Genomic DNA, 72,089 nt, shown 5'->3' with positions numbered 1-72,089 from the left:
TCCTTGTTTTTTTTTCATATTTGCATGGACTATTGTTGACTTTGTCGAAATTCAACTGACACTTGAACATGGAGCAAATATATTGTTGTTTATTATCATTTATATTAGTGCATATAACAAATTATTGCCTTCTAAGCTGATATCTAATTTTAATAGCCTTGATGGTTACATTAAAGTACATTCATTCTTTAATAATGAGCACATATTCACCACACAGTAAACACTCCTATTTATACTTGACTGCTCTGTTAAGGCTTAATTATCCTTCTGTGTTAAGATGTTGCAGTACCCACAGCAAGTGCTGCGTCGGATATTTTCATTCAGGCACAACACCAGTGTTTATTGATTGTGAGGATATATGGAACAGGTTCAAGAAAGCCAAAATAACTCCCCATTTCACTGATGGTAGAAAAAGTTGTATTTTGCAATTTAGCAAAGCCAGTTCCAGTGCAAAACTTCTTGCTCTGATTGTTCTCAATCAAACAGTGAAGGAGAAAATATATAATTAATGCAGTATACTTCCTGATAATGCAAGAGGTAGCTACAACTTGTTGTTGAACTGCACACTTTCAAGATTTAAATATAGTTTTATACTGTATATTTTTTGATCTAGCATCCAAAGACCACTATGGCTCATTCACATCAGCTTCAGCACATATTCCAACACTTTCAGTATGTTACAGTATGTTTGCATTTTTAAAACAACCAACAGAACATAAATACCAGATGATACCAAACTCTTGACCCAATAAGACCAATTAGCCCTATGTAACATTGCAAGCACTTCAGCATTTTTTGAGGGTCCAAGACATCTGCCAACCCCTCACTACCGATCTGTGGACATATGGAGTGCACGCGCTGCCTGCACTGACAACCAAGCTGTGAGATGCCATTAACTAAACCATGCTGATTGATAACCTAGTGAGGAAAACTTCCTACAAATTACGGTCAAGAGTGTAGCCAACATCCCAAAATCCATTAGGAGTCCTGAGAGAAAGATTAAATCTGGTGAGGAGAGGGTGTAATCAGGTTTGAGCTGTAAAATTGATCATGTGCTCATCAGCAGCTACAGTCCAGTTTTCGCTGTATGTTTAAATCAGTCCAGTGCGGCTATTGTTTGCATGGCAGAAAATCCACCAGGAGCCTCCATGGATCAGCAGATGTTAATTGATGTTCAGTGACACAGTGAGAGACAGTGATGTCCTCAGAGAAAATAACAGTTTCAGAGTCAAACCTCAATCAGTCCACAGTCACTTCAGAGATCACAGAGTTCAGGACACTCTGACCAAAAGCCACCAGAGAGTATGTCTATCTTTATCTTAGGAAGCCTGGGAAAGCTGGTTTGCCCTCTTTTTTTGGCCAGAGGGATGTTGTTTCATTTCATATCCAGGAACTATCTTTCTCTAGCCCACTTCCTATTTGGTACAGAAGATGACATCTTTTGTTTAAAACACACAGTACGTACCACTTAAAGCACATTTTTATTTAGCTCACTCAGAACAATGGACAGTGGGGAAATAGTGTTGAATCTTAAACAGGACAACCAACCGTACAGCCTCTAATTTCATCAGTAAGGGTAAATGTGACCCTTAAATCAGGTTCAGCATGAAAGTGAAAATTATGTAATTAACTTGCTGTTTTCAATTATCCACCATGTTAGATTAATGTCCCAGATAAGAATATGTCCAATGCACATGAATAATTAATGGTATACCTAGGACTTTTATCTAATCTAGACAGGTACCAATGATCACTACTGCATCTTTCATCAAAGGGCATGCAGTATTTTACCTCCAAACCTGACCATTCAGGAAAAGGAGTCAGTTCAAGAGAGCATGTTCTTAATTACACTCCTCCTGATATGCTATCTTTACACTATCTGTATCACCTTGTACCTGAGTGATGGATGGAAAACACCTACACTCCATTGCTGAGAGCTGGCTAAGATACCCCTCTCATGTCTGTACAGTAAATATGAAGCTACCACCAGTAACCGGTTAGCTTAGCTTAGCACAACAGGGAAACGCCTGGCCAAGAAATAGTCGGCCACATTACCTCCTGTAAAAACACAACTTGTCATTTTTACACTCAGATTTTGATATCATTGGACAGAGCCATGCTCACTGTTTTCCACTGTTTAAAATCTTTGGGCTAAGCTAAGCTAACTGTTACTAGCTGTAGCTTCATACTGTACAGATATGAGATATCTTATTTCTGTAACCTATGTATTACAACCACAACATAATTGTGTGAGATGGTCCCACCCAAGAACTTAACATTTGTATAAATCTAATTGCTTTTTATATTTTATACAGTTTTATAAAGGAAACTCATAAATATGCAACGAAACATAACAGCATGTTTTTAAACTTATTTCCTTGCTCACATTTTAGATCTTCTTGCATATTTGTGTTATTGGCCATAAATATAGCCGGTGTTCAAATTCACAGTGTTTTCAAATCTTTAGACTTTGTCTAAAAAAACTTTCTGTTCTTACAAAAAATTGCATACTGCATATGAAATTGGGGGTTTCTATGTGTAAACGACACTGCACACTTACAATTAATTACACTTACACAATTTTTGCCCAGTATGGCAAACTACAAGGGACAGTGTGCTCTGGTAATTTAGACTAAAACCATGAGCTGCCTTTTTGTGAGCAAGCATTTAAAAGTGAGGATACTATGAAATGCCTTCAGAGTTGCGACACCCTCTTTAAAGCAAAACAGTAGCATCTATCATTAGTTTAATTCATAATTGAGATATACTCATTTGATGGCAACCCTAAAGCCATTTATTTTTACTTCAGTTATTAAAATGGATTTTAATAGATTTGAAAGAGCTTTTTTATGGCTGCCAGAATAAAAATGTATATTAGAAGAGTTAGATAGTGAAACAGAGAGTAAGTTGAGGTGGGTGATATTAGAGTATAGAAGCAATATACCATAATCCTCCAAACTCCCATGTGAATGTCCCTTATTAATTTTAATTGACCTTCTACTAAAGCTGGCTCTATGCAAGGTTATCACTCATACTGGTAATATTTAATGATACTGCATTATGAAACTTAATAGTGTTTAAAAGGTTGTGTACAATTTAACCTGATTTTCATCTGCATTTTAAGTGTAACAAAATTTACTAGCCTTACATGAGCTGGGATAGAAGTACACTGTATCACTGCGTATTCCCACAAAACTTTCCCATCAAAGTTTTGACAGAGAGAGAATCAGTTTATTGACCCACAAATCTCAAATGTTCATATTATTTCTACTAAAACAAAGGGTCTCCTGTGTGTATTATTGACCCAGTAACTCAAACCACATCTACCATATGGGCAAAATTATTTAATTATTCATTATAACTACATTAATTATTGATGCTTGAGCCCAAGCTCTCTGTTCCAAGACATCAAGTTTTGACGGATGTCATCAAAATGCCATATACAGTAAATGTACATCCTGTGATTCCCATCGCATTTGCCTCCAAAGCAAACTGGGACAGAAAGATCTAAAAATATCAACCTCAATTTTTCACTTACTAAAGCTTTCATGTTGGTGTCCCAAAGAGAAAATCAAAATGGAGCCATCAAAGTTACCACAAAAAATATAGACTCGTCCTGTTGCAATACGCAGCATCAATTACGGTGATTTTGTTTTCATAAAAAATTCTGTGAAAAAGCTAGTCGAAAGAGATTCAGTGTAAAATGTTGGCTGCATCATATAACTGTGGTCTAAATAGAATATTTTGGGGCTCAACATAATTTTATCTGCACTCGTGTTAATCCCAACAGTCCTACAACAGCTTGTGTCAGCCAATACTTTCGTTGGTAAAATGTTAATGGGTGATTCTGCATTTAGAGCCAGTGCAGGATGGCGTGTGTCATTCGCCATTCAATTCACTGATTGTGGGCAAAAAAAAAAAAAAAAAAAAAAAAGACATTTAGAAGGATATTTGAGATTGCCCAATCTAAAATGAGGCAGCCCAAAATGGGACACAGCTCAAGGCTATATTATTATAGCTACGCCTGAAAATGACGTGATGTGATCTGATTAAATCAAAACATAATGTAATTATCATGCGTAGCTCCCAAAGCTAGCTAAGACTCCACAGACTTTGTTTGAAAATGGAAAACTCAGTCCAACGCTGTATCTCTCTAGGGAACTTTCTATGGCCTTACCCTAAATGGTACAGACATTGACACGCAGGACAAATTTACATGCAATGACCAAAAGTTTAATTTGACTAAATCTTGGAACTTATTAAGTAAACACAACAGTGATGGTTGTCAAATCACAAAAAACGGTTTTCTTATTTTGTGTATGTGTTTAAAAAATATGGTGGCCATTGTTTTCTCTCTTTGCACACATCCTGGGCTCTCCTCCTGTACTGACCCAGGAAGCCATGGCCTAATTGAAGTATTTGAATGTAAGGCAGCCTCTCGTCTACCACTGTCTGCCTCTGCGTACGTCTGTCTGTAGTATGTAGCAGCACAGACAGACGCTCTCACACATTCATTCAGCAAAGCAGTGATGAACATGATGCGTTCCTTGAAATTATAGCAGTCATTCTTTGCCATATTTTACAGGCCACAGGTTTATTGAGGATGGCTGTCTGCTGTTATGATAGTGTATGTGTGCCCTAGCTACACCCCGTCTGTTTTTCTCCTAAGGATATAAATCTAACATACCTCTTGAGAATTCTGTATTGGAAATGGAGCAGCGGCTACACAGATATATTATCCCTTTGATTGTGTTCTTTCTGACCTATTTTCATGTGCTCACTCATTTCCTGGCCCTCATAATAAATGCTGTGTGCTTATGGAAATATAAGCTTAACTAGCTGAACTTGACTTCCCATTCCCAACTGATTATATTTCTTTTTGGAAACACAAAGCTTGTAAACCAAAGATCTGTAACCTGTCTTTTGTAGTTCGTTTCACTAGTGACATACCCATATCTTCAAACTTCCTTCCAAGTTGGTCACAGGAGATTTGGATTACATCCTTGAGATTTAGTGTAGCTGGTTACCTTTAAAGTTTCACATTTGAATGCTGTGCAGGAGAAAAGTCCCACATGTGACAGAAGGGAGACTGACAATAAACTGCCTTCAGCCTCAGAGAGAGATTGTTGCACAGTGACTTGCATCATGATTACTTTTAGTTGATTTCCGTTGGCTTTTCTCTCTTTCATCGAACATTTTCATTTATGTCTTGTTTAAGTAACCAGAATGTAATCTGTGTGACTTATTGATTGATAGATCAATAACAATTATTCAATCAATGAGGTTTTAATAGTCCATTTTGTGCAGTTACATGTCCTGGAGGGCCTGTATAGTGTGTTTTTTTTTTACATTTTAGAGCTTTGGCAATGTGCTGGTTTCACTACGCAGCCTGTGAAGACAGTGAATTTGTCACTAAGACCTACTCACAATCAGTCAGCTGCTAACAGCTTTTTGGAAAAATCCAACGATAATGTTTCTCATCAGGCGCCTGTCTTTGGATGAATATTACATTTCATGTTCACTGACAAGCCAGGTCACCTTTCCACCACTCACTTTAAGTTCATTCATTCATGAAACATGATGTCAGCCATATCAGCAGGCTCAACCCTGCCCCTTCTCTTTGCTTTAGAGTTCTCTCAGTTCAAGTTGTGGTCAGCAGCTTTGTGAGTCCGTCTTCAGAGGAATCTCTCAGCTACAGTAGGAACTTTTCGCTCCATTTTTTAAGACTCCTAGTGTAAGAATGGATACTTGAAATGCACCCGCAGTAAAGGGGGCATACACACACTGCTGAAAATGATCAAACTTTGAACATCTTGTGACACTGATGTTGGAGAAAATGTAAATCCTCACATCTGTACTCTTGCACCTTGTCTAATTGCTTTCTGCAGCTATTTCTAATTAAATATTCATGTAGATAATGAATTTGCTGTTCAGATTTAATGTCCCTCTGATGTATTAAACCGGAGTCATACTGGGACAATCAATAATATTCATACTGAATGTGTTTAAAACCATAAAGTGGGAAATCCTCCTGGTAAGGTGTGTGTGAATTTGTGTGTGTATGCATTGGTGTTTCAGGCAGTTCCAGGACATGCTGAGCGATGGGCTGTTAGCCCCCTGCCGCTAACAGATGAAACACAAGGACATAACAAACAGTCTTACCCTGTGACTGTGTTTGTGTGTGAGTACTTGTATACACATGGGTGATCATGTGTGAAATTTTACAGCATATTGTACATGGAAATTGGTAAAAGTTGCAGATGTGCAGTTTAGTTAAAGGGGCGCTACACTGATTTTATCATGAGGTGTACTACCTATATATATAATACATACATATATATGATATGTATAATGTCCTCTGTGGCTCTGAGGGCAGCTTTCTATAGTTTAAGAAAATAACCCTGATGACATAATCGGGGTCTAGCAAAAGACGTTGTTGAGTTGCATCATGGGAAATGTAGGAATTCAGTATTTTTGGAGCTTGATTCATACTACAGGCTTAAAGTCAGGCTATCTTGGATTCTCTTGCTTTCTTTTTTTCTGTCTCCTTTCTTTCTTTTTTTTGTCTCTTGAGAGTCCGCTGACTTAACAATAATGCAAATGCTAAATTGCTAAAGTGCCCTTTTAACATCATGAAGTGTTTAACAACCACACTCAAAGTATATTTTGCATGTTCAAGTAGAATCCTAATGATAAGATTGCTCTTCTGCTATTTTGGTTTTGCTGTCATGACACTGGAAACACTTTGTTAATTGGGTGCTAATGGGTGTGACCAGTGAACTGGACTTCTTTAAAAATCACTGAGACCATTAAGTCTCCTCTGTTTGCAAGGTACTACCAAACTTCTCTATATACTCTATGAGTCTCTGACAGTATGTGTCTGAATATAGATACATCAAATTATAAAGAGACACCTCTGCAGTGCCAGAAAAAGCTTGAACTTTTCAGAAATCCGACGTAGGTCTCATTTATTCCTTACTGACACCAGCTTTTTTATTTGCACATTTCACACTATTTCTACACTATTATAGTAGCACAAATGTCAGCATGCAAGGAGGATGGAGGCTCAGCACAATTAAAGGCACTAAAGTAGATTCAGTAGTAAAATCAAGTGTGTGTGTGCATGACCATATGCATGATTTTAATTCTTTTTCTTTGTGTGAGTTCATGTGTCTGAGTCACTTCTTGTGTCAGTGAGTATGATTGAGCCACCCAGCTACAGACAAACCCATCAAATGAGTTAGAATTAAATGCTAACTCTTTCAATAAAGCCTGTCACACACAAAAAAAGCCTCCAAGGGTTCCATTAAGAAGTTAGCAGTTTAGTTGTGAACGCAGCAGTGCAGTGTATGTACAGTTTAGGCTATTTGTCAGTGAATAAATGCTACAACTCCTCAAGACCCAAGCAAAGTCATACCCATGTCTTACTTGCCACCTGCTGATTAAAGTGAAGCGGACTAGCCCCGAAGTTAGTGGTTAGCCTAATCTGACCAGGCTCACTTAAGGTGGACTAACCTTTAAGGTGGACCAGCTATTTTCATTGTATATTGTTGTATATTTTCATTGTCAATCTCAGCAGCTCCTAAACAGAGAACGGAGAAATTTCTAGCTGCTGAGTTTTTCCTGAGTTTTGCTCACCTACCTTCCCTCTTAGGTAGAGGTTCATGTTGATGCAGACTTTGTGCAGAGTATATTTTAGTTTTAGCATGTGAGGCATTCTTGATGTCAAAGATGTCACTTGTGTTTACCGAAAGCAGGCATGCATAAGATCTGCTATGAACTCCCCTTTGCCACCTCGCTCGCTACCAGCGGATATGATTCTGACATGAGATGACAACATCGGTTCGGATCGTTTTTTTTTTTTTTCCTTTTCTTTGTTCCAGGAGGCAGGACAAGAGGCAGGATCTCCAGACATTATGAAAAGCAATCTAGCCATGAAAAAAAAAAAAAACCTTTAGGTCTACAATTCAACAAGTCAATTCCACACAGCTTGTACAGTGCTCCTCTCTCCCTTGGGTCCTCGGAGTGTTGTTATTCCGAATGAAAATGAATGTCCCAGCACTCCATCTGAGGACACACACACATTCACCCACACCAACCTTACATTCACTACATCCACCCCTGAATTACCCCAGCAGCCCGACAGCACCTCACCCTCAATGTGATTCCTGATTTTTTTCCCTTACAAGTTGTTCGTCTGAGGAAAGCAGCTGGTGATGCTTATTCCGTAGCACTCAACAGATTTACTTGATTCTCCCTCATTCAATAAAAGTTACAATCATGCTCCTTTTTTGTACACCCTCCAGGCACCTCGACATGAAGGCAAGGGGGAGAGGGAGGGACACGGGGATATGGAAAGGCAGAGAGGAGGACGAGGACAACGAGTGTTTATAAAGCAACCCAGCAGAGCATTGAGGATTCTTGCTGAGAGAGGCCCTTTGATGGGCGATAGGCAGGTGTAGTGTTTGGCAGGCCACAAGAGGCTGATGGTGTACAGGACTAATGCAGTAGACACAAATCCTGCGATCAATCATGTTTAGCAGCCAACAACTGCACTGGCAGAACACCCAGGCCGACACAGTAGCTGGAATGCTGAGGCAAAACAGGATAGTCAAAAGTGCTATGCCTGTGTCTTTCCTCTTCTGTATGTTGTGTGTTTGTGTGTGTGTGTGCTACTTGTCTGGGTGCCCAGGTGTGTGTTTGAATGTAAAAATTATGTTGGAGTTGAGCCTTATGTTTATCTGGGTGTCTATTTTAATATAAGGATGTTCTTAAGTCTGTATTTGCATGTAGGCTGCATGTATAAATTTGAGCATATATTTCTGCACGGTATGTGTGTGTGCATCTGTGTGTTTGTGTGCAAGCCCCAAAGTACTATCAGCATACGACTGGAGCTGTGTACAGCTGATTGGCTTCAAGAGCCACTTCCTCCCTCTCTCAGCCACTTTAAGGAAGCAATTTCAGAGGAGAGATGTCACTCTTACAATGGCTGACATGTTTTCATGTGACTCTCAGCATTAGTTGAACGTCTTGTCTCGGCGACTTTCCCTCCCCCCTGGCAGAGCGGGTGGGGAATATGGGAAAGATGATGGAAGGGCGAAAAGTGCGATCAGATTGGTGAGGATGTAGCTTTCTGAAGTGCTCATGTTCTGGTGCCAGGATTCAACTACGCTTTGATATCGTGGTGCAGTTTCTGCTGTCAAAGCCCCGCCAGCGGGGGAAAAATCATACACAGAATTTTCCAAACGAACACCAACAAGGTTGTACTTTTAAGCTTCTGAATCTTCAGTGATTATGGTGATGCCTGAAACAAAATATGTCACTTAAATTACATTTACACGGTCTGTACTGTAGGTCTTGTAAATCCCTAGCTTTCCATCAGAAGCCAGGGTGTTTTGACAGCGACACATGATATGCTCGTGTTTAATAAATGATCAGATAAAAAACTATCTGTCAGTTATGTGGGATCACAGTTTTTATGAGGGTGAGTCATGAGAGTCAAGAGCTGTGGCATTAGAAGTTCATACATTTCCTTCTCACAAACGAAGTTAGTTGCCTGCAACTGTCATATATCTCCTACTATGTTCCTCGCCACATAACTTTAGTCACAAACAGCTGAAGCAGAGGTTAATGGATGGATGGGTGCACCTTTCACACCTATCACCCTTTCTGAGCATGATGTCAGGAGGGCTTTCAATCGTGTAGACAGTATCAGTGGGCAGGTCCTCAAACTGTGTGCTTACCAACTAGTGCCGGTGTTCACAATGATATTTAGCCTACACTGTCTAATCATACACATATATTTATTACTATTCCTATTCTGAAAACTCTTTTTAATGCATAAATTGAAGGAACTGGTGGGATTACCTTTCACTGTGATTGTACCTTATATGATTACATGTGACAAATAAACTTGATTGATTGATTGATTGACATTCAGCGGTCACAAGATAAGTTTTGGCTCTCAGCATTTCTAAGTTAGATGTAGCTGACTCGCAGACTTGAAAATGGCAAAAGAATGGCAAAAAAAGGGTTTCCGTAAAGATAGGAGGTACGGAGTCAGAATGTACAGTAAAGTCACTCAGACAATTGCTTTTAATCTTTCTTTCCTGGGTGAAGTGGTGTAGTGTTGCAAAGCTGTTCCAGCTCACCTCTCCCATGAGTTTTCACGAGTGTTGACAGTGCATTCCCGCAAAAAATTCTCGTGGCGCAGTGGATAGTGATTGTTTCAAATGGCTTACGTCTCCATTTTGCAGGAGTCTCTAAGGGTGTGTGCACTTGAGACAGTTGGAGGTTATACGTGGTGACATGTACTTACATGACAGACTTCTCTCTTAAATTTGGGCACATGTGTTTGTGTAACTGGCAAGGCAAACATGGCTGCAGCTGCCACACTTTTCTCTCTAGCCAGGAAAATGCTGGTTAAGCTGGAAGCTTCACCTGCTGATTACAACATGAAGCAAACTCCAACAACAAAAGCCCAAAATGAGGATAGACAGACTGAGCAAATTCATCACAACAGCACTTTAGCTCTGCTGATTTACCATTCACAATTAGACTCACAGGAGTCTCCATCAAATGAAATCAGTTATAAATTTACCTGCATGCAGCTCCTCCTATATACCGCCGTTTCTCCCCCTCTGGGAAATTTACTCTCCTACTTCTCATCTCTTGTTTCTCTCTGCTGCACCAATCTCATTCCTTCAGCTTGTACGCTTTTACCTCTCAAATAAGCTCTCTACGCTATATCTCACTCTCTCTCTCCACTCCCCGTCTATCTTCCTCGATCTGTTCTCACGCCTATGTCTGGCTCATACCGCCTGCTTTCAGTCGCATTGCCACCACCAATCTCCCAGTCTAATAGCCAGTGTCTGGTGCTGCTGCAGGCTGGGAGGAGGGCAGGCAGCAGCTGGGGGTAGAGCACAGGAGGTACACACTGCCTCCAGCCTCCTAGGGCTAAGGTGATTTTCAGCAGCCAGTCTGCCTGCTGAAAATCAGCCAGACTGGCACACTCCATCCATGTAATCCAGTTAGCCAGCCTGAAGACTCCAAATTAACTGATTATGTGGATTAATTAAGAACACTTAGAGTGAGCTAATATGGTTGTGGGTGTGGGGGTGTGGAGGAGTTGGTGGTCGTCTGGTGTGATTTTGGTGTAATTCTGGGTCACTGCCAGTTATTATGAACAAGAGTTTTTCTGTTATCTGTGTGTAACTCACAGGCATTTTTGTGTTGAATGTCATTATTGCTTTGCTTTAGTCTGCTTTTAATGGTACAATTATAGATATCGGTGTGTGAAAACAGCTACATTTGTGCTGAGAGAACAGAAGTGGAGACAGCCTGAAAATCTGATAAGGAGGGAGAGACGAAGAAAAAAAAAGATCTTTTTACAGAGGGAAACAAGTGAGACAAGGAACTTCTAGACTTAGACAGATGAAACTGTGAGGATGAAACTGAATGAATGGAGGGCTGATAACAAAGAGAGTATTGTAGGGTGTGTAACATTGAAGTTTTCTGAGCACTCCTTGTCAGTGGACTTGTGTGTTGATTTATTTCAGTCTTGCCTGATTGACAGACAGAATTGGTCACGCGACATGATGGCGTGCTGAAGGTCTTGGGGTTCACAACACAGACCTCAAGATTTTGCTTGTATAAATTACCCGATAAATAATATAACACAAAGCTGAGAAGAAGCATTGTTAACAATAAATGCACAAATGAATGAGAGGAAGTGGCATCGTCAGAAGACAAGACAAACAGCAGAACATAAAAAGAGCAAATAATGCCAAATGAAAGGAAGCTTGGCTGGTGAGAATCCTCCAGTCTGGGCACAAGAATTTCTAAAGCAGTTTGCTGATGTTAAAGAATCATTTGAACAAAGGTTCAGTGCCTTGAATGACAATATGAAGAGTCTGAAAAAACTCTCAAGCCCTGATTAATAGAGTGGCAAATGGGGAACAGCAAATTGGCAATTGAGAGGACTTCAAAGACACTCACACTAAAACGATCCAGGACCTCTCCAAAGAAGTGCAACATTTTAAAACTAAAGTCACTTACCTGGAATCCCAGGGCAGAAGGAATATCCTGCTGTTTGTGGGTTTAAAGGAGGGCCTGTTGGAGTCTTCCAATCCTGGTAAAGAAATGGCAACGATCCTCAGATACATATTGGATCCAGATGAGTCAGACCAGGTACCAGAGGTGGAGTGGTAGCATACAACCTTGCGTCTGTGACTGGGCCCATCGGAACCACTCAAGCCATACATTGTCCGCATGCTGAAGTGGAGTGATCAACAACACATCCCTAAAACAGCAAGAGACAAGGCAGGATTAAAGTGGCATGGAAAACCTTTCTACATATCTATAAAACTCCTGAAGAGGTGCGTCAAGACCTGGTAAAACATGTCCCATCGGCTATGGTTAATAACAACATGGACTACAGGTCAGTGAATTGATTTGATCTACAATGGGAACGTAAAGTTTATACTTTGGTGTTAATCTTTTCTTTTTCCTCATTATGAACACTGGACAAATATGAACTATTTCTGTTGTATCTTATTTACTCAAATTCCATCAAGAATAACAGGTAAATGTTGAAATTATAATTGATGCAAGGTCTGGCAGTGCTAGAGTGACATGCCTACTCTTGGATCACGGACAAGGGACAGAGAATGGGTCCCTATATTATGTGTTGTATATTCCCTTATGGTGATATTTTATGTCATCTGTCTGTGTTATGTTTATGTTGAGTTATGGTAACATCAGAGGAACAAAGTAAACTGACTGACATGAGTTTGGGAGTCATTTGTAAAATGAATCACCAGTATGTGAAAGATAGAACTGCCTATTATTAAGATTATATCACGGAATGTTATTGGAATATCAAACAAAGTTAAACGTGACACAAGAAACTTAACTAAAATTAAAGCAGAGGTGGATGGACCAAGTTTTTTCTGTCTACGGTAATAGTGCTTCAAGGCATATTGTCCTTGTGTTGTTTATTTGTGCTATCTGTAGTTGATATTTTTTGTAGTTATAAAATGTAAATAAATAAAAATACATTTTTAAAAAAGTCTTGCATGAGTGCTGCGACAACATGGTTGTCAGTCAGTCTCCTCCATCCACCTGCAAACCAGTTTTATGTGTTTGGAACATGCTGGAGGTGACTTATCCTCCACACAAGAGACTTCACACAAGCCTGCTGGCCTGGTATCAAACACAGATTTACTCTCTGCTCTGATCCTCCTCCGAAAAACAACCAAAACCAAAACACTAAACTTTAGCGAGGAAAGTTTAAAAGATACCCTCAAGGGTAAGGTATTAATAGATTATCATGTTTTCATTGTTAGTAACACATGGGATAGAGATGGGTTTTTTCTTTTTTGGTAACTTCAAAATGATAACCTGTATCATTAAAAAATGATATCACTGCAATAGCAATTTCAAAATCCTTCTTGGCAGATCTCAGACTGTTTGACTAGAAGACAAAAACGCTGGAGTCTATTTAACCTCAAAAAGCTGCTTTCAGCTCTGTTCTCCAGTATTAAACTGAAGAGACTATTTGATTACACTGATATAAGAAGAAGCTGATCCTGTCAGTGCGTCATAAGGCTTAAGACAGGACAAGCTCAAGATAACAAATGCATACCATACCAGGCCTGAAATTCCACACTGCTTATTACATCCTCACCCCATAATTTGAGTTTTTCACGCATGCTTTGACAGAAACTGCTGTTGTTTTCCCTTCACCACATGCCTTCAACTAAGAATTATCTGGTGTTCAAACCTGAAAATGTAATTTTTGAACCGTAACAGGATATCGTGATGGAAATACAGATTTGGAATTTAATTTGGTGTAACATATGTTGCAGCCAAAGATTCAGGCAGATGCAGGACTGTTGTGCGACTAGAAATGTCTTTATTTTCACACTTGACAATGAAAACGAAGCAGTATATATTAATTCCCACAGTCTACCAGTACACTTTATCTGCTGCAAAAAAACTAATACCTTCTTCTTCTCTCTACTGCAATGTACAACCACAGCGAACAGAGTTTTCTTCTCCTTCACAACTCACTTTTTCTGACTCACATCATAACCTGGTGGTGGGAGCTATACAGCACATCCACAAACAATACTGCATAAAATATAAACTCACAAACACTGTATCCTGGAAAAACATTTTGGATCAAAGACATTACCTGCATAGACATGAATATTTATGCAGTTGCAATCTAACCCATTAGATGAATTAAATTATGCAAATTAACCCGTTAAACTAAACTAAATTACACAAGATAATAAATTGGTGGGTCTCTGAGTTAACAGTAGGGAATGCCCATGATAATAAACATAAACAATCTTGTTGATATCAATTAACCCCTCACATATAGGACTGTTCACCAACTTTTAGATATAACTTTTCACAGTATTTTTATTTTATTTAATGTATCTCATGCTCATATGACAACTACATCAAAAACAGGATTTATTATTCTGACATTACAAAGATAATATAGTGTGTGTCATTTTAAAAGTAAACCTCAGTGAAGTTTAAGTCATGCGAACTGAAAGTGCTGAAAAAACTGAAGATTAAGTTCAAGTTCAAGCACTGAAAGGTGTTAAAATGTTAGCTGAAGTGTAATTGATTAATGGGAGCTGGAAATGTTAGTTGAAATGAAAGTCCTGAAACTTATGCCTGTTCAAGTGCATAAACTGAAAGTGTCAGCTGAAGTGTCACCTGAGGTGAAAACAATGAAAGCAGTTGGTGAAAGCTGATTTTTTTGTTTTCTTCAAAGTTAAAGATCTGAGACTTGAAAGGGTTTGAAGTGTCAGCTGAAGTGGAAGTAACCACTGAAAGCAGATGAACTCTCAGTTTAAAGAATAAGAAATGAAAGCAATTAAACTGTCAGTTGACATGTAAGCTCTAATAGTGGTTCAATTGTCAGTTAAAGAGTAAAAGATGAAAGCAATTGAAGTTGAACTAACACTATAGAGTTAAAGTGTGGAGACAAGTTTGATTGAAGTTTCTTAGTGAAAGTATAAATGCGTATAAAAATGGATGACCCTTCCAGGGTCATTAAAGATGTGAAAGTAAGCTTTTGTGTCAGTTATTGTAGATGTGTTATTATATCTAGAGAAGACAATAATAGACAGCTTTAGAGGAAATATTTCCCAATTAAAATAACTTTTCTGGTGTCACAGCCTGTCTGCGTGCCCAGTCCTAATAAATAAAATTTTATGGCTGACTCCACAGGGCAGCGGAGACAACCGTAGGCAAAGAAACCAAATTGAGTTAACATGTTCACTGCTACTTTTCTATTATTGATTTAGTTTGTCTGGCAAATTAGAACCAATATAAATGTTCACCTCAGTACATTCCTCTTCGTCCCGCCGCTTCAGCTCAAGAAATGAAAATATTTTTTAAATTAAGATATTTGCCATTCACAGACTGCTGAATGAAGCAAGAGTAATGGTTTAATTTCTGGCTGAAAAGCATTTAATTTATCTATTTCAACTTTACCCAATGTATAAGTCAATACATATATATAGGCCACAGAATATGCCAACAATGGGTTGTGAGCCATTCTCCTTGAAAACTAACAATACTAAAAAATAGATAGGATGGGTGGTAAGAGAGTACTGCACTTTTTCCCTCCACTAGCCCTTTCCATCATCACTGACAAAACTATAACGACTCCTGCCTGAAACCTGCAGGAGTCCTGACTTGATTCTAGACAAGGAACTGTCATACAAAACCCACAATGCAGCCATAACCTGAGTATGGGGATTTGCCTCTTGAAAAAATCCATTAAATCAGATCTTTCCTCACCTAGGATTCTGACCAGCTCTTTGCTCAAGCTTTAATCATCCCCCACCTTGACCACTGCAACATCAACTCAGCCAGGCTGCTAAAGTATTCTTTTAAACTGAAGCTCATTCAATATTCCCTCAATTCTTGCATGTCCTTCGACTACTTTCTCCTTGAACAAAGATAATAATAATGGAGCTGCAGCCTGAAAAACAACCAGCCCATTGTATACTAAATTCCACCACTACATTCCCCTCCATGAGGCAACCTGGTCATCACTTCTTTTGGTTCCATTTCTGTCCGTCTCTCCGGTGGTGAAATGACCTTCTCACATCAGTCAGAACACCTGAATAACTCCTTTTTTTCTATCTCTTCAGAAAGCACATCATGTACCTTGGTGAGTGTTCACTTCACATCTTTCAAGTACTTTACCATTAAGAGCTTCTATAGGAACTCGCACATTCACTGCAAGATCCTCCTCTGAACATGAAATATGAACAGCTAAATGCCCATAGTAATATGTAACTGTCATATTTCTCAAGTGACATAGCATACAATCCAGTTTATCTGTCTCCCTTGCTTCACACACCATTATTCATCCTCTTACATTTGACATGCTGTGATTAGAATAGATGGCTTTGCCTACAGACAGGAAATATCTACAGAAGATTTCAGTGTGACAGCAGAAAACCACAGAGTTACTGTCTTTCCCCAGAGAGGAGCAACAGACTTGACACATAGTGAAAGCAGGTTCTTAATGTCAACATCAGTATCATCTGGAAGAGCGAAATGTCTGTGTAGCGGAAAATACACAGACATGCAAGCATTTAAGCTTGTACAGATTTTTGTGTTTGATGTGTGTTCCTACTGAAAAATACAAAGAAATGTCTGTGTTTTTCGGTAGGAACATTATTGAACCATGAAATAATCATCATTGCATCGGTTCGTTGGTAAATTTTTTTGGTGACAGTGGTTTGCGTGGGCTCAGCACTTTCTTCAACTGCTGGCTGTGCTGTGCTGGATTTTCTATTGACTTAGGTGTTTTTTCTGTTTTAAAAAAAACTGTCCCTTGACACCCAGAATGCATAAGAAATAATCACACATGGATAGGTCTGATTTTGCTGCTGTCACCAAAGTACAAATTGCAGGTCACATGACACACTGGGCATCAGTACAAGAGAAACAGCAGTCTAGCCTCTTTAAATCACTACAATTTGAAACTAAGTCCAGTAGAAGGGGCTATGTTCATGACAATTATGTGAGCCAGAGAACACAAGTTAGAAGTGATAGAAATTTTACACCCTTTATTTTGAAAGAATGGACAGTTGTGTTTGGATACCTCATCCAGTGTTTAATACATGTAGTACTGGCTTACATAAATCATCTATAGTGCATCCACTGCAAAAAAAATATTTTTTAGGTATATTTGCCCATCAAAGGTGAATTTTGCAGCCAAATACTCTAAATTACAAGTCTGCGACACAGACACACACACAGACACACACACACACACACACCAATCCTCACCAAGTCCTTCAACCTAACTGTTGTTTGTCATTGCGTAGCAAAATAACCAATATCAGTGTTTCCTGATTCCTGCCCCTATTGTCCAGACAATATGGTTTGTCATGCCTCCCAAAACTCATATTACCACTACAAAAATTATTCATATTAGCATTTTCTGATCTGCAACTTGTATTGTTATGGTTAAGTTTAGTCATCTAAAGGCACTTACATCCCTGTACACTAGTTCAGCTCATTTGTTATGGAAGGAAGGAGGAAAGAAAGTAACCCTAACCCTGACAGGACAAAACAAAAGAGGTAATATTTAAGTAATATTACATGAGGATAATTACTGTGTAGTTGGAGGTGGATACAAGCTAAACACACCTTTGGTAAAATGCCTGTACTCACGTGCTGATGCACATATGTGTTACCGTAGTTACCAAACGATCATACATAAATATTGGCCATATTGCTCATCACTTATACAGACATAGCTTTTTGAGCTTTCATGCTAAAATCACATCTACTATCACAAAAACATATTCTGTGGTTGGTCCGCTTTGCTTTCACACCAAAAACAATCCTCACCAGAGTCCTATTATACTATTATGCTATTATACTGACCCAAACAAACCAAACTCAATGGGAAAACATACCAGAGTTTGTTTGAAGCAAACCAAATATGTCAGATATAAAAACACCTTAAACCGTTAAAATAAGAGAATGACTATTGTTATGGTTAAAAGCAACATTGACTGTTGACAGGAGACTGATGCAAACAAAGCTGAAGAGGTATCGTGGTGCCACACCAACATGACACTATTCACAGTGATCCCTTCATTATCTATCATTATCTGCACAGCCACAAGAGGTCATCTGTCAGGAAATATGATGTTTTAACTGTTGGAACAAACAGTGTTTTCATGATGAGGACAGTCGCACATGTACTTATGTGTGCTGACAGGACCTGAAAACCAGAAATATGGGCAGAAAGTGACAGTTAGAGCACACACTACCACACACGATGAAACCATAAAGATATTCCATGTACTAACACTCTAAACTTTATTCCATTTCCAGGCATTTTAGTTTACCATAAAACTAATTTTAAAATCGCAGCACTTTGGACAGATAATCTGTCTGAATAACTGACAGCCTGCCAGGGACTCAAGAGGAGACAATGCTCCTGTCGTTGTAGAGGAAAATTAGCCATCTGATATTTAATAAAGTCATTGAAGGCTGTGAAGATATTTTCTCTTTACAAACATTTCCTTGTCAAACAGTTCTTGACTAATTTTTTCCCACTTGTTTATCCACACTCTGTTAGCGTCAAAGCCGCATTGAACCACTTGCCCATAATCTACAACTTTCAAACTGTCATAATGCTGAACTAAAAAGAAAGGGTCGGCTGTTATCAGTTCACTAACTGCTTGCTTACTGCAACATTGTTGTCCATCATCAAAAACCTGCTGATATTTTGATGCTCATTACCGAGCTTGTAGTCTTCAACATTTTGACAAAAGGCTGCAACAGATTTGTGCCGTCACACAGACGCAACACATAAATATTAATTGCACGGCTTTGGGGATTGCTGTTTAGCATATGAAACGGTTTCTCTGTAAGGAAAGTCAATTAGCAAGCCAGTTCCTTTCACCAGCCACCAAGCCTTTGATTGCAATCATTCAGCACTTACTCTCCATTTCCTCAATTTGTCTGTGATCCCTGCCACTTCATTTATTTAATCAGAGCCAGGATTGAAGCTATTGGCCACCTATTCTCCAGAGCTGACAAAGTGGGAAAGTCTACAGGGTGGGAACAGAGTCAAACTGGAACTAAAAATGAAACTTTCTGAGCCAATATGATGGGTGACCGTTTCAATTGAAGAAGAACAAATTATAAAAACTTTCAGCTTTACATGAGAAGGCAGTAAAAAGACAGTTTAACCACTGTGTCAGGAGAGCTATATAGAGATCGCACTAAGCTGTCACTCAGCTCTTGGAAGCATATGTAGTGATTTATAGACGTACTGGCTGTTATGGTGAATCAAAAGTTATATTTGTATTTGGTTTGTTTGGGTTTAGTGGCCTCTTTCAAGCAAACTAGACACAAATCTAATTGTTTTCCTGAGGATTTTGTTTAGAGGACTTTTTTTCCTGCTCTAATGGCTGCATAAATTATCCGCATCCAACCAAGGAGCATTATACTACATTATTTTGTCCACTGTGTAGTATTTCCCCACCATGTGGAGGCTATTACTGAATGCTACTACTGTATATCAGAGTTTAGGCTAACATTAGCAGCTCTGTCATTCTTTTATTGGATTTGGGGAAGTTTAAACTCGGTCAAACTCGTTACCACAGACAGAATTACATTTCCCAGACATGTTGGTTAGTCCACATTTTAAACAGGGAAATCTTGTAATGTTAAAAAAACGGACATAATGTTTGAAAATATGGATAACACAAATATAACCACCACACCTCTTGCTTGTCCAAGAAAGCTAAGGGGCTAAAGTGGGTTATGTATACATCTTTCCTTTTCGGGCTAGCTCTACACTTTTACATCAATCAACAACTGGTGAGGATGCTGACTTGCAGCTTTAGCCACTGTGTTTTAGCGCTATATCATGCACTCTATATAGCCATTAATTGCATATTGAAGACCCCCTTTACAGGATTCTTGTTTTAAAATGAGTCAGCTTGTAACACTAAAAAAATCGGCTGGAGACAGCGTTTTCAAACAATTTATGGAGCTAACGCTTAACTGGCAAGCTAGCTACAGGTAATAAAATGACCTAGCAACAGATTCAGTCAGCAAAATTGGCAGTTAGAAATAAGATGCCAGCTTTCGTCTGCTTCTGTCTGAATTCCAGGACCTGTTTTAAAACATTACTAAGATAGTAGCTCCTAAAAACACCATGACACAGTTTGCTTGAAAGTTATTAAACTAAGGGAGTGAACACTCCAAGTGAGTAAAATGGTCTAAACATGTTTAGTATGAACACACTAAATCCCCATTTGCAGAGTTGTGGGAGCTTCTTGGGGGTAAATGAGCTAAATGTAAAGAGGCTGCCAATCACTGGCATGGCTTGATTAGTCTGTCACAATGGGAAAGCATTTATTTTCTTTCTGTCATATTGTGACAGTAATACAACACTCTGCCTGTCTGGTGATAGCTGAGTGCTCTTTTAATGTGTATATTCATGAAAATGTCACAGTATGAGCGACAGCATGGTTGTCTACAGGAATGCGTAAGTTTATAGCATGGTAGGTGTGGTGTGAGCTGAATTATTAAGGAGAAGAGCTCCTAAATATACTGTATCATATTTTATAGACCCTTACATCATGCAAACACATGTTCACTGTTGTGTGTGGCATGTGCTAACATGAAAATATCTATAAGAGTAGATTTATGTCTTAGGTGTTAGCAGAGAGCTACAAAGAGAGGAATAGTTTTCTTAATGATTAGCTGTCAAGAGAGTGATGATGATGACTGAGCACTGGACAGATTTTTTTTTTCTTAATCTTTTTGTTTTCCTGCTTTGGGTGTTCTTCTTATATGTGAGTGTGTGTGTGTGTGTGTGTGTGTGTGTAACTATGTGTGCAGCATATCTACTTTCATTAAGTGTATCTCAGAATACCACCACCTCACCCAGAAACTCTGCCACTGCTTGAGCTTTTTTAAAAGTGGTTACCTGTCAGTGTGTCTCCATGGCGATGAAATTGAGTGACAGCAGCCGACATATGGCCATGAATCAAAGATACAAATGGAGACAGCTCAAGTTTGTGGAGAGTGAAGGTGTTCGTCAGTGTGCAAGTGTGTCCATGTGAAGGTGAGTGTGTATGTGTTTAGTGGGTAAAGAACACTCACTAAAGAATACACACATGCACACACGCACACACACACACACACACACCTTCATTATGTCTAAAATGGTCAGAGCATGATCTTGTGCATCATTCATTCATTTGCCACTATTTATGTATGTGTTTGTTAAAATTATTACATCATACTCACCAAAGTAATGGCTGAGGTCTGAGCAAACAGCAACATTGCTACAACATGGTCTGTAAATACAAACAGTCCGACAATCAGACACATTGTAAACAAGCAGTTTAGCCAGATTATTTGAAGCAATTTATTTGGATTTGGATTAGAAGCGTTTTTAAAAAGCGTTCTTAGAAGCGTTTTTGAAGCACGTCTCATGGAACAGATACATTTGATTTAAAAGAAGCGTATCAATCTACACTGACGTCAGATGCGTCACCCTGGGAATGCAGGTCAGAGTTGGTGAGGACTGAACAGATAAAATGCTTCAATAGTGCTTACGCATTACTCACATCTTGCTTTCTATGTGGATTCTTTGTAAAAGTGTGCAGCCTTGCTAGTGGCTCATGCTAACATGCTAACAACATGCTAGCAACAATGCTAACAGGCAAACATTTAGTAGGTGATATTTACCATTACTAACATTTGTTAATTAGTACTAAACACATTATGTGCTTGTGCCCAAACCACCGGTGGTTCGGACCAATCAGTGTTGCGAATCCAGCCGCCTCACAAGGTAAGACGGTGATAGACGGTGATAGGCAGATGGTTCATGCAATCACCTGCCAGGTAATTTTTGAAAGTGCCTGCCCTTATCCAAACAGTTTCCAAGGATGACTTCACAACAAGTCATCAACAGCAACAGATTACTAAACACAAAGTGCAGCTGAGATAACAGTTTTGCAGGTACTATGTTTGGTCATTAGTCAAATAACAATAATTATTGGACAAATTAAAAATTAGACCTGATGATGGCACTAGATGAAAAGTGAAGGTTTCACCAACCATATTACAAATCATCCAGTGGGGACAGTGAATATCTGTACCAAATTACATGGCAATGCATCTAATACATTTCACTGAAAACCGCAAATGGTAGCACTAAAGGAAAAGTCAGAGGATCACCAGAGTTATTAGGGATCATTCTCTGGGGACCATGAATGCCTGGACAAAATGTTATTTCAATCCATCTAGTAGTTGCTGAGATATTTCAGTCTGAAAGTGGGTCAAACTATGGGTAGTCTGAGTAATCACTGTACCATTTAACGTTTTCTCTGCAATTCATGGTGGCGTGCAGCAATGCAGAGGCTTCTCCAGCTCCAACCAGGACCTGCGCACCTAATTTCGTTCCCTTCATGTACCAACATGTTCTGGAATGACAATAAATTTCCTTGAATCCTTGAATCCAAAAACATTTGTTTAACTCAGAGATTTATTTAAAAACTGTTTTAATTGTCTGACTAATTGTGTTCCTGCTCCGGCTGACTCCTTTTTAGCATTGTTGCAGTGTTTTGAGATCTCAGTAATTAACTTGGTGAGAGCGATGTTTTCATTACCGCTAGGAATGGTGGCCAAAACCAAAAAAAAAAGACCCAAGATGTAATTAACCAGAATTACCCTTTAATTTGTGAGATCCTGTGTGTGTCCCTGTGTTGATGTTGAAAATGATTGTGTTTCTGAGGTCAAGACATCCAGGCAATCAAATGATCAGGTAACAAAGTACTCTCTGTACTGTCAGTCAGTTTCTTCTTCTACTGCCTCTGTCTCACTCCTCACTGACAAGGGTCCTTCTGTGGATGTTGAGATGAGTTTCCCTAACCTCTGTGTGTTTCCTGCTCTCTCTCCACCTCTCCCTACGCTTTTCAATCTCTCACTTCAACCCATCTGACCTGTATTCTTTTCTGTCACTTCTGCATTTTACTTCCTATACTCCACTCCTCCTTTTCTAACAGCTCTCTCCCAATGAAGAAAATCCAGATGCCTTGTGACAGCAAAAATCAAAAACCTACACATCTGAAAACATCGTGTTATCACAGAATATTGCTAGCTCATTAATATATATTTCTAATCCTCCCCTCCTCCTCCTTCTCCCTTGCTGTCTCCAGGTGAGTGGGATCAATCCATCGATGAGCAGGAAACGAGAGCAGCGCGTGTTATTCATGGTGGTGGTTATGGTGATCTGCTACCTATTGTGCTGGCTGCCATATGGCATCATGGCCCTGGTAGCCACCTTTGGGCCACCGGGTCTGGTCACACCCGAGGCGAGCATCATTCCCTCAGTCCTGGCCAAGACGAGCACGGTCATCAACCCAGTCATCTATGTCTTCATGAATAAACAGGTGAGGAAGGGCTGGTGCTGGGGTCAGTGCCTTTTATCTTTCACTGTCACAAAGTGACAGGCTGAGGACATCTCACCTACTGAGACCAGTCATCTCCACTGTTTTCAGGGTAGTTTGATATAATGGAAATGAGTCCATGTTTTATATTCCTATCAGATGTTACACTGGTGCCTTCTTGACACTGAATAATCTAAATTATGTACCTCTGTGTGAATGATGAATAAGGTGTTTTTTCACATTTAAAATTAGCTATTTGCAGATTTGAGGAAATACGTTAAAGCTTGTGTAATAAAATTTTACAGCGAATGTACCTAATCTTCTACCTTGTCCAAGTTGGCATTTCTGAGCACCTCAGGCCACATAACCCTTATTATCTAGCCTTAACTTATTATCTTTAATTGTTGTTATTGGAGGCCTGGGACTATTATGTTGTATTTGCTCTATTCCTATATTCTATTTAATTTTAAGATGCCCATGAGGACATAAATTAAAACTGACATAATGAGTCCATGTCAAATGCCCCTCTTAGCTATCCTCATTTCACATTAGGCTTATCACTACTACTGTCACTGTAGCTACTGAAAAAAAAGTGATGCTTAATACATATTCTTTAAAAAGTAATAAGTAGTAACATCAACCTAAAAAAAACTTCTATGGTTGAAAGTTTCAAGACCATTACCCCTCTAACCACCTTTGTATCACTGATCACTGGTAACCACACCCAACAGTGATGTCATGATGTACTGGATTACACCTGTACAACATTACAATGGGGTGGTAAGTCGCTCTTTAAGGTCCATGTAAACTTGACTTCACATTTTAGTCAAAAAAATGTATTTCTTGATAACATGAAATATTAATTATTAAAAAAGCAACAGTGAAAGTAATATATATGTGTGTGTGTCTAGGGTATTATTTATTGCGAGTTAGGGTTGGGCCTCCTACCATCATAACAGTGACTTAAAAGCCGCACTCCCCCACCGGTCCACACCAACACTGCACCCTGCCACACACACACACTACCACATAAAGAGACACACCAATTTGGTTTGGCCAGCCCGGATCAAATCTGCATGCCACAGAGTAAACTACACCAAGCAGAGATTGACAATAGCCACAGACACTGGAATTACAAAAGGAGAAAAATGTTATCATTCCAATGTCTCTGCTATAACATAGAAAAATGTATTTATTACTTATTTCTTATATATTATTTTATTATTTGGTTACTTACTAAATGTTGAATAATCGACGGGATGGTGTGTATGCAAATGGTCGTGAAGATTCATCGTCTGTCCATCTTTTGCACAGATTACATTAGCACAAATCCTGAACACCACTTCAGAAGTGTTTCTTGTTCTCCTCTTTCATTAGGCCAAAACCCAAAGTACTGCCAGATGGGTGAAGTGGTAAATTTTTTAGGAACCAAGTGTGACACCACCATAATGCATGGTGATTTGTCACCATCACTGATCAATATATATATATTTTTTTTTTTAATTCACTGGTATATTCTGCAGTTACATCACTATGACTAGTATTTAAAAGAAAATATATAATCAGATGATCTGCTTAATGAGGTAGCTTAAGCACAGCCTATAGGGAGGAAAAGTAACGAAAGACTGGGTGAGTAGAGCAACAATATCATCGTCCATTGCAATGTGTCACTTTGGACATCGTCATATGCCAATTTGGTGGACATCGCCCGACCCTATTACAAGTGAAAATTATATTCCTTCAGGTGTTCATTAAGTCAAACCTCGTTAGGAATACTGTTATAATCTGCATTTTTTTCAGCAATAGCCATTCATTGTATTTACATTCTGTAATTGCCTTTTGATAGTAGTTTTCATTTTTATTGGTGGAGTCTGCCATTCCCGTGTGAAATTTAGATTGCCTTCTCACACACACTCACACACACACACACACACACACACACACACACACACACACACACACACACACAGGGGATTCATAGGAAACAATGCATGCATGATGGAAAATTATTATTTTTTGATTAATTTAATGGAAAAAATGGCCAATTATTGACTGACTTCTTTATCAGAACAAAGTGAGTTTGTTTGCTGCACTGTAAACAGCTACACCAGTTGCTCATCTGTTGTATTTCTGACAAAGTAGCTGCTCATTAAGTGTTTGCCCCCAGAATTCTCGGACGTGTTGTACTAAACCACGCTTGCTATTTCCACCATAACAATTGGTGCTGCCAAATCAACCAGGACTGATATCATAAGGTTTTAACAGTTACCAACTGTCATCAGATTGAGATTCAAATGTCACCAAATCCTCAAATGTTAAATAATCAAAACTGTTGGAACTCTGGCAGGATTACAGTGTGTTTATGTGGGGTCTTAGTTTTAGTGAGAAACTTATTGAGAAAATATGTTTTCAGGACATTTTGAATTTGTGTTTACATAAGTTCAACACAGCCAGTGGAAGAAATTCTGCAAAGACATGACCAACGTGGGCCCCGCTCATGCTCCTTTGGAATGAGGGCCAGAGAGACAGGATGAAAGCCAAAATGCAGCCAGGGTTGGAAAGTGAACTCCAACATCAGAAATGCTTCATCAGTCATTCTTCGTGTTCTACCTCCAGTGGCCAACATATGAACCACATCTGATTATAAACTAGCTGTATACTTATATATATATATACATATATATATAAATTATTGATTAAGGACTAGGGGACACACAAAGCCTTTGTATCCAAATAATTAATCACAGCAGACCTTAAAAGTAGTGTCACATTTATCATGCAACTCTCGCTTGTTTGTGTTGTTTAATTCAGTCCACAGGCTGATGCAAACAAGCATATTTTTGTTGAATCATTCAGTTGGAGCCTTTTTATTTAGCAATTTCAGATTTAGCCAAGACAGCACTTAAAGTCTCGAACAATGTTTGAAATGGATCCAAGATTCTCTTTCCTGAAAATTAGATTAGGCTATTTCCAGCAAAGGTCTGTGGTGAATTCAAATCAGATTTAATGAGACACATTGCCTAACTAGTGGGAGTAGTGATGCTGTTTTGCCCCAAAAGGATATGCTTAGAGTGCAGGTATTGTTTAATGGGGAATTCCAGTTGCTTTAACTAGGTCTTAATTTCCTGATGTTTTCTATCACAATGATTGATTGTGTTACTTGCTTCACTCTAGAGCTTTGGATACTGTAGTTACAGTTCACTGCCAGAGCAATCTACAACAGTTACACATCTATTAATAACTAATAATTATCATAACATCCACATTTTAATTGCTCATTTCATATTTGTAAACATTGTTTACTTTTAAATATACTTTATTAAATGTTTGCACAGGGCACATTTACATACATAAAAGTAAAAAGGACATTCAATAAAACACATCATTAACAATAATAATACAACAATCATCATCATTACTCTTAATCATCAATCATAAATATACATTGTCAACAATAATACATCATTAAATAATAGTGTTAGAAAAAATACAGCACATAAACTTACAATGTTGTGTTAACATTGTTTTTAGAACTGAGGTTTAAAAAAAGTATTTCTGGTACATAAATTAAAGTTTGTTTTTGTTTCCTAGTGAAATATTGGATGTATTTACCTCTTCAGGCCTCTAAAATCCTTCAAATAGAACAATATGAGAAGAAATGAACTCATTCCTTGTTTAACTGTCGTCAACTCAAGTCCTTTCTAAGGCTGTAAGTTGTTACATGTTTAAACTTTTCTTAATTTAAAGAGGTCACAAGCCAAAGGGGTTGGGAACCACTGCCTTGGAGGACCAAAAACCTCAAGGTTTATTGTCTGGCAATTTGTTTGTGATAACCTGATTAACCATAAATATAAAGCACAACAACCAATAAACTGCAATGATAAGGGCCTTAAACCTGCAGTGTGGAACCTTTACATATTAATGAACGTCCGTTACATTCAAGCCCTTGCCAAACAAGTTCACACAATGCTGATTTAGCCTATCACCTCCATAAATCTCTCTGTATTTCACAGTACACAGTTTTTAAATCTGATGTGTGTGGCAACTTTTCCTAGCGCACCTGAAGTGCTGGAAGTACACATTTCTGTAGCGGAAAATAGGCTACAAATAGATAATTACCTCATATGACAACTCCATGATGTTTTTTCCCCCTTTGCCCTTAACAGAGCACTCCTGGGGACGGGGGAGATGGGGTGGGGAGGAATCACTGTATGCAGACGTCGACAGTGTATGTGTAATTACTCACAATTCCAGGAGGGGAATACAAAAGTCTTGCACTGCAGCTTTAAGGCGACTCTTGCATCATTACCTAATTTTGAGGCCTTGTTTTGACATCTAGTTTTAAGGCCTTTATATTATTACACAGCTGATTTTTCTGATGTTTTCTGCCTGTGTTTCTACAGCCACATTACCAGGTGTGTGATTACAGCCGCTGCAAAAATGTCCAGATCTTACTTGTAATTCCCACAGGAAAGTTGACACGAACATACGACAGGTTGTATTTACAGAACATCCCATATGACATGAACGCAGCATCAGCGTACTTGCCGGCTACCTCATGCGGCAACATACACAAGTTTTAAGCAAAGGGTAATCAGAAAATAGATTAAGGCAGGTCCTGCTGATGTGAGTATATTTTGGATTTTTCTCTCTGTGTTTTGGAGAGCAGTGCAAATGGTGAATGGTGAAAAACAGTAAAGAAAGCGACTGACATTTAAACAGAAAATAAGGAAAATAAGGGCCTGGTTGAGAAATATAGCTAAACCTTTCTTGGTGTTTTCCTCCAAAGGCCTTCATATATAGCATGGTTATTGCAGGATTTTATACCATCTAAATTATTAAAGTAAATCTATTGCTGCATTTATTCAGACATTAATTATTTGCTGTTTTTCTGTATTTCCTCTCAGAATAGGAGACCATAGATGTTGGACAAAATGTATGAGCTTCCTAAATGAGATTTGAGGAAATTTAGACCTTTTATAAAATGAACACAAATTGAAAGCAAAGTACTGCAGGTAACTTTTTTCCACAGTTGACTAATGATAATATCAATTTCAAAGAGTGAATGTTTACGACATCTAACGCCTATTACTTTGCAAGGTTTTCCCTGTCTATCTAACTCAATGGCGGGCTGCCTTTGTATTATTGGCCGCCACCTTTGTTGAAAATTCCAACATACGATTTTGACAGAATGAAAAAGGCGGAACTCAACTGTGAGGGCAGTGCAGCAGTTCATCTTCAAAAAAGACAGCCGTTGCAAGCAATTTTTGATTTAGTGACTAAATAATTACCTTTGTGAGAAGAACGTGAAGTACGCTGTGAACTTTCTACAATGTCACTCAGAGACTAATGTTAGCAGAGCGGAGCAGCGATCAGCAGTAACAAACGAGACCAGCTGACCAATTCACACTGCAGAATTAAACAATGTAAACAAACTCTGAGGTGAAGAAAATAACTTGGTGCTCAGTCTGTTTCACCTCAAAATCAATGCACCCGCTCAGCGTCTTGGACAACGATGGCTTGCAGCAGAGAGGCTGCTCTCCACTGATGGTGGCATGACGTTTATAACAACACAGCAGAGCACTCCACCTCCCTCATTTTGTTATTCTCACACAGGCAGGAGACTGATAAAGATGCTTTCAAATTAATTCATTAATTAATGCAGTTAACTTTTTGAAATAAAAAGGCTGCAGACTATTTATCTTATCTGTCAGTTATGTTTCATATTGTATTAAGGACACCAATGAATGGTTTGGCACACAGTATACTGGAGCAAGAGACTGAAAATAGTGCAAGCTTTTATATTCAATCAATCAAAAATCAGTTTTGAGAATAAATTATATATCAAATCGGCACCCAAGTATCATGATAGTATCAAATCGGGAGATAAGCACTTTTGTCTGTCAAATCATGATTTTTTTTCATGTAAGTGCATGACATTCGAAACGTGTGCGGACAAACTGAATACACCGCACCCCGCAAGTTCTCTAGTCTTTGCCATCTCTGTCTCAAAAAAATCCAGGGAAAACCCTGCTTTGATTTAGGATTTATTTTTTCCCCAATGGATGTACTGTACTGTAAGGTGGTTTGAAAGTTCCAGTCTACATAAAGTCCATGTTTTTTATACTTTCTTATAAAGTTGCTCTCTCAAGTAAAGCTCTTACCAAACATTACATTCCGACTTGAGTTTTAAGATTTAAGATTGTCTTCCCCACTGGGGCAGACTGATAAAACGTTTTACCTCAATGTAATCTTCATCATCTCATTCCACTCTATTAAATGAAGCACAAAATGCTATGTAAGGTTTTAAAAAATATTCCCCACAGATTCAGGCAGTTGGATTTCAAGTTCTATACAGAGAATTATATAGTGCTGTTTATTGTAGAGCAAATCTTATCAGTTTCCAAAGTCACTCAGATGTAATATCTTGCACTGAAGTTTAAACTTTCCTCACAAAGTTACTGTCAAGAGTTATTTTATTGTGAAGTTTTCAATATAAAATAACACCCTGTTCCAGATGTTGCTGTCATGTGGAGATACAGGAGCCTCCTTCTTCTATCTCACACACCCTTCCTATTCAAGCCCCACAGCCGCCACAGCTACCTAACCTTACAGGGACATTTACGCCCACACATCATCGACCTCATGACAGCCTGCGAGGGAGAGAAAGTGGGAGAGAGGGACACCAAATGTCCTGTATGTCATTTTCAGTCTTCAATTCCTCCCAGCCCGTTACTATGGAAACTGTGAGTTGAGGCGAGTTGAAGACTAAAAATGCTGTACAGATACAAGTAGCAGCTGGTGTGTGTTTGTCCCATCATCGATCAGAGCCGCTCACAGCCAAGAGACCTGACGTAGACGTCAGGAACGTTCATGGAAAAACCCTGAAATTGTGGGTAAGTTTGCACTGAATCTGCTTTTTTTCTCTCTCATTAAATGTTATTGTTCAACTTTGTGTTCATTTGCAACTTATGGATTATTACAGCCACAGCCCTCTGTTCATTTCAACATCAACATTTTGGATGAATCATGAAGTTAATGGAGCAGAGTTTGTTGGGCCCCTGCAGGCTTAAACATTAAAGTTATCTTATAACAATTGCAAATAATACAGCAAAGGTCATATTTAGGCAAATACCTGTCAGCAGTAATTGATTGGTTTGCCAAGCCCCTCCCCCCTTAGTTACTGTTGCTATGCCTGTCAAGCTTTCCATTACATATGGCACGTATGCAGTTTACAATGATAACAGGGACAGATTTATTGTTGGGAATTCTTAGTCATTTTTAAAATATAATGGGTCATTGATTTCAGAAGGAGGTAGACAAAAGCAGCCCTCTCATTTCTAGCACGACTGTCAGTTACACCGACTGGCAGCTAACAAGAAACCTTCCCTGTTAAAGGGGTTTTAAATATAATGGCTAAAAGACTGAGGCTACATGTTCCAGGTCATGAGTAAGCATCCTCACATCAGTTGATGATTCATGTAGCTAGAAGACAATTACAGAAATGAGGAAACAGCATTGTTCTTATATTGCTATTCAGTCCTTATTTGTATGATAAGGAAAATATAAAGTCAGATCAGACTCTTATTTCATTGGTTAGATGATTAGCTTATATACCTGGACACGCAAGACAGAGGTTAGATTTATGCTTTATTCTTAACATTTTCAAACTGTGTTTCAATTTTAGTTTAACAAGAGAAAAGGCTTGTAGGATAAAGCAATGTGTTTTGGCAAATATAACGCTATCACCATTAATATTCTCTGGGGTTGCTGGAGTGTAAACCTATGAATCCAATAAAGAGCAGCACAGAGCTGCTAACGTTACCCTGCACTCTGATATAGTGGCAAACTGGACCAGCTTCCACAGTGGGGAAATACTACACAGTGGATGTGTTATTGTGAAAAGGGCTTTTTTGACATAACCTGTAAACCCACAAAATGTAATAAGCTTATCTTATGTTCCTTGACTTTGGCAGTAACACTACTTTAAGTTACTGCAGTAAAGTTAACCAGACGTACCAATGTTAGCAGCTTATGTTAGAGCAGATAAACGCACCTTTTTTAATCAATTCCTGACACCTTTGCTCTTGTGCTCTTGGAAAGGCTAAAAAATGTAACCATCCTGCAAAGACTTCAAATACTGAATATCTCTCTTATTAGAACTACATGCACGCTGCTTCAGCATGGAGAAATCTAAAGCTTGGCAGGTCTGTCGTTCCAAGTTACAGCTGCTAAGATATGACTGGACCAATGCTCTTTGGGGGAGCTGTTTAGCAAACATCAGTTGTTAAGCTACAAGACTTTTCAAGGCTACATCAGCCAACTAGCAGAGCTCTAAAAATGCCAAATTACCTGTGCACAATTTATTTGCAGGTGTATTATTAAAAACGACTCCATGACTACTTATAGGCAGGAGGAACAGTCTCATAAATAATGAAACCATATGTCAAACAAACTGACGGGTGGAATGATTCCAACATCTTACAGTTTTACTGCTGAGAACTGCTTCATCACGGCTGACAGTTTGACAGGCCTTGCGATTTTCTACGTGATCTCCTTCATCAGTTGTTGAATAATTGAGTTGTAAAGAGAAATCAGGGCCAGATTATTATTTTATATTGACATATTTTCTCATCATTCAGTTTTATTCCATATTTTGTAAACCAATATTTATGATAGGTAGAAGCCTCAAAAACAAGGGTTTATGGACCACCTGATAAACATCTAGGAAGGGTCTCCTATTTTCACTGGAGCCATATTTTAAAGACAGGTTCACAATTTTTCAAGTCTGTCTTAAAACAACAGTCAGTTGTGCAGGCCTACATCAACTTCAACAATGAGGTTTTCCTCACTGTAACCATTCCCTCTGTTCATACTGGCTATTAAAAGATTTCCTTCAAAATGCAAAATATAAGTGATAGGGGGCAAAATGGATGTTAAAATGGGGGCCAAAATCCACAGTTGTTTTGTGCAAAAATGCATTTAAAAGTTGATGTGAAGCTAATATGAGGCTTCAGCAGTCTGAGTTAGTCATATCAAGTGGATATCTGACACATTTACAGTCTTTTTTAGCATCAAATTCCCTCTTTGTGTTTCCCTGTTGAGCTGCGGTGGAAGTATAGTAACAAAAAGAGGGACTTTGGCACTAAATATGAGGAATGCTTACACCAAGAAAAATCTGTTTCAATGTTCATTTGGGCACCTGACTATTTTTTTAAGACAGACTTGAAAAATTGTGACCCTGTCTTTTAAATTAAGGTCTTTCTTCTAGTTCATCAAACTCAATCAGCGGTTGACACTGGATCTGTCTTTATCAAGACGCATCCAGACTGCCACACTCATATGTCATAATACACATACAGTTAGTCAGCTGCAGTCTGTTGAACAGGCACAGTAGAAGTTTGTTGTGTTTTGCTTGGCCTCTTTACATGAGTGAGCTTTCCCTCAATGGGGCACTTAATCACTGTTATTCAAGAGCCAGTTTTGTGTTTTGCTTTTAAATTTTAATTGACTTTCTGTGCCCAGAGAAAGTTTCCAGCCACCGACAATTACCCAACCAAAATAATTTAAACAGCAATTTGAGGAATCTACAGCATGGCAGTTGAACAGTGGACACTCTTGGCAACTGTGGCCCCAATTTGCACAGGTTTCACGGATGTAAAAATAATCAAATTTAATCTTATACTCTTTGGAAGAGGAACACCGGTATATTATTGCATTGGGCTGTGATGAGACAAGTTGCTTGTTAGGACAATGGCTCATGTTATTATAAAAATCCAACAACATTTTTTTCGAAGTGTTGTATCATTTTTTTATACTCTGATGATGACAAATTAAGTGATTGTGATTAAGTGTTTCAAAATTAGACGATATGGGAAACAATTTGCCAAAAGTCTTACAGATTGTGATGCAGGTATATTCAACAACTGGTCAAGGAAGAGGATTTTTTTTTTTTACTTTATGGTAATAATTGTGTTTGTTTTTTCATGCTAAACTCATGACAGGGCAGTTGTGATGTATTTAATGACAGTTTATAAACTAGTTTTCAGAAAATCAATCATCATTTGACCTACATCGGAAATGCATTTGTAATATGATTTTGGGAGCCTTAAGGCTGACTTACCTCATACTTGTTATGTACTATATTATCTTCATGTGATCATCTTTTTAATTGGAAAATTTAAATAGCACCAAACTTTAATCTACCCCTTTGGCATTACACATAATACTGTGTATGAACCTTTGTCTGCATAGTTACACTACTTTCATGTTCTACTTGTAGTGACTCTTGGATATGCATTGTTCAATAAACTTCAAAGAGGTAATGAGTTTAATGAATGAGAGTACATTTTTTGCATTCCCCTCTATTGTTTGAGCAAGTGTAGCATCAACTGTACAAACCTCTTAAACCCATGATAATACACCATAAAGATCTGAAACCTATCACTGCAGATGGTTAGCATGAATGGCTGTGTTAACAAGGCATAGCAATAATATTATGCAAAATGAACTAGCCTTACTGCTTCATTTCCCAATGGAAGCCAAAGTAGAGCCAAGTAATATTTACAGTGCATACACTGCACTCAGTGTATGCTTACTCTTGTAGTTACATGTAAGCATGGTGCATCAGAAAAAGCTGTGGTAGGAAAGAGTAACCATCAGTGTTGGTAAAACATTGCTGCATTGCCTAGGACTTAAGTTTTGTCAAAGATTTGGTTCTTGTTTGGTTTCCAGTGAACTGCTCATTTAACCATATCAGCATCATGTCACTCCACAAGCCAGCCACTTCAAACATGATGACGATAGGACATAGTGTTAAAGGCAAGAGACAGACCTATTAGGAAACATTAAGTCAATGGCCCTCCACATCATGGAAATAAGATGTTGCAGGATATCTAAAATGTGAGACTTAGAAGTTCAAGCTACTGATTGCAGTGTGAGGAAATGATTGATACACACAATATAAACACAGTGCAGCCTTTGCTGAATTGATAATGTGCCAGGAAATCCCGAGAGGAAATAAGATGATTGTCATTCTGTTCACATGTTCCTGTGTGACAGTCATTATTTTTCTGGCGAGAGCTCTCAGATCTATTAATTTTTATATTACATTCTGTGGTCTGCGGGATACTTCACAACATCAGGGAGGTTATTGGATCAAATTAAGCCACGCAATTGTCAAATGAAGAAGTGAGTTATCTGGTGATGCCCTTAAAAGAAACTTAATGCTTCCTGTCATTGACTCACTTCATTTAGATTCCTTAAACTGCGTTAAGTATAATGTACTGAGGTGACTGACTGTCAGCAATTAAACTCTTTTCAAACAGTGATGAGAACACTGAAAGGTTTTTGATAGTAGTGTAACAAAAAACTAAATTAAAGGAGTAGAATCAGTTCATTTTTGCATCTAGCTCTGCAGTCTGGAAATGCAACCACTCACTGAATATGAAACACTTTGTTTTGGATATTAAAGTGAGCTGGACTCTCACACAACAAACAAAAGTGATGTCTCACCTTGCAAAGCCAACGTGTGCAAAATGCTAATGAAACTCTTTGTGCACAGTCACGTTGGTGTTGAAAAATACTAGATCTGAGCAGACCTTCTCTGCTTTAAAAAATTGATGAACACCTTATAGTCTGAGATGATGCCTGACATTTGACCATAGAGCATCAGACCAGATCATAGAAAGCATCACCCAAACCTGATGTGACCACTACGAGATGGCCCTTCCAGAGTCACCTCCAACCTCGCTCTCCAAAATACTGTCAGTGCATCTCGCTCCTTCCATCTCCCTGTCATGCTTTATCTATTTATCTGTCATTGCCTTCACCTTTCTCTTGACCTTAACCCTGATGCCTCTGTGTCTTAACCAATGTCATCCTCTACCATTTATCTGTTGTCTTCATCTCCCTCTCTACCATCTTTCTAGCCCTCCTCAGTGTGTTGTTTGGACAGCTGAGGGGAGCAGGGAGCGTGCATCAGCACCACTGAGAGGTGTTGATCGTCTCGTTTTTTTTACATCTTCTTGCTAGCCTTCACTCTTGGATGACCTACGGGTTACAGACAGACTGACAAAGGGGACGAATGTATTGCTTATAGATACATTGTGAGGAGAATATCTGGTTATGTCCTGAGGCATTTCTCTCTCTCTCTCTGTCTCTCTCTCTGTCCACCTCCTCACACTCAGCAAACATTTGACAGGCTGTGATGTGCAGGAGAAGTTCAATGTCAAGTCAAATGACTACGAAATTCTCTCGAGATGAGTTCATGGTGTGGAAAAAAAAAACATGTCTGAACAGTTTTGAGTAATGCTTTAGACTTAAAATGACTTAGGTTGTCATTTAAAGGATGAAGCTGGTGATATTCTATATTCATGTTACTGTTAGCAAATTCCACGAAATGACCAAAACCAACATTGCTTTAGTTTGCGCTTTAGTCTCTCAATATTTTTTCCAACTCATCCTGTCCAACTCTCAGCCTCAAGCCTGTTTCTTCCAAGTGAAGATGTAAATCTTTAAAACATGGTATATTTTTATACTTGGTATACTTTTTTAATTTGTATTTTAAACTTAACTCTCAACCCTTACATATTGTTCAAGTTGAATTTGACCCATTGCCTGAAATTGTATGACTTTTCCTAAAGTGTACTGTGAATATATGAAAATGGAAATATTTCATTTGTTTTTATTTTGTGCAGCCAACTCAAAATAAACTACTGTGTCCATATTAACCAGAGCAACGATATGGCTCATTAATGTGGTTTTAATAGTTTCTATAAAACAATGGAGATCTATGGCATAGAGGAACAAGATACAGTATATCAGGCTTTGTCTACACAGGCAATACTTGTAAGTAGGATCAATTATTGGTTTTATTATCAATTGGTTTTGGTCTTTTCATGGGTTTTGTTGACAATAAGAACAGTACAGAATATCACCTGATACATGTAGGATATGGGTAGGGGCTGTTGCATAAAGAATTATGGAAGTTGTCTCAACTCATTTTGGCACTGCTTTTCCACACTTGTGCAGGCCTGCATCAACATCACATATCTACAGTGTATGCTGTTCATCATCCTATTACTTTTATTAATCTCATTTTTTAATGTCTTTTGATCAACTCTTTATTTTGTGTTCTCTTATTATGTTAATATATATAATATTGTTCACAGTTGAAATGCTATGCTGTGTGTGCATTTGATTTGTATGGTATCCCCACTTTAACAGGCTGTGAAAGAGTTTCGTCATATTTTGCTCTCGTGAGAAAATGTAGTAGACTATAAGTATACATGAAACTCAGGAAGTATACTAAGTATACTACGTTTACTCAAGAGTAGCGTCTTCAGAGCCCACATTAACAGGAGCTTGTGAAGAGAACCTGAAAATAGGCTAAATTGTGATCTGTGTGTTGTCAGTATGTCTCTCTGTGCACAGACATGGTTGGAAATGCCTAGAATTTCAAGTATAGCCAAATACCCTGAATGAATTGTTATGCTTTCAACTTGCTGCTGGGGTGCTCAATTATTCAGAACCTTCCCGTCTGTCCATCAGCCAGACTAGATACCTGGACTTTGAGCTGGGTAACACAGGAGCTCTGTGTTCTGTGGAGGTTGGTATAAAATAGGAAGATCTGCATGAAATCACAATCCTGAGACATCCAGATCTGTTTCACGGATTGAAAAATGTATTCAAGGGTCCATTCACTATTTATTATATTCTGACAGATGGTGTATACATTTCAATGCCTTACCTCTGTACCTTAGAGACAGCTTGTCCTTCCTTTCCAAAAAAATATTTCATGTGTTCCGACTCTTGGTGCTGGTTAGAATACAGTGTTTGTGGAGACCTGTAGTGGTTTATGTTATATCACTGAAACTATGTTATCAGTTTGAGATGATGTGTTTATGGAAATATCTGTTGTTGTTTGGTCTTCCTTAAAATCTTATGCAGATTGCAAGCTTGCACAGTAGAATGTTAAACTAAAAAACTCACTTTGTGGTTGTTTATCATCATGTGTTAGTAAATGATGTAAAATATATGCTGAACTGCTGCTTGTTAAATGTTACTGTGGATGGCAAGGTCAAAGCTAACTGAAAAATAAAATTTTACTACTCAGCTTACTAGTCAAGTCAATTTATTTATAGATCGCATTTAAAACCAACAAACCAAGTTGACACTGATCTCCCTTCATTTTCCTTCCATCATTTTTGCTCAAGTAGTAATGGAATGTAAAAAATGAGAACCTCCCTGACTTTCTCAGTTGTCTGTAACATCCTGTGGACTGATTTCTATGTGAAGAACCCGGGCTGGATTTTCCGCAAAAATCCAATGAAAGTGACGTTTTTTGTGCGCTCCCGAGTGCCTTGCCTCTCTCCCACTAACGTCAACAAACGACCGGCATAACAACACAACAACACAACAAAAATGGCGCTAGAAACACCCTGCAGATATTAGCTCTCCAGCTAATGAGACAGCTAACTGCCTCCGTCAACCACTACACATTTCACAGCAAAACACCCCTGCAATGACAAGTCACCTACTCCCAAGCACACACAGCTAGAACATTATTTCCTCAACAAAGGAGCAGAAAAACAAGCTCCAGAGTGATAGCAGAACATAGCTTACCCCTTTTGTTGTTCCTCTTGGTAATCCAAAGTTCGTAATAAGCACACATTTCACAACAAAACCACAGCACATTGTTCCCCAGCTGCAGCGCGTCACTCCCCGGCCACAACTACCGGTGTTAAGTAAACACGGTTGCAACACGGTGCAAAACACAACAATTAGAGATTATGTAATTATGAGAAGCGTAATTGAGGAAAAAGACATCACCTGTAATAGTTCCACGCTGCGAGAAAACACACCAGGACGTTGACTGCACCTCATTTAACAGCCATAGATGTCACTAATGAGAAGGAATTTCTGATTCCGAGATAAAGAACCTTTAAACCTGAGGAAAAGTGACAAGTGGTCGATGGAAACAGAGTCTGAAATGTATGTTGATGCCAGGTGTGAATGCATCCTGATCAAACACAATCTCGACACAAATGACCTGGTTTAAAAGGGGTCCTAAATCAGTAAACTATGTGAGAGACTCAAAATCAGCTTTAGTAATTGATTTTTAAAGGCTGCAGGTTTTTAACTTGATTAGAAAGAAATCTAGTTCATTGTTGGTCTTTAACTTGTGACTCTCTCTTCAGCCATTTATTTTGATCTCCATCCTGTCACACACAGTGTCTTTTATCATACTTCAAACTAAATTTGTGAGGAAGAACCGTTGACTGTATATAAATATGGACGTCATGACAGCTCCCCAAAAGTGAAGCCAAAACATTTCGATCACCCCCTGTTGGCTGGCTGCAGTATAGGTCATAAATCCCACCCCCTCCATGTTGGCGAATGGGACATGAGCTAAACTTAAAAAATCAAAGTACACGTCAAATAAATTTTTCCCAAAGATGGTTCCTGTCATTTTGGGTAGTTCTTATCATGCTGATGTTTGTCCAAGTTCTCCCTTTTCTGTTATTTGAATTACTTATTTAAACCTCCGATAGGCAGCGGGATGGTTGAGGGGGCGCTCCCACTGGCCATCACCCCCCCCCCCCCCCCTCTACTTTGCAGACTCTGGGTCCAAATGACATCACACAAGCAATGAAAGCTGATATTTTGGCTTTACTTTTGCATAGCAGCAGGAAGTGGAGATGCATCATCCGTATTTATATGAAGTCAATGGGAAGAACAAGGGTACAAACTGAAGGTTACTTGGAACCTTGTTCTATGAGTACAGGTGGAACCCTGCAGGCATTGTGGGCTTCACCACTCTCTCTGCATGTTGGCCCCCTTACTGAAGTAAGAGCAAGTACCAGTGCATTAGTGATAGACAACAGCTTCAGAGAAATCAAGTCCAGTCAAGAGCACTGAGAAACAGCTGGCATAGTGCCGATTGCCATTACCTCCCACCTTGTAAAAAACGATTTACCAAGGGATGGCTGTGGCTGACCACATTTCTCCCACTGAAAACCCACTTATGGGGAAAGAAATTGCTGATACATACAAGTTCCAAGTAGAATGTGACAGGCCAAAATAGGTTTGTGGTAAGAGAGCAGTGGCTCTAATGAGCAGGTCAATGGGGTTAAACCTCACACCACTTCTGGACAGAGCACACATGCTCTGAATGGTACACACTACAGATCACAACCCTATGTTCACCAGCCAGTCACGCAAGTCAAGGCATCCTCATCAATAATTGCATTCTCCTATTACAGTGGTTCGCACAACTAGTGGACCGGTCAAGGTGGTGCTATCCTCAGCTGGATCATGGAACTACTAGAATGGCCATAAATCAGAAGACCTCAGGCGTGATTGTGTGCTAACTCTAGCTCCTTGGCCTAAAATACCTGTTTTTCCGCATTCTGCTTGTTGATCTACAGTACCATTCTAAGCATTTCTCGCCAGAAGCTGAGGTGCAGTGGCCCATTTTTATTTGGCTGATGAAGTGCAGCAGGACCCTGATCTTTGCTTCCTTTTTCAGAAGAGGTTATATGTAGCCACAGCCACCTTGGAACAGGAGGAAGAAGACACCACTGTTGTTGGTGGCAGTGACACCAATAGTTGTTGCCACTGCCACTTTCCGACTGACCACAGGGAAGTTCTTCAGAGAGAACATGAGAGCTTTTCAGTGCAGTCTTCCACACAAACTATTAGTCAACACTGTAGAGAAGGTTATATGGCGTAGCCTGTGTCACACAGTATTGACGGTAGTCCAGTGCTGGGGAAGTGTTAGTGTAAAGGTTAGAAAGGCTTGTGACTGGAAGGTCGCTGGTTTGTTTAGTCTGGAGAGGACACACAGAAACTGATCACAGAAACAGTTTGCACACAGAAACTGGTCAAAAAAGCTGCTTTACACATCTGAAAGAGCAGCACCTTCCTCTCCCTTATTACCATCTTGAGCAAGACCCTTAACACCCAAACTGCTCACAGTGGAGCTGCTGAGGGGCCAACACAGCAATCTGTGGTTATACTGGGCAGCTTCCGGGTGTGAAACTGTGCGAGTGTGAAGGGAATTTCTCCATTGAGTGCGATAAAACAGTAGGCCTAAGGATGATTGTTTTTCCCCAAAGGTAATTCATTGTCTTTCACCCTTTTTGCTTCCTCTACTGAAAGCGTCTTTTTGCATTTTACTAAAGTTGTACAACTTTTGGAAGTGATTCAGTGGGTCCACCATCTGCCACTTGGTAACTTCGACTCTGGCATGCAGCCTGTTTCCCGTTTTGATTCACACACCTGGTTTGTCTTATGTGAATTGTGCAAGGCAAAAAAAAAAAAAAAACTATCTGGGGAAATGATGAGCAAAATGCAAATTAAGCCTCCCAAAAGAGAATAAAATTATTTTTTGGGAGCTTAACAGTGCGTAGTCCTCACTCTTTTGTACCCTGCAATGAAATTTTTTTGTCTTGCACCTGAATAATTTACCTGGATGTGCATACACTTGGTCCGCCTTTCAAATGCTTATTAGACCAATATTCTCTCTCCTTCTCATAATTCATAAAGTTGCACTATGAAAATTATTAAGCACATAGTGGGAAAGTTCAGTGGTTAGTTTACCCAAGGAAAAATAACAGATTAGGCAAAAAAATGGGATTGGCAGTCTCTTCTTCTCTTCCTCTCTCACCCTCAACTTGCCACTCTCTGTAAGACAAAAATCATTTATCCAATTGAAAATGCAGTTATTCTTCCCACTCATGACTGAAAATGTAATGAGGCAGATTTAATATAATTTAATATAATTTGGAAAATTTACAAATAATTTGTGTCCCTTGGCATATTGTTCCACATGAAAAGGCTGGCGACACAATGACCCAAATGACAAGAGAAGTGTCATGGGAAGCAGGAGGAGGACCAGGAGAGAGAAGCCGAGTCCAATCAGTCATAATTATTTGTAATTACCCCAAAGATTCACTTGAGAGAGAGTTTAAGAGAGATGGGAAAAATTATGAGGCAAATTAATTTCTTATTTCAAAAGGCAGAAACTTGAATGGGAAAAATTAGGTGATATCTGTCTGTCTGGATGTAGCAGTCATATTCACTGTATTCAGACAAGGTCAAGCAACCAATTACAGCATTACTCTTCTTGTGTAGTCTTTTCTATTTAATCCTCTTGTCTAATTTTGCAGTATAGTATGTTTCTGATCACATGCCTGTGTTGTATGCTTGCCCCAGTTTTACAGATGTTTCCAAGCACTGCTGCATTGCGAGGCTCCTCGACGAGGCTCCAGCTTAAAGAGCTCCTCCAAGGTCGCCACCAAGGCCATAAGGGGTGGGCCAGTCACTGGCCCCCGCCGTACCAACGACTTCCTATTCATGGTAGCCTCCTTGGGTCAACCAGCTGCCACAGTGCCCCAGCTGGGCCCAGCCTTTGAACCCACCATTGATATCACCAAAGCTCCATCTTCAGACAACAAACCTGTTGTAGTATCACTAGTGGCCCACTTTGATGGGTGATGATTGGCTATAACCATGAAATCCCAAAGCCCCCAGCCAGGAAGGCATTAATTGTGAGACAGGTGGTGTTACCAAGGCTAGGAGAGCTGCAGCCTGTCAGTCCAGGTGTATTTAACGCAGCTGTTCTGCCTCAGCTCTGCCCCGTCTATTAGACATGATGGACCAGTAACAAAAGGGAAATCTTGGACTGCCTTTGGACACTATGAGCAGAAATCAGAGGCAGTAAACCTGCAGAAGCAGGCAGTCTGTATTTCTCTGCAGACAAAAAGTATATATCTGTCTAGCTAAGAATGAGCATTTTAAGGATGAGAAAGCACTATCAGATTGTTATGGTAACAGAAGAGAAATTGAAGGGATCATTTATTTTGTGAGTGCAGAAAGAGGGATAAGATGTATTTTTGTATTGATTAGTTAGTGACTGTGGTTACATGAAGTTGAAGACCACAAGTCTTTCCTAAAGTAGACAAGATAAAAAAAAATATACAAGAAAATAGTCAGAGTTATAAGAATGTACTGGTAATGATTTTTAATGAAGAATCAGTCTTTTGATCTTTTATTCCCTGTCAGTAATTTTTATTTAATTCATCACTTGACACTTTATAATGCATAAGTGGTTTTCAATTAAGTGGTTTAATAAGTGGTTTGTTGTACATGTAGCATTGCTAGCATGCTAGCTGCATTCATGTTTTTTGTAAGAAATAGTGACTTCAGGGTCACAGATAGGTGCATGTTGGAGAGTAACGGTATAGTTTCTTCAATAAGGACTGTGCATGTACACTGTTTGAGTATGATATGCAAATTAGGTCAAAGAAATGCAGTAATGAGAAATTGTTGAATTTCTCAGTGGTATTTGGTAGTGTTCAGTGGATAGCACTGATGCAGATACTTGGTGTAGCCCAAAAAAGTCCTAGAAAATGTATGCTCCTGTGAGATCAAACTTTTTGGCTGTGCTGGGTTTGGTCAAACCCAAACTTCATGGTACCCTGCATAACTAAAGCACAGTTGGGGTCACAAGCCCCCTGATGTAACAGTCATCTTCAAACATCCATGAAACTATTACCAGTTCAGTGTCCTCGCTCATGGGCACATAGTCTGCAGTGCCTGTGGACAGATATCCGCATCTACTCATAATTTACACGATATTCAAACTATTTGCTTCCTCAAAAGTCTGTTTACTGTGTTTAGCAGTCTTTGAGCAATTGGTTTAATCACAGAAAATGTAAAAATCCTGACAATAAACAGAAATGCTTCTACAGTATTTCCCAGAGTATGAAAAAGGACGTTACCTGAGGCAACAAATATCTTATAAGTGGGATAAGTTCTGTATATATTGTTTGCCATGTGCTTGTCTGCATCTTGTTCAATTTTTTGATAATTGATTTGATTCTTTTTCCTTCTCATAATACAATGACAGCCGGGGTTTCTGAGAGCAGTGCATCAAGACTGTGTTGTCAGTGAATGTTGAAGCTATCAGTGGTGTGGTACTTTCACTACTGCATACGATTACAGTGTGTGCAATTTTTTGTAATTCACTTCTAGCACACTATCTGTTTTTGTATGTGCCATCAAGATCTTGTATACATCAATGTACAGTATGTGAGTTGATACCAAAGCTGAAGAAATTTAAATATTTTTTGAGGGGTGCTGTCCAATAAAAGTTTGTATTTAAAACAATGTAGTGTTTTCTTTGATGGACGATTTCTTTGTTTGGAGATTGGAGTGATCAAAATGAAGGAAGTTTAAAGTGTAATATACAGTGTATGTTAGGGGTGTAATGGTACACAAAATTCACAGTATGTATCTCGGTTTTGGGGTCATGTTTCGGTATGATTTTGGTACAGCAGAAAAAAAGAACGGAAGAAAATAATATTTTGGTCCTTTATACTGAATGTAAACATCCAACATTGGCTCACTGGCCAAAACTATTACTGAAACAGTTTAGTTTTTCTATAGTGGAAACTATTACTAAAACAGTTAAATTGTGCTATGGTGGAAAAGGAAAACAACCCTTCTGTTTTCTGCAAGGAGTCAGGACACCTGTTGGCAGCTGTTTTATGCTGATTTATAGTTGCTCAGAAGTGGTTCTTACAACACGCTATCTGACCACGTTGGAAATCAAATGTGTTTATAATTGTTCAGAACGGCTTCACTCCAAGGCGACCGTCAAAGAGAAGGGAGGGGGACGAGGAGATGCAATATTGTTTAAATATGAAGATAATGGTGCATATTTTAATAATAATGATTGCAGCGACATAACATGAGCATATGTAACCGGGGTAACCAGGATAACTTGGCTAAGCCGGTGAGCACACATCCCTGAGCATGCTACCCGCATGCTACAGGTAAGTGGTGCACTGCCAAAATGTTATGGGTGGAACTCAAGTACTAGAATTATTGTTCCACACATCGGAATAAGTGGATTATTAGACTATTTTGACAGTAATTGTTTGGGTCAGGGAGCATACCAAACCAAGGAAAGTTGCATACCGAACATCCTGTGCCGATGGGTCAAGACGAATACACAAACCGTTACACCGCTAGGTATATGTCAAGTAACATTGTATATATTAATATGTAATTGACCACTTGCTAACCCTCCCCTGAGCAGTGATTCTCCAGTCATAGCTTAGCAACTCTAACCAGGCACAGCAGGCCTGTAAAGCCATCTTGCCACATGCTGAGGTGATTTGCATGGGGGTGTATGTGATTATGTATATAGCTAAAGAGTTTGGAGGGTAGTGTCTTTTTTTGGAGCCTTTTTAAAACAAAACATTTAATTAGATAGTGTGTTAGTCTGATATAAAGTAAACTGCTAACATTAGCATATCTGGCTAATTAGCTTGCTACCTTCAGTAACCTAACCATGGATGTATTAAAGAGAATGTAATCCAGTGTTACCTCCAAGACCAAGAAGTATTTTATGTGTTTCAGGTTACATTATAAAAACCCTGTTATGATAGCTTATCCACTGTGTAGTTAATTAATTAGCTAGCTGCAGTTGATAAAATTTGCTAGCAACAGTTAAGATGGCAAAATCAACAGTCACTGGCTAGAGATGAGAAGCCTTTGTTTGTCTGCCTTTTTCTGAAATAAGGACCCAAAGATTACTGATAATTTTGAGTGGTAAATCTACCACTGTTATTATTATAAGCTGCATATGTGCTGCGCCAGAACAGAGAGCATGACAGGTGTAACAAGAGTAATCAAGGGTACGAAGCTTAGCAGTTGTGCAAACATCACCATTCAGAATGCAGTGAACGTTAAAAAAATGCAAATACTTCACAATTTTACAGGCTAGATGATATCTAAAGAGACTTCATATAAAGGCTACCTGGGTTGAACCTAGCAAGCTGCTAATTCAGTTATCGTCTGTAATGTAAGAACCATATTTTCCAAGGGGAAAATCAGCCTATGTCCAACCTGGTCCCAGATTTTTTTTTCCTTCACCAGAGAGTTTCTATCAAGTTTGAACTACTTCCAAGTAGTTTATCCATCCAACGTTTTAAATTCACACACAGAATCAAAGGAGTCCTATGACTACCTAATTTCCGAAATTGTCCAATACAATCTTGGCAGTCTTTTTAAGTCAAGGAGACTGTTTTCATCCTGAGTCTCTCGTCTTAAATCTTAAATCTCTTAATCCTAGTTTGCCTAAACCCATTCAGTTATAAAAACACATTTTCATCTGGATACAGCCTAGAGAACTCAGGGTGAGATAAGGTTACCTCTTGACAGCTGAACATAAATGCAGTGTGATGCTTTTGTTCTGCACTGTATCTCCTCTAGAATAGTTGGAGAAGAAATACCTAAAGGGCAACCTGACAAGCAGCAGTTATATATTCATGCATGATGGACATCTTGAATATGTATTCATGTGTATTAGAATCACTGAAAATGGAAATTGTTTGAAATAAAGACTCTTACTATAAGCACTTACTTGTGCTAACTAAACTTGATGTATTTTCAATTGACTGAGGTCCTTAATATGACTACAACAGTCATGATATGAACTGCGGTTTTCCAAATTAGTGTGGCAAGTTATATCATTCATTAATGGATACACTATCAGTCTTATCTGTAACATAATTTGCTGTTCTATTATGGGCAGTAGATATTACTCTATGGACTATGAGAGACTTTGCCCTCATATAACCTTTGTCTTATCAATGGATAACAACCAAAAGATTTACAAGAACTGCACAAACTAACCCATAAGCTTATCCACTGGAGACTGAACTGGAATTGGTAGTGGGACTTCAGGTTGAACAAATCTGTTCTCAGCACTGATTTTAAATCTATTTCAGGCTTTGGTACGCCTTTAGGAATATTCTGCTAATTGTTTTTGTACAATGCTTGGTCCTTGGTCTCCGCTGTTTACTATAAAGCCCCTGGTGAGCACAGATAAGAGACACCCCAATAATCAACATGGCTGTAAGACGGCATTATGGCAATGGACTCTATTAACCAGAAGCTCTAGGCGTAATGTCCGATTAACCAGTTGAATAGCCTCTAGACTGGAAGGGAACTGGGATGAGTAGAATCCAAATGACCTTTTTGTAGCCAACCCTTTCAGCTTTTCTCAAGAATAAAAGCCAGTCAGTTGTCTTGATAAACAGTTGCCCCACTAAAGGCCTGCTTCAAAATTGATTTCCCTCTCTCTCACACACTTTCAACACCTCTCTGTGTCTCTCTCTCTCTGACTTTTAGCCGTGGATAATGTCAAGGGCTCCTTTATTCAGTCAGCAGAGCAAAACCAGATGGAAGAGATGAAAAATTGAGATCTTGCCAAACAAAAGATTTACAACATTTCAAATGTCATGAAAACCACATTGATTTACTTTCACAAATTACAAATACATCGTATTTGCCCTTTTCTACATAAAATAATTTTCACCATGAGAGATTAGAAGGATAAAAAGGAGTTTTGATAACTCAACCCCATTTAACAGATCCTTCAAAAATAGGTCTCATTACATTCATTCATCTGTAAATTTAAAACCTTTGAACAATTCAATTTCATTTTATCCAAACCCATCACAACAAAGACAGATGAAGTCTATATATGTTTCCAGCCATGAGTGTCACATTTCCAACTGCTAGTTGAGACAGTTTTTAAAAAAACGTAACGACGATCATCCCCTAACCTCATGGTTATTTTTGTAGCCATGACAATGAAGTGATGAAGGTCACCTAACTATGAGGAAGTAGTAACTTTAACCCACACCACATGTTTCTCTAACCCTAACAAAGTGATCATTTTAAACCAAACCATGATCGTTCCCTCTTTCCTTCTCTTGACTTATCAATTTATCGTTTGGTCTATAAAATGTCGGGAAATAGTGAAAAATCACAGTTTATTACAATCAGATTTCTTGAAGTGATGTGTCAAATGATGTTGTCATGATGTTGTCAAATCAATATCAGTCTAAACCCAAAGATATTCAGTTTACAATTATATAAAACAGAGAAAAGCAGCAAATTCTCACATTTGAGAAACTGGAACCAGTGAAAGTTTGGAACATTGCTTGAATTAATTATCAAAATTGTTGCCAATTAATTTTCTGTTGATTGACCAATCATATCAGCTCTAGACAACAATTCCATTAAGATAATGAAAGGTAAGTGATATCAGCTGCTCATGGAAGACTGGATTTCACAGCCACAACAATGGCATTATGGTATGTAGCGTCGTCCAAAAGGTGGGGATGTCCATTCATAAAGTTTATTCTTGACAGTGAAGCACTGAAGAAATCTGTTTCTTTACTACCACCTGTTTCCTGCAGCACAGGTGGTAGACTGTTTGTCTGTGACTCCTACCAAGCAAAGCAGACTAAAGCGATTGTAATATCTGGCAGGCTGCCCTGTGACCAGTGGGGCAAGCCAGCACTCTGATGATAAAACACATTGTAAATGAGTGCAGACAGCATAGGGGATTCCACAGTTAATTGATTAAGTCCACTGCCACCTGAAACTGCCCACCATGAATTTTCTCACGGGCTTATACCTTAGACCTCTTTTAGTGTAAGGCAGGACATGTGCAGACCTCATCCCAAGAGTAGCAATCGGGGGGTAATAGAACATTTTAGAATCTCATTAAAACTAAAAAGAGATCATCCACTGGGAATCATGAATGTTCTTTGTTCATTTTTTGGAAAGCTGGCAATTATATTTTGATGTTTCTTTTTTATTAGTGAAAAACGTCCTTATGTTGGTCTAGACAAACTGGGTTATTATCTACAGTAACTGTGATCAAACCTGGCTGTTGTATTTATGCTAGCCTATAAGAGCCAAAGTGTGTAATACAAAAAGACGGGAGATCACTCCAGCTAGTAGTTGCAAATCTGGATCAAAGTGTTTGACCGAGAGACCATCTGACCAGTCACCATCATTGGGCCCTGCCACTGCTTCAATTATGCTCAAGTTTTAATTTTATCAGTCAGCTATCCTGTAAGTATGCTGTTTAACTGAGAATAGACTGTAGAGAAAACAGGAGGGTGTTGGGGGACATCTTATTGTAAGTCCTATCAGTCTGGCTGATCTACAACTCCTCATGTTCCTCTGGGATGCCTGTAATGAAGTAATAAGTAGAAAGCAAATGCAGAAGCAAATCACCTTTTGCATCAGTTTGATCAACAAATTTTGAGGAAGTCTCTTCTCTGTCTCTGAAGAGTGTCTGAGGCAGGGCGATGCTGTAAAAGAACATTCAAACTCAACATGTGTGTGTTTATAAAAGGCAAAAAATTAAAAGTAAAAAAGAGCTCCTCTCAAAAATGATGTGACCTTAATTCTACACTACAGCTATACGAGCTATAATTTCCATTTTCACTGTAACTCTCAACAATAACAATAAAAGAAACAACTGATTGTAACTCTGCCATCAGGGGTACATGTACTTTTATTAGTACAACGATGCATTTCCATGTTTTGCTGTTTAGTTCTTCCTTTCATACTTCCTTGTCTGTCAGGTCTTCTAATGGTACAATCAGCACAACAAAGGAAAAATTCTACTATCATCTTACATTGGAGGTGTTTAGCCTCACTTAGCTGCTTGAACATCTGTCCTTGACTTGAATTGTTCAACTTCACATACAACAGCAGTTTACACAGAGTTGTCTTCATAAAAATGAAGACGTCCTTGGGATAGACCAACTTTGTATTGTAAGGGGATATGTTCAAATGCTGCTGCTTTTGGACACTGGAAGGGTTGAGTGTTCAACAAGTGAGGTTGTGAGATGAAAGCAAAAAAAAAAAACACAATCTGACTGTTTCTATAAATAATTGCCTCACACCTCCTACTCCTACGTTTCTTTTACAGCTGAGTGCCACTCTGAAGCTCCTCAGTTATTTCTAAAAGGTTCCCAATTAAATTTTGTCACTAGCCCTAGGCCAGTTTATTTTTAGTCTGCTGATCTTTGCCTCTTCTCTCTGATTTCTCTACCCTCCAGATTCAAGGTTTTAATTGCTAATGCCTTTTCATTTAATGACTAATTTTGCATTATGAGCTATTCAGGTACCTTGTCTTTCCTTGATACATTTCAAAACAATACCTTATTTTCACATGTATTTTTCTACTCTTAATCATAGATACTATTACTGATACTCTACATTAATGATACTGATATTGACATACAAAGCACTGATGGAACCTTTAAAAGACTACATGAAACATTTGCTGTTGCCTTTGGACTCTGTCATATTGGTTTTATATTTGTTAGCTTACAAACCCCTTAAACCTTTTCATTGCTGTATCAACAATTAAACAACAAATAGCCTACAGTATGAATTTTGTGTTACACAGTAAATAAAAGTGTGCAGTGACATTATAATCAACAATATGTATATGTATATAAAAACATGGAAATATGTAAAAATATTGTAAAACATGTGAAACTATAACTCATGTGGTCTGATACACCAACACAGTCTGAACTGACATTCCATTTAAAAAGATGATGGATGCAAAGTGATACAGTGTTCAGCTGGTCCCCAAGTACTGTACTCTACTTGGTATCACTTTTTGACCTGGCTTTGTCAAGGTTCATTACTTTATCCGACTTCAAAACTCAGGTGACAGTTTGGTCCAAATGAGATTCATTAATACAATGAAATATTAACTGTGTGGGAATTTCTCTGCCAAGGCGGCCCATAACTGCAGCCCAACTCGCGATGAATTGCTGCAGGAAATGTTGGTAGGAACTGGTTTGCTAGATGTGATAGAAGAGGCAATTTAAGATTTGGGGATTGGGAGCTGCAGTGAGGATATACTAGCATCACTGTTGCAATGTGCAAGAAAAAACACGTCTGTAAAAATTGCAAAACACTAAAGGTGCCACCAAAATGAAAAGTAGCCCACACAAAATGTCTTTATGGTTATTCACGGCAAATACCTTATTCTGCTGGCCAAACAAGCAGATCTGGTTTCCCTCCACTTCAGTTCCATCTTCTAATATGTTCTCATGGCAATTCCAAAGTCTGTTGCTGTGTTATCCATCTTTGAGACATTTTGCACCACATCCCTCGCACACTCAAGAAATTGTTTTCCTTTTATGTGTTTTCATAGCTGGTGGGTGTAATCTGAGCCAGTTTTGGTTACTGCTACCATTGATAAGGGCTGACTCCCTCTCCAGAAATGCCTTTTCAAACTGTCACATGAACTTTCCTTTGTTTCCAGATTTATTCAGTGAACATTCAGTTTAGCTCTCAAGGCACCTGTCTGGAAGCCTTAAGCAACTGTCATCTTTTAGTATTAATTGAATTCTGCTTGTCAAACCAACATTAAGTTGTGTTTTTATGAAAAGATGTACCCATTTCACCAGACTGAATCATAAATCGGGCTACAGTATAGGCCAAATGTTCAAGACATGCCAAAGAGGCACTATTTGCCAAAATTTAATTTTAGGGGACTGCTGCTGAGCTGGCAATGTAGTAGGACACGTTTAGTTTGAGCTCTTGCCGAACTTCGGTTTTATTTAAAGTTGGTAAGCACTTTGCATTACAAAACGTTGGAAAATCTACTCCGAACGTATTTCTGAAGTCAGATGATAGTGTGTATGTGGGTTGATGGCAAATATAAATACAGTGGATCATCCAGCAATAGGCCCAATGCCACCTCAAAATCAAGTTCCACTGGCAACCAGGGTTGCAGAACCCCACCCCGCCAGGGGACTTCAGCTCCCTTAAAATTGAGCTACAAGCAAAAAAGTGGAAATAATAAATTGTACGGTGGTGATCCATTCTGAGATTAACCAAATGAAGGCTACAATCAAAAAGTTGGAAGGTGGGCTATCAACATGGTCAGATAAGGTGGCAGCTTTTCAGACTGCGATAATTGATTTAAAAGTAGAAGTGACAGGGCTTAGAGAGAAATGTGAGGACATGGAGGGAAGAACGAGGAGATGCAACTTTAGGATACTGAGGGTAGCTGACATGAATGGATCAAGCTCTACTGCATCGGTCTAGAAGCTGCTGAGAGAAGTGCTACAGCTGGATAAAGGCGTGCTTGTAGACTGCTCACATAAAAGCCTGGCTCCAAGAAGACTAGGTGAAGAACAGGCACCATTATAGCTAAACTCCACTACCAACAAGATTGTGTCGAGGTACTGAGCCATGTGCACACTTGAGCTCCACTTCAGGTCAACAGGGAGACAGATTGCGTTCACAGAGGTTAGGAAGCTGCTCCGCAACCATCAGGGCGTCCGGTATGGCATACTGTTCCCAGCCCAACTCACACACAATGGAGAAGAAAAGGAATTCATAGATGAAGACAAAGCGATGGGCTACATTAAGAAGAATATTGTCCCTGATTGAGAGACTGAACATTATGTGCTTATATGTTATTCCAATTTAAAGCCTACCCCAACAGGGCAATAATTAATCTGTTTGCATTTATATGGGGTGGGGAGGTGAAACTGGCCTAACCAGCTGTTTTCTGCTGCTTTTAATGCTTCCTCTCCTCTCTTTTTATTCATTTTTATTTCTTGACATATGTGGTAGGTCACCGTAAGTCATTGGTCAGTGATGCTCTGTCTCATTTCAAGGCCAACTTTGACAGGACAACATTTGTTTTAAGTCCCCCTCCACACAAAAATGTTTTTTTCTTCTTGTTCCTACAGTTAAATGTTTGAGCTTCACTATGCAGAATGATGCATGTGCAGAGTTTGACACTGGAAGGCTGTTTTTACATTCATCTGCTGAAAGTAGAAAGTTTCTTTGTGCTCATTGAAAATCCGATTTTAAGTGGTGGGCCTACGAGCAGGATTTGTGGCATCACAAATAGTTATGGAAGCCAGTCCTGGTCCAATATTCAACTTACACAAGTGTGATGTGGAAACTTGAAGCCTGTAGTGCACAAACACTGAGAATAGACTTTACAGTGAACAAAGAGACATCTTTTGTCCAGCAGTTGAACTTCTGAGATGAAATATATTTATATATTCATAGAATCTGGAATTTTTTAATGAGGGAGAAGAAGATGTAATTTTAAGGATTTTAACAAGATAACTGAATTTTTTGTGGAAAAACCATGTCAGACACAAATTATTATTCAAAGTAGAGTATTTTATTTATATCTTAAAACATGTCTCAAGATCTTTAAACATATTATCACTACTTTTGTCAATGCTACTGATTCTATTTTATTATGCAGCATAGTTTATATGCACATGTTAAAAGACATCATCCCAACAACGGAGACTTGAGTGTGAATATGAGACTGAGCTTTATGTGCTAATACATTATTCCAATTTAAAGCCTGTCGAAAGGAGGAAATTTATTTATCTGTTTGTGTTCATAAGGGGTGGGGAGGTAAAAATGGCTTGACCAGGAAACAGTTTTCTGATTCCATGAATGCTTCTCTCCTCCTCTTTTATTTATTTCTGTCTCTTGACATACAGTGTTGGTCACCCTCAATCAAGGGCTTATAATGTTCTGTTCTACTTTAAGGTCAACTTTGACAGGGCGATGTTTGTTTAAAGATATCATCACTGTTTTTGTTAATGTTGCCACTTTTGTTATATTATACAGCATAGTTTATATGTAGCTGTGAGGAGACGTCTGCCTGACAACAAAGGCTGGAATGTGATTGTGAGACTGAGCTTTATGTGTTTATACACTATTCAAATTTAAAGCCTATCCCAATGGGGCAATAACTCATCTGTTTGTATTCACAAGGGTTGGGGATCTGAAATTGGCTCGACCAGAGGACTGTTTTCTAATGCTGTTAAAGCTTCCTCTCCTCTCCTTTTATTTACTTTTATTTCTTGATATACAGTATTGGTCATCCTCAGTCATGGGCTCATGATGCTCTGTTACATTTTAAGACGCCCACGCCTGCCATTGTCATTATTAGTCATATTTCTATTATTATTATCGTTGTAATTGTTATTATTGTTGTTATTATGCTTCTCTGTGTCTTTCTCCCCCCTCTCCCTCTCCCTCCTGCTTTCTCTCTCAACCCGGTCAAAGCAGATGGCCACCCACCTAGAGCCAGGTTCTGCTAGAGGATTCTTTCCATTAGAGGGGAGCTTTTCCTTGCCGCTGTTGCCAAATGTTTGCTCATGGGGAAATGTTGGGTCACTGTAAAATAAAGAGTGCTGTCTAGACCTGCTCTATGTGAAAAGTGCCCTGAGATATCTTCTGACTTGATACCAGACTTGTTCAGTTACTGGACTCAATCTGCCAGATATTTGTTTTACTTTTCACTTGCTGATATGTTGTGGCTTTTATAGGTTTCAGATATACAACTTTTCTCACTCAGCATGATCGACACCAGTGAGTCGGAATGTTAAATCACTTAACCCTCCAGTGAAGCATAAGAAGGTATTTACACATTTAAAACAGCTTAGTATAGATATTGCATTCCTTCAGGAGACCCATTTATGTACAACAGACCATTCTCGACTGAGAGGGGGATGGGCAGGACAGAAATATCACTCCAATTTCCACTCAAAGGTTTGAGGGGCAGCCATACTAATATATATATATATATAAATACACTGTTTATGATGACAAGTCTAGAGTCTGGCCTCGCAGGGCACTACTTTGTGGTGGGGAAACTTTATGCATTTCTGGTCATCTTGGCCAATATTTATGCACCAAACTGGGATAACTCTGTTCCTCTCCAGTCTTTTCTCTTATTTGCCAAACATGACATTACACCACCTTATTCTTGGTGGCGACAAGAATCTCCCTTGTCTTAGACCATAGTTTGCCCAAAAAGGCTTCCCAGTCTAAATCAGCATGTTCAGTCCAGTTTTTTCTTATATCATACGGTATTGCTGATTTGTGGCAGTTTCCTAATTCTACTTCTAGAGGATATTCTTTTAAATATTTGAGAGCAATTGATTTTCTGTAATTTTATAAGGGATGTGGTTGTAAGGACACTTTCAGCAGCAGACCAGTTAGCTTAGCAGGTTAGAGCATGGTGCTGATAATGCCAAGGTCACAGGGTTGAGCCCTTTACTGGCAAGGCTTAGTTGTTGTAAAGGGAGAAGTTCTTGTGACCACTTACAGATGGAGAGGATATTTATGTAAACTTCCCTTTGTTTTTAACCCATGGAATGACCAATAGTGCCACGTCATCTCACACGTTTCCCATGAAGGCGAAAGCTTCACATCCAAAGTACCACTCCTTCTCACTCTTTGTCGGTAGACTACTACCTTAGCCCAATAGAAATGTACACGTCCCTGTCGACATGACCACGTGGCCTAAAGGACAAGGCGTCTGACTTCGGATCAGAAGATTGAGGGTTCGAATCCCTTCGTGGTTGGATATCCCCTCCTCTGTAGGATTTGCATGTGTATCTGCTCAGGAAGAGAGATCCTACTGAGAAGCTGTGACTGTGTATGTCAAGCAATTTGACAGTGCTGATTATGGGTAAAAGCTACTAGTAATCACAGAAATGCTAGAGAGTAATAAAGTGTGTGGGGGAAAAGCTTTAGGAACTCAGGAAATACGTGTTTTCTGCAGTTAACATTTGTATTAGAGAGTATAGCTGTAAAAATTCTGCACCCTTGCTCTGCTTATTATGGGCACATTCAGCAGCAGTAATGCTTTGAAGGAATCCTGGTGTACGTCAATTCCTTCAAATCAAGGCATTGTGTTTTCTGCCATGAAGATTTGTATGCAAAGCTTTGGCTTTGCAGTGTTTGACATCATGACACTGCTGACTGTGACTAAAAACTACTCATGGGTGGAGTAATGCTTTGAATGAATTGTGCTATAAACGTGTTAGGTGTGTACACCAGCATTATGCAGAGAAAACCTACTTCTGTCGTGGAGTAACTTTGAGGTGCACAACAGCAAATGACCAAACCCGTTTTGCTCAATGGAAATAACGTTTTCAGGGGAAATGGACTGAATCCATTTGCATCTTGCATAGAAAGATGAAATTATTACAAATATAAAATCTGCAAAAGGATATTCATGTCCAATGGAAAGAGTCCAGTAATTGGTAGGTTTGAAGGCCAATTGGGCACCTGCTGCAACAACAGAAAACCTGTGGAGTACTGATTTTCAGGGAAAAGACCCATTTTACACCAAAGAATAAATGGCAGTGAAGAATGTGGGTGTCAATCCTGCTAATTCCCCTCTGGAGGTACCACCTGGGGATGTATTCACCAGCGGCTGAAAATTTTGAATGAAAGTTATTGACTCGTTTTCCTCATTTACATACTGTATGTATCATACAGTATTTTCCTGAGAAACTCTTAGCCCTGTGGGCTCAGAGGATTAAAGCATGGAGTTAAAATCACAACTGTGAGTATTCAAAGTTTTCAACAAGATGTTTATGAAAAGGCAAAAGCTACTTGAGAACAGAAGGTAAATGTCCTCCAGAAGCTCAAGCATAGTCATGTTTCTAATCAAGAAAGCATGATGGAGACAGAACAGAATATCCTTTTGTAATGGATTGACTGTAGGACATCAACATGCAAACAAAAAGTGGTGGATACTAACTGGCCCCATGGAAAAGAAGGGAATGGAGAATGCAGGCATCAATCCCATTACTTCTCACATGCTAGGCAAGTGCATTACCATTTGAGTTCATTCCCATCTTAAAGACAATTTTGAGAGATGTGGCAACAGGTCGCTAAATAATTGAAAGCACTTGAATTTTCTGTCATTCTATAAGGGATGTGGTTGTAAGGAGAATTTCAGCAGCAGGCTAGTTACCTCAGCTGGTTAAGGCATGGTGCTAATAACGCCACAGTCACATCGTCTGTAGGATTTGCATATGTCTCTCTTTAGGAATGACCACGTGGCCTAAAGGACAAGGCGTCTGACTTCGGATCAGAAGATTGAGGGTTCGAGTCCCTTCGTGGTTGAATATTCCCTCTTTTGTAAGATATGTGTAAGAATCCATGGAATGACCAATAATGGCACATCATCTAACATGTGTTTCCCATGGAGGCGAAAGCTTCACATCCAAAGTCCCACTCCTTCTCACTCTTTGTCGGTAGACTACTACCTTAGCCCAATAGAAATGTACACGTCCCTGTCAACATGACCACGTGGCCTAAAGGACAAGGCGTCTGACTTCGGATCAGAAGATTGAGGGTTCGAATCCCTTCGTGGTTGGATATCCCCTCCTCTGTAGGATTTGCATATGTGTCTGTTGAGGAATGAAAATCCTACTGAGAAGCTGTGACTGTGTACATCAAGCAGTTTGACAGTGCTGATTATGGGTAAAAACTACAAGTAGTGAGAAATACTGTAGAGTAATAAAGTGTAGCAAAAGCTTTAGGAACTCAGAGTAAATATGCATTTTCTGTGATTAACATTTCTATCAGAGAGTATAGCTGTAAAAATTCTGCACCCTTGCTCTGCTTATTACAGGCACATTCAGCAAGAGTAACGCTTTGGAGAAATCCTGATGAACATCAATTCCTTCAAATCAAGCCATTGTGTGTTTCCTGCCATGAAGATTTGTATGCAAAGCTTTGGCTTTGCAGTGTTTGACATCATGACACTGCTGATTGTGAAAAACTACTCTGGGTGGAGTAATGCTTTGGAAGAAGTGTGCTATAAACGTGTTTGGTGTGTACACCAGCATTATGCAGAGAAAACTTAATTCTGCTGTGGAGTAACTTTGAGATGCACAACAGCAAATGACCAAACCCATTTTGCTCAATGGAAACAAAGCTTTCAGGAGAAATGGACTGAATCTGTTTGCATCTTGCATAGAGAGGGAGCGTTGTTCTGTGAGTGCTCCTTGACTGAAAAAGCATGCCAAATAAGCATTGTCTGGAACAAGTCTGCCTTTTTCTGCCCAAACCATAACTACTTCCACTTGTCGGTAGAGGAATTGCGCCATAGCCCTCCTGGTAACGTGCAATGAAAGTATGATGACAAACAAAATGTTCCTAATGTTCTTAAATAAAATGCAGTGTTTGCAAGATGAAATTACTATAAATCCTACTTCCAGAGGATATTCTTTTTTCTCCCTAGTTCACCTATTCATGTATACATAATTATTTCCTGGACTAAAATTTTAATTCTTTTTTTAACATCAGATTCCTTTTGAATATTCTTTATGGCCTTTCTCCACCCTAACCCTCTTTGACTGGGCTATTATTACAGCACACTGGAGAGGTTTGGATTTGGCAATCAGCTAACAATAATCTGTCCACCTACTTTCAGCTCCAATGCAGCACAAGACAGGTGTCCTTTGTCCCCACTTCTATTTGCAGTTGCAATTGAACCACTTGCTCTTGCTCTGAGGCAAAATGCTGATATCAAGGGAAGTCAGCAGGCAGGACTGGAGCATACAGTTTCGTTTTACATAGACAATATGTTATTGTACATATCGCAACCCCTTTCGAGTCTCTCTAAATTTATGGCCTTACTTACAGAATTTGGCAAAACATCTGGCTACAAAGTTAATCTTCAGAACAGCAAGCTCATGCCTGTTGGCACTGGGACATGGTCGGATGCCTTTAGGCTCATTTCCTTTTAAAATTAGCCCTAAGAAATTCAAGTAACTGGGGATATGGGTTACACATAACCATAAAGATCTATATGCAACTAAGTATCAGTCTCTATTATCTATTCTGAGGCAGGATATTGAGTGCTGGGATCCCCTGCCTCTCTGGGTGGAAGAATTAATATGGTAAAGATGAACATACTGCCTAAATTTTTGTATCTTCCAGTGTCTTGCGGTCTTTTTAAAGGATGACTCCATCTGACGACTCCCTGTAAAGCAGACCCTGTAGGCATAGCATACTGTCCTCTTCATCTGCATAAAATCTGAAGAAACACAGGTTACAAATACTGTGAAATTATTAGGTCGATCTTATTTTTCAACTCATTGACTGTGGGGTCATTTTATTAAGACTCCTCTGAAATACAACTTTTCACCTTTTCACTGTCTGTTTTGTGCAGTAGGTATAGTCTCTAGTCTCTCTCTCTCTCTCACACACACCCACCCACACACACACACACACACACACACACACACACACACACACACGCTACTTTTGGCCTGTTGCCCTGAAAATACACTATTTTAACCCAAGGGCAAAAGACAACAGAGGTAGCCCAACCATAAATAATGGCAGTGCATCATTGTTGGTGATCAGACAGTGATGTTTATTACCTGACAAAACAGACTTTTTATAGATTACTGAGATGAACTACAAAAGTTTTAAAAATGTGTAACATTAAACTGTGTTATTAAAGCAGATGAGCATTATCTGGGAAATATCATTCAACTTACATGGGTCTAAAATTAAAACCGAATTATGTTAAATGTTTCGCCGAATGAATTAGTGTCTGTGACTCTTAAGAAATCATAAATTATCTTTTAGAAGGAGTATATGTTTACCGTAAAACACAGCTCCCTTAAATTTAACAATATGTTAACAGAGCAAGGCAAGCTAATTGCTAATGCACTTTGAATCCACAAACAACTTTGAGCTATAATGCCACTCTAACATTAAATTTAGTCCTAAAAGGGAATTAACATGTATACATGTTATCGAGTCAATCAACATACGTAATAGATGTTGATACCTTGGCAGAAATGATGTGTCTTCAACCATCTTTTTAAAATGGTTGTTTTTTCCACCCCTCTTGAATCCACAAGGCACTCCATCCTCGTTAGGAACGATACACTTAGTGTTTCTTTTAGTTTGAATATAAGAGAAAAGTGTCCACAGGTCGTCTTTCCTCTTTTCATCATCATCGTTTGAGAGGTTAGCTTACATTCATTAGTAGGTTTTCGCTCTGACAAGGTTAGCTTGTTCACAGTTATACTGGAAGCTGGCATTTGAGCGAGCACCTGACATGCACTGAGCAGGAAAAAAAAATCATCCAATGAGATGGAGCTGTGAGAATTCGACTTGCAAATGCAGATAAATGATTGGTAAATATGGAAAACAACCAATGATTTGAGGTTGTTCACCTGAACAGAGCAAACTATTTTGTCTTGTCTTTACTCGTCAGGGTATAATGAACAGAGATTTCACTATAAGTTTTGTTGTCAATATTTTTTTATTTACATTGGTGTTACAATTTAGTCATGAAATAAAATGTCAATGAATACTTACCGTCCAAGCTGACAGTGTCTTCCTAACATACTTGCTCACTGTATTTTAGAGCACAAAAATTGTCTAGATATACTACGAGCGATGTTGCAGTGGTGAGTCTGAGTGTGTGAGATATTTATAAATGCAGGGACAGACAGCTGGTGAGTGCCGGGAGCTCTGGAGGAGAGAGCCGAGAGCAGAGCCTGAGCTTCGGGATGAAAAACACCCGCAACTCACCAGATTCTGCTCTGTTCCGAAGCTGTTTACTGGCAGTTCATCTCTGTGGCTACTGGCTAGGCAGGCTAGGGGGTTTATATCTGTTTATATTCGGCTACAGAATGAATCCATCAGTGATGGATGAGGCTTTTGGTACCTGGTTAGAAGGGGTATGGTCTAACTGTCTGATCTCTATATTGGCTGCAATTTTGCCTCCTTCGAACAGTTAGTGCAGAAATGTAATATTCCCAGATCACACTTTTATAGCTACTTGCAGCTCCAGAACTTTGTAGCCTCAAAATCGGATTGCTTTCCATCATGTCCTCCCCCTTCTCTGTTAGACTCAATTTTTAACTGTAACAAAAAAAGGCTATACGCACAATTTACAAACTACTCAACTCATACCATTTGAAGCCTTAAGACCTCCTTAAAAATAGATGGAAACAGATTTAGATGAACCAGTTTCAGAAGAAATTTGGCACGAAATAATACAGGGATTTTTCTCCTCCTCCATATGTCTTAGGCATGCTGTTATTCAATTTTAAATTGTACACCATCTGCACTGGTCTTAAGTCAGACTTTCTAAGATCAAAGCTGAATTAGATGTGATCGATGCAGGCAGGATCCATACTTATCACTCTGCTGCACATGTTTTGGTCATGTCCAAAGCTTTACACGTTATGGTAAACCATCTTTGAGACCTTCTCTAGGATATTTGGAAAAGCAGTAGAGCTGTCTCCATTCATTGTACTGTTTGGTGTGGCCCAGGTGGACACCCCTCTTAGTAGGTGGGAAATCAGCATGTTGGCCTTCTGCTCTCTCTTGGCCAGGAGACTGATATTGTTTAAATGGAAAGACCCTATTCCACCAACATATAGTTATTGGATCAGGGAAGTCACGTACCATCTTAAATCGGAGGAGATTAGATATAATGACAGAGTGTCTACTATGAAATTTCATACCATTTGGCAGCCTTTTTTAACCTTTGTTGAGGATATGGAAGCTGACAGTATGACAATGTAACCATTTTTTCTGCCATTTCATTTTATTTGTGTTATTTATTTTCCTTTTATGGATGTCTGGCTATGTATAAAGTTTATATGTGTATGTCTGGTATTTGGGGATTTGGTTAAGTTTCCTTTTCTGTTGGACTCTTTTGGACCTGTGATATAATGAGAAAAATAAAAATAAAAAGACCTTGATAAAAAAAAATAATTTTAGGTTCGGGTACACTGTGTGTGCTCTTCTGCCCACAGAGAGTAATGAACTAAGGGGTGGAATAGTACAAACTCTGCTGAACAGGAGCAAGTGGGCACTCAACCAAGAAAAAGCTGACCTCTCAACATTAGATAGTAAACCTCTCATCCCCTTGGTATCTTGTAGTACAAAGAATCACATAAAAGTTTGGTCATGCTGTGTGGAGTTTACTACAGTATTTCAGATGACTTTCCTCTTCTGAACGTGCAAAATGACCTTGTGAAGTTTTCAATGATTAATCCTGCTTAACTGTTTCTCTGTCCTCCAAAGTAATGGGAAAACCTTGGCGCAACATCGCAGTACAGGTCGATTGTGGACGAACTTCTTTATAAGACGGTAGATTAAGGCTGCTGTGAGCTGCTGAAATGAATGAGATACCATGTGGCACCATCTTGGCTCATACCTGACTTTTGACAAATCATCTGTCATTGGAGTTGCCACCGTGTGCTGTAGTTGGTCTGACAAGCCTTCGGCACACTTAAGCCCAATCATAAGGCTTTAATTGGAGCCACGGGATTCAGTAAGGAGGCCAAGTGGACAGTATCAGGTCATCTTTCCTGTGAAGTCAAGAAGGACCATCTACAAATAGATCCCACACTGAGGTCTCTGCTCTGACAGGAAGGTCTCTGAACCACTCGTGCCTTCATATCATCTGTGTTAATCACTGTATTTATAGAAAGAACAAATGCCCTCTATCAAAATGAATAAAACGACTTTCTATCATACATCTATAAAGAGTTTCTATCCACTCAAAATAATATACTGCATGTACACCAGTACAACAATTCACATTAAGATAATATTCTAATGTACGTCTTCTCCATTAGTGTTATTTTTAACAACACTTTGAGCCTGACTGACACAAGAATAGGTCTGGCATTTGAGGACAGAGGAATGTTCAAAACAAAATGAATTTAAAATGTAAAAGGAAAAATAAGTGAGTTGGTCTCCTTTATGTGCGTGTCACAGTGATTTATGTTGAGGTTGCAAAGTCCTGTAATCATCCACAAGCACGGGCCAAGCTCGGGTATAGAATTTAATTACTTAGACAGTGGCTGATGGGGATTAACTGAGGAAAAGTGACAGAAATGGAAGGTTATTACGCCCGGCCATGTTAATTGTCCCATCTGGTATTTTAGAAATCCATGAGTAAATCCAAAACTAAGGAGGGAAATTAAACTCCGATTAAACGTAGAGAAAATCTGACATGGGTGAGTGGACGGATGAATGGCAGACCAATAAATAGCAAAGATATTAGCAAGTGGGTGAGTGTGAATAGATGGAGACAAATAAAAAAAATTAAGATATTCTATTAAAGTGTTTAGAGTTCTCAGTAACAAGAGCAGCCTCAAAAAATGAAACCGAGGGTGAAGACAGAGTGAAAATGGAACAGCACAAAAGATAATTCAAGGTGATGCTTTTTTTCCTTGGGTTAATTGGAAACTCATCGTGGCATTTTCTAGCATTTCTTCAATTTATGAATTCATGTTTATAAATGCTCATTTCTCATATTCACACTGAAATCTGTGGAACTTTAGTATAAAATCGCATCAAATCGCATAGATTTGCTGAAGAGATTGTTCAATAATTCCAGGTAGTCAAAGGAGAAAACATCTTATATTTGAAGACTTCAGTCTCGCTGAAACAACATAATTGTATGGTTGTGTGTGTGTGTGTGTGTGTGTGTGTGTGTGTGTGTGTGTGTGTGTGTGCGCAGGAGTTGACCTTTGTCCGTGGTTTGTTTGTTGATACTGTATTACTAATAATAACTACCCCAGATGAAAGTTAAAATACAGGCCTCCAGTCAATGCACTCTCACTTCACTTTATTGATTTTTTTAAATACACACACACATGCACACACACACACACAAACACACATAAAAACTTCAACAATCAGAACCCAAACAATTTCAGGGTCCATGAAATTCAATTTCAAACTTTACGGTTTGGCTAACTGACAACACATAACACTACTATAAATAATGCTATTTACATTTTCTGTACCACAGAACTAAAGATTGTTCATTTGAATTATTTCTAATTTTATAAGTATCAAATTTTGGTGGCAGTAGCACATTTCTTTTTCAATGCCATTTTAAGCGAATGGTTGATATTGTAGTTCATAATTGATGCTTTAGAGAAGTCAGATTTAAGTCATATATCACATTCCTCCAAGTACAACAGACATGTAATCGAGGTAAATTAATGAAAAATTTGTTGGAAACTTAAAAGGTTCTTAACTGTCTGAATGGCAGGAAAAATCCAGTGCACCCATGCTATCAATTGTTTTTACTTTATGAACCTGGCAATTCTTACTTGACGGCTTTCGGCTGATCTATATTTTACATAAACATTAAATTACATGAGTCCATGTAACGTGACAGTCACTTTCCAATCAACACAAACTCTGCAGCTCTATATAGCCATATATTATCTACTTTTACCTAATTGTTTCAGATTTTCCAGCCCACATACAGACTCACCGCTCTCACCAACTTCTCCATTCAGCTATTTAAAGCAAATGAGCTCAGACAAGCCACATATAGCTACCTGCTCTATACCAAACAGAGAGTAGAAGTTAACTAGTGGCTGATTAAGAAAGTTGAGTTAAATCTTGCTAAAAGTAAAAAAAAAGACAGAAAGTTACAGGGTGAGACATGTTAGCCTGTTGGTATAATACACACATTACACTGTGTTACACAGCTAATTCTCAAGCACAACTGCCTTGAATTGCATGCCCATTAAGCAGAGAGGATTGGCCAGCACCTTGGAAGCCCCCCTCCCCTCTCGGGAGGTTTTATATCATTGCTGACAGTCTTTGTTTCACAGTGATAGAGCTCAAGGTTACAAGGTTGTATTGCCTTTCATACATTTTCATTCAGCTACTCTGCACGAGTTTTATGAAAAATTTAATCCAGGGTGCATCAGAGCAGGTCTGGTGTTTCATCTGCTTTAACTCTGGAGAAGCTTGGAGATGCCGATTTAAGTTAGAAATAGTTCACAAAAATATGAGCAGAAGCCCAGTTGGCAATGGTTCATATTTTATATTCCAGTACAGTGTTTTGTGTGAAACTGCAGGAAATGGTTTGTCTTGATCCCTTATCTCTAAAAACTTCAGGAGGTTTGCAGATCTTTGTGTCTGTTGGTGGATTAAAATCTCACCAACATATAAACTGTGTGTTTATTTTTTTAAAAACAGGTGTTTCCTATCAAAACCAAACCTGTACACACTGATTGCACAAACCATTGTTGAACATTTTTGGTGGAATATTCATATTACACCAACATCAAATACAGCAGACCCAATGTAAAGTCTAGGACTAAAACCCTGTGCTGAGGCTTTATCTGCTGATTGCACCAATTAACTGCCATCAAACTAAAGGGTGTTGAGTTTCCCCCTGTGCAAGAAATGTGCTATATAAGTAAAAGTTTCCCTGTCTTTTCTTAATTGCCTTGCCTTGCTTGTGATGCAGCCACACCTCCAGAGGGATGAGGCTGCACACCAGATGGTGGTGCCTGCCCTAAATGCCAAATGCCATGCAATGCTCCTACAAGTATGAAAGATGCTACTCCGGCCCCTCGCTGGGCTTGCAAAGCGCACAAACAGCAGGTCACTTTGACAGTGGGGTTCCTGTCTCCTCTCTCAGTGTAATGTGCAATGTCCTCACTGGAGCATTAAACCTTCGCTGATCTGCAGAAGCCAACGATAAAAGCCAGAGAGCTGGAAGGCCAAACAGCTATCATCCCTGCAAACCTCAGGGTGCAATAAAACAACAGCGCCAGCTTTTGCAAAGTGTATACAGGAAGGATGAACAGATAGTGCATTTAGTTCAGTTCACATGCTCATCCAATATGACAGCAGGTAGAGTGGTGATTTTATCTGCAGTGGCTATAAAGGAGTTTCACATAGTGCCTCCAGCAACAGTGACATGTCCTGGGATTGAACTGGACGGAATAGTTTGGCAGAAAGGCCATTCATGACGTGGTGTACCACATTATCAGCACAAACTCTGTTGTCTTCTTAGCCCACTGGGTAAAATGAAAAGCAGACAGATTTACCTTGAGGGTTGAATAAGCTTTCCCTGGTCAAGCAATGAATACCCGCAGGGATGTAAGAATACCTGCAGTGGGGAACTGAAAAGGTCTTTCAATCAGCACCAAGCATGTAATGCATTTTCCTTTAGGGGAACTGGTTCATACAATTATGGCTCTCATACAAGATCCAAATTGCATGTCAATTGCATGAACCTGTGTTCCATTTATGGGAGACAGGATCCACAAATTTTGTCCGTGACCCTTTGGTGTGGGGGTTTGATTATATCTAAGAGCTATCCCTGCAGTAAATGAGGGGTTATCAAAATCCAGGAAAACTGTTCCCTCTCTCCAAACTAATGTGATGAGACAAGATGGGGAAAAAAACAGAGGAAGGATATTTGGTTATCTGCATGTATTTTGTTTGGATACTGATTGCGTGACAGATAAAGCTAAATCTTCTCATGTTTATTATGAAGCAGTCCCTTCCCACAGGAGTAACCTGTGTCCCGGGATGCAAGTGTCACCTGTTGATTTTAAATGCGCAGTGCTCCATAACCAGATCAGTGAAGCTGGTGGGAGTGCATGCTACCCTACCTGTAGGTGTGAGAAACCACTGACACATTGTCTGTGCAAATCAATACACAGTGGGGTGAAAGCATGAGGTGAAAGAAGTGTCAGGCAGAGGCTGATAAAGAGATAGCGATAAACAGATTCATACAGTAGCATATTAGAAAAGAAATTATAAAGTTCAAATTGTGAAGTACTTTTAAACACATCACTAAAAAAATACATTTTATTTAGGTCAAATTAAGTCCAAATTTCCTTTTCCTTTATATTGAGCAGTAGATAGCTACTTGCGTTAGCCAACGCAACAGTTAGTTTGTTGTAGCAGCCCTGAAGGACTGTTAAGCTAATGGGAGAATCAATTTGGACTGTGGGGCGTGACACAACGCCACCGGGGAGCAGATGGAGGGCCCCACTCTGCTGGTGCAGCCTCAGGCCTCGCTGCCTCAGCTGTCCTGGTCTGACCTGCTGCTGCTCTGAAGTGAACTCCTCTCAACAATAGAAAGTTAACATAATTTGAATGAAACAACTGGGAGAGTTAGCTTGTTTGTCATTGTTGCTAATGATATCAGACTGGTTAACCAGCAGCGACAATGTTCTGTTAACAAACAAGATGACCAACAGCCACAAATGCAGTGGGGCATTATGACACGGATACCTTATCTCCATTAAAGAAAGAAGAAGACGTTAGATAACGTGAGTCAGATACAACTTCTCTCTTTCTGTCTCTATGGTCGCTAATTTCATCTCTGATGGTTAAATGTCTCTGTGGCTGTTGTGTTAATTTATCTCCTTAACAAGAATGCAGCAGAGATCATATAATGTGCTGTAGGTAGTTTGCTTGTTGAAGTTACAGTGAGCTGTCTGGGCTCACTCATTCATTTGGAAGTAATCCAGTTTTTAATTGAGTGGTTGTGAATGAGTGTGCAGGAGGTCTGGCTGTTTGTTGCGATGATTTCTTCATTCTTGTTTGTTTTTAAGGTGAGCTGTATATTGAGTAATAAGCTTGAAAAACTAGAATTAAGACTTTTAAATACTAAAAGTAACTAGAAGAACAACAGTGTTAACATGTTTGCTTTGTAGGCTATTTTTTGTGTGTGTATATAGATAAGAGTGTGTGAGTCATGTAATTGATACATGCATTAATATTTTTTGATGTGAACGTAAACTTTTAGATTTGTGAATGTTTTTAGTGTTCAATCTTTTTAATATTCCGCACTAACATAACATAAGATCATAACATAACTTGAACATAAAGTAGAGATAAGTAGCCAGCCACTAGTGTAAAATAACATGATGCTATGGGTTGGTTTTCCTCCTGTTTTTTGAGTCAACAGCCACCACTGGTGTCAGGCCAGTAACACTGTTCCAAATTATTTATGTTGGTCTGGCTCTGCCTGGCTGCCCACATGCTGTTCACTTTTCTGGAGCTTTGATGGTACAACAGTAAGGCCTGCGAGGAAGGGTGGGCATATACTACATATAACAGTGACTACAGTCAGTGGCAACATTATAGTGATTCATGGATTAACTCAGTTTCCTAGTAACAAAGACCAAACCCAATTACAGTATTTTCAGTCTAAGTGGGTCGGGTAGGGCACCTCTGTATTGCCACGGGTTTCGGGTCTGTGTGTCTAAAATCAAGTCGGAGATCCAAGCAGACTCACTGTCTCTTATCACATGGTGCATCATAATCATCACAGCAGAAAAATGCTTTTTTTGATTGTGTGAACTGTGAAGTGGAGGGAAAATCAACACATACCATTTCTATTTAGGAGCACTGCTGCTTGTTAATTGGTGGTGCATAATGTTTCTGCCAGTGCTGGCGTCTTCTCTCTATTCTCTCTCATATTTTAAATTTGAGTAGTAGTAAAGAAAAATTATTAAAATATAATAATACTAATAATAATAAAATAACTTGTGGAAGTTCAGGAGGTCGATAAAGTATTGTGTCCTGTGTGATATGATTTGTAGGTAGTAACATTTATTCATTATCCAAGACTATAATCTTTCTCTGACCTTAAACCATACCCTCATCAAACTGCAATTGACATTGTAGGAATAAAATACAATTGTTAAACTGCCTAAAAGGTGTGTTTGTAAAATGAAGTTTCGACTTGGAAGCTTTATTTTTCAAGTCTTCACATTTAGATTTACTGTTTAAAGCATATATTCAGGTGTGTGTGTGCGTGTGTGTGTACAAGCTTAATTTTACAAGCTATGAAGCAAAAAAACAAATGCAATTGAAGACTTTAGACAGGTTTATGTTTCATCATAAGGTTATATGTGCTAATGTGTTATATACAGGTGTTTGTAAGGTAAACAGGGGATTCTAAAGAGAGGTTGTGTCTTATCTTTTGAGTTTCCCCTGAGCACCCTCAATCAATACAACTACTTTGCCAAGAATAAATCTGTCACCATCACGTGACAGTGACACAACGTTGCAGTCACCTGTTGTTGACTGTATGAGTTATCAGAGGTCCACAGAGGAATTTCAGCAATGACTTCACAAAGCTAGGTAAATGACCAGGGCCTTGTTTCCCCAAACACATCCTGGCTGAGCTGATTGTAAAATAGATATTACACACTTTCTTAAGTTTAACAAATGTTTTCCAACAGCATTGTAACCTAAAGACGCTCTTAGAAATGAAAGCGTGCTTCCTCCCCCCTCACAGAAGGCTAAGGGTCAGTCAGAATTAGTTCATACGTGTTGTCCGGTCAGGTCGGAAATCAAAATTGTTTCAAAAGGGTTCCGAAGCTATTTGACTGTCCGACAAGCAGTTCTGACAGAGTATACTGACCCCTTAAGAGCATCTTACCTCCACAATCTACAAGAAGAACCAAAAATGGCAAGTTTGATTGTTATGCTTCACTCTTAAGTCTACACTTTTATCAAAACTGCCACTGCTCTCTGTGGTGGCATTTGATGTAAAATGAGTGATGATGAGTGAATTAGAAAATAAAACTAACACACAAACACTCACAAAAAATGATTGAAAAGTAGATTTGCACAACTGATGTGTCAGTTTCTGTCATCATCGTCCTCCTCGCGCTCTTCTTGTATTAGTCTCCTCTGGCTAAAATGCCACTTTACTCATGATCCGTTATCTTCTCCTTTTCTATTTATTTATGGTACATATATATTTTTCCCACATGCTTATATACATTTGATGACAGAATGATATCAACATATTTCATAAAAGTTAAAAGAATCATCACTGCTTGATTGTAATTCAATTCCAGGAATAACACATTTGTCTTATACAAATATCTTCATATTTGTTCAAATTAAAATTGCACCCACTGATAGGTTTGGATACCACTGTGTTTGTTTTGTAGTTATCTTCTCTTTAAAAAAAATCTAACAACCAAAATAATCTTGCTTTCCACAAAAACCACAAGATAAATTCCCCAAATGGTCTTTTGATGAAAGAAACTGACTCTGTTTTCATATTGTTCATCACAGTTTACTGCTCCAGTAATCCCTATGGACGGTGATGGCAGTAATGTTTACAACAGATAGTAATCTCCACCGCCTCTCCCTCAAGTCCCGTGGTCCTCAACCTTGTGTGATAACACTTAATCAACTGTTTCTTTTTTTCTCAATACTTTACCCACTCCATGCCTCCATCCCCCAGATTTTTCCTCTAGGTTGCCAACTGCCTCCAATTTCTCATTAACCACCACAATTGTACTCCGGTATCAGCGGTAAATGGGGCTATCCCAAATTATTGTAGCTGCCTGGCAAGCTACAGTGGAGTGGGAAAAACACAGATTCAGTGGGAGTATCAGGAAGGGCAATCTCTGAGCCTGGAGAGGAGAAATTCCCAGGGAAAACAGATGGCATTCCATACTTCATTAATCACTAGCCAGGCTGACAGCTAGACTAAATTGAAAAGGCAGGGAGCCTGATTCGGTCTCCATCAGCCTCCCTCCTCCTTTTTTTTCTCTTCTTTTTCTTTTATACCCCTACCTCTGTCTTCATCAGTCGCACCTTTCCCCACCTCAGTCCCACTTCTCTCCATTTTCTTTGTCTCCTCCCACGCCCACTTTGTCATTGCCTGTCTTCCACATTACCTTCAACCACAATACTCTCTCCACTCCTGAAACTCACACAGACCAATGGAGTATGTTTCTCAAATGGTACTAATATATGCTAATATATTTTGGTAACATCTTGATAATTACATGTGGTGAGTTGCAGTTCATTAATACTGCATGTTATACCACCCATCAACTGTTAAATGCTGTCACAGTTTACTTTTATGCCAAAAGATCACTGGTGAACACTGGCAAGCCTACATATTGTGGACATGTAGTGTACAACAGTTCTGTTTCTGCCAATCTGCTCCAGTTTCTTATCCTTACTTTAATATGTAGAGCACACCAGTATTTCCTGATCTGTCTTCCTCCCTCGTTCATCTCCTCTTTTGACCCTTGCCCGTGACAAAGATGCACAGACAAGTGCCGGCCGTTTGATAGATTAAGTCAGGGCTTTTGGGGGACCCTTGAACCTGAGCTCCTTCATCATCCAGAGATCATTATTCTTAAAGAGACCCAGGAAGCAAGTGTAGTTAGTGGTGGTCATGATGGTGTTGATGGTGATGATGGCAGCTGATGATGATACTTTTTGGAACTGCCCTGCCTCTCAAGACATTTAAAATGACAGTCCCTAAGGTCAAGATACTAGCAAGTTCTTTCAATACTGTTTGCTGACGGTAAGCAGAGAAAGCCCATGTCATGTTTCAGCTTTTCAGAAAGAGCTTGACCAATACAGTAGCATGGCAAATATTAATCATTTTATCTTAAATAGCAGAAATATTGTATCAGCATATTATAGTATCAAGAAATCCCAATGCAGACATGACAAAGATTTGTTTAAGATCATCAAGAAACACCATTATGTCGTTTGTCTATTGACAAACTAAGAGCACCGACAGGTTTGGGGCTGCAGCTAACGATTATTTTCCTTATTGATTAATCTGCCAATCATTTTCTCTATTAATCAATTAGTTGGTTTGTCTACAAAATGTCATAAAATAGTGAAAAATGTCCATCATAACGTCCCAGTATACAATAAAGAAAAACAGCAAATCTTAACACTGGAGAAGCCGAAACCAGAGAATGGACTAACCTACAGCAAAACATCAACAAGGAGCAAAGGAGCATAGCCACGGGCAAGCACCAGGTTCCCTCACAGGCACAATTTATGTTATCGTGCTGGTTTGCAGACGTGCATGTGTTTAGGGAGCCCGCCACAAGGAGATGCAGTGACATCATCTGGCAAGGTGCTCCATTGGCCGATCAAATCTGTTGAAGCACACATTCCTGGTCGATGACTTTGCAAAGTGACCTGCATACTTTATACTGTACGAAAAATATAAAAATTAAATCTCAGTCAGGTCTGCATGCTGTGCCAGTTCTAGATTTCCACCAAAAGCTAGTAATGTCTTTCAGTTTACATCACCAAAGAGATTCAGATTATCTGCTGTCACTTCCCATGTTGTGGTACATTACATGATAATGATGTGCATGAATGGTTAGCTGAGAGCAGAAAGAGAGACAGAGCAGGTTTCCCGCATACTCAAATGCCACACAGCAGAAGAGAGGAAAGCGTTGAGCGCAGGACACGGGGTCACAGATTTCGTAATGATCCCATAATGTATCAATTACCCACTGACACGTTCTCTCCATCCTGACAATGGATGATGGAGGCACGTGATGTGCCATTATTCCAAGGTCTTCTTGGGGTTGCTGTGAGTTAATTAAAAAAACAAATGGTTAATTATATGGTCTGTTTACCCCTGGCAGAGGAATGTGTTGATGAATAGCTGCAGTAAATTTTAAACATGTTTTTGATGAAATGTGCCATTTCAATTTCAATGTGAAAAGAGCAAAATGTCACAAAATGGCACATTTTTAACATGTATTTCAATTTTTTTATTAAATAAAATTCATTTAAACAGACAAGTGTGTGCATGTGTGTGTGTGGACATTTATTTATTCATTCATTTTTCTATATTTTCAAATTAATTTACCACACAATTTCATCAAGGGCTGTAACTAACCATCAATTAATATGTTGATTTTTTTTTATCATCAATTAAAAGGTTTAGTTGATAAAATATCGAAAAATAGTGAAAAATCCCCATCAAAAAGTTGAATGAGCCTAATGTGATGTATGTTGGTGGTTTTGACGTTAAATATTACAGTAATATAAAACAGAGAAAAAGAGCAAATATTCACATTACAGAGGCTGGAAAAAGCTATTTATAGGCACTTTTGTTTTGTTTTTGATAAAATTGTTGTCAGTTTATTGAATTTCAATCAACTAATTGATTAATCAACTAATTGTTTCAGCACAAATGTTCATCATTTTGGCTTTATACTTATTGTCGCTTAGGAAAAGTTCTCAAAAAATGTAACTTTTTTTGCATCTGAGTTGGGCAGTGGACCAGGGTGTGTGGTTGTGTGTGTGTGAAAGAGATAGAGAGAGAGATAGAGAGAGAGCTAA

At 38.9% G+C, this 72,089-nt stretch overlaps 3 non-coding genes across 3 annotated transcripts; all 3 read left to right on the top strand.

The window, feature by feature from the left end:
- Positions 1-54,672: 54,672 nt before the first annotated feature.
- trnar-ucg lies at positions 54,673-54,745 on the top strand. Its single transcript has one exon. It is a non-coding gene; the product is annotated as a tRNA-Arg (tRNA).
- Positions 54,746-56,227: 1,482 nt separating this feature from the next.
- Positions 56,228-56,300, top strand: trnar-ucg. The gene has a single exon. It is a non-coding gene; the product is annotated as a tRNA-Arg (tRNA).
- A 180-nt stretch (positions 56,301-56,480) lies between these two features.
- Positions 56,481-56,553, top strand: trnar-ucg. Its single transcript has one exon. It is a non-coding gene; the product is annotated as a tRNA-Arg (tRNA).
- The last annotated feature ends 15,536 nt before the right edge of the window (positions 56,554-72,089 follow it).

Source organism: Thunnus albacares, chromosome 12 (assembly GCF_914725855.1).
Source record: "Thunnus albacares chromosome 12, fThuAlb1.1, whole genome shotgun sequence".
NCBI lineage: Eukaryota > Metazoa > Chordata > Actinopteri > Scombriformes > Scombridae > Thunnus > Thunnus albacares.
The sequence above is the reverse complement of the archived record's forward strand: the minus strand, read 5'-3'. Positions and strand labels throughout refer to the sequence as shown.